We start from the raw sequence: 72,089 nt of genomic DNA on the forward strand, positions 1-72,089 counted from the left end.
CATGGCGCGCAGACCTCTCCTGCCGCCCGCTGCTCCCCTCAGCAGTGTCCTTCGGTCCTTCTGCCTACTCTGCTCCCCGCTCTGGCTCTGGTGAATTCTCTCACCCTCCTGCGCTTCTGACTGTACCCAGTGCATGTATAAACGTACATAATAAAAAGCATGCCTCTATAAAAAAAAAACAAAAACAAAAAAAAAATAAACAGTATCTTAAAAGGTTTAGCATCCCTTGGTAAACATAAACCATCTCATCATTATCAATTAAAGGACTCCTGAAGTCTTTGAAAAGAGGACTTGTTTGTTTAAAATACGTGAAGGTCATGTTCACCCTGTAATAGTCAATGAGGAGTAGTCATTTATTATTTTTAAATAGGCTGTCATTTAGCCATTATGAAGATGAATAACATTTGTTATTACCTAATAATCTTCCTGTTGATTACAGAGAAAAGACACTTGCAGACACCTTATGTGCCTTCCTAAGTTGCTAGATTATTAATGCTTTTTGATTAAATTCTGTAAACAAAAATTAAGGTCTTTATTTTCCAAATTTCCAAACTGGCATCTAGGATGCCAAACCATGCCCTGGTCCCTGGTATATCTGAGTTGCATATGTTATTTGCCTACTGTTCATGCAATGTTGCAAAAACAAAGTTCATTTTTTAATATCAAACAGATTGTCAATGGATCATATGCTGCCTCTATTAAGGTTAGTTTTTGGATGTCTGCCTTCTTGAAGAGAGTTAATGAAGCTATAAGTTACCTGTGTGCCTTCATTTGGAGCCAGGCCTAATTATTTGGCTCTTGGCCACATTATTGTCCGAGCCTTATTTCTAAAGCAGATGGAGTCACTCAGGAATGACTTCATTTGTATTAATTTGTTGCACTGTCTTCTACTATTCATCGCAGAAGAATTTACACCTCTGTCACCAGGAGCCGGAAAAGACAAAAGAAATTAGTTAGAAATTAAGGGAGAGACCTACTCCTTCCATTCACTGGTAATGATCCCACCTAAGGATAATAAGATGGAGGAGCACCTCATTCAGGACAGTGGGATGCTGCAAGAGGGTGATTATGCTACCTCAGATTCATGGGCTTCTTTTTTTTAGATTAAGTAAATTGACTGGTGTATTGATCCAACACTTTGAAAAGAAAACTCTCTGGAGTTTTTTTTTTTTTTTTTTTTTTTTTTTGCTGTTGCCAGTTTTTCACCTGGCTTTGGAGAGTCCTAGGGGCACCATATCTGAGGGAATCTTTACCATGGCTGACTCAGCATCATGGAGCTGGTGGGAAAGAACGTTCACTTTGTTGTTAATGGACCAGGTGCAGGGGCTCCTGAATACAGAATAACTGGGGTGGCAATTCTACCTTCCATTCTGGCTGTGGGGGTCTCCAAGGAAGACAGCATGTGATAAAGCTCTTCTGTAGACAAAGGTAGGGTTTGGTTTCAGAAATAAGAAGAAAAATGAACTTTTTCATTAATGATACTGGTGGCTTCTTTTACTGCTATTTTGGCAACAGGGGCTTAAAAACTGCGCATGGCTTTTATGGGGTCAACAAGATATATTAACTTTGTGCCAAAAAGCTTAGATCAAGAATAAAACCTTATCAATAGCCAAATTGCTATTGGAAAATAGATGAGATCTCATGATTCTACTTGCTTTATCTAATTATAAAATATGTAATTAGAATGTGTATACTGCTATCAAAATATGAGTGAAAGTTGAAAAGAAAATAGATTATCTTACCATCCACGCAATGACAAGCGTTCATTAATCTGAAGAATCCAAAATACAGATGCTATTTCTTCAAAATAATTTTTCATTTGCTCTTCAAAAAACTGCTTCTAGATAGTAACTTTTTGACATTTCTAAGATGATAATATATTTAAAGTTTTATGAGAGTTTCCTTAAAGTAGGAGTTAAGAATACAAATGATTGTGTAACATTGAGTTTTGCTCCAGGTGTTAGTTTGCAAGGGTGGCTGTTACAAAATGTGAAAAATTGGGGGGCTTGAACAACAGAAATGTATTTACCGTTCTGGAGGCAGGCGTCCCCAATCAAGGCGCTAGCAGGGAAACTTGGTCACTGAGAGCAGCAAGCACGCAGGGAGAAGGGTGTGAGGGGAAGGCAGAGATGGGGCGATGCTTCTGCAAACCAAGGAAGGCCAAGATGGCGAGTGAAGCATCGGAACCCAGGGAGAGGCAGGCTACAGAGTCTCCCTTCCAGCAATCAGAAGGAACTTTAAGAGTCATCTCCATAAAAGGGGGTACCATCGTCCCTGCTCCTTGGACTAGTGACTGGAAACTAGGGGGCAAACTGAGCAGTCAGGTGAAGCTTTATAAGGCAGTGGCTCTGGAGAGACATGTGAAGAAGGGCGCTTGCTTCTCAGCTTTGGACTTGCTCCGGGGACTTGGGGGACTGGAAGGAGACATGTTACCTGGATTTGAGCTATGATTTTGCTCCTTTTCCCATTCTCGCCTGGCCCTTCTGTCCTTTTCCTGTGGTCCCCTGCCAGAAACTGGACATTGAACATGCACAGAAAATAGGGGCTACTCAGAGGTTAGAGCACCTTAAAATAAACTGTGTCCTGACCCAGGACTCCTGTTATAAACAAAGTCTTTTCTAACTGGTGTGCATGGGCGGGGGGACCCTCATTTGGTCCCAGGGTCACTGTTACTATGCTATGCTTACTTTTGATCTTCCACCCTTGTATCCTGAATTATTTAGTTTCTCTGGTCTCCAAGAGACTGGAGACGTGAAAACTTCCTAATATTTGTAACTCAAGGGTATAAACAATTGGGATCATTGTCCTATGACAGCCAGTCAGATGTCAAGTTAGCTAAGGAAAGATTCTGCTCCTCTGTGGGCCCCAGACCCTGTCCCCTACTCAGCCAGAAGTAGTTCCAGAAGACAGACCCCTCTCCATTGCTCCTCATGAATGGGGAACAGGATACAGAGGAGGGAATCATCAACCAACTTGAAAACATAAAGTCCTTGTTTTGCCCTGCTTGTCTTTGCTCAGTTCCTGTTTATCTTTTCTTGCTGACAAAAGCCGGGAACAAGGAAAAAACAGTTGAAACCAAGATGGAGGTAGAGGTAAGACAAAGATGAAGCTACAATCTCATTACCATGATGAAAGGCTGCCCACTGGAGCCAAGACAGATCCAGTCACAACCCAACCTGGGAGAAAAAGGGGCATGAATGTATATATGGAAAACCCTGCCTGTGTCTCTGGATCTTGCTGACACATATACTTTCGCTTCTTCCCTTGCTTGGTCCTCGCTCAGAGAAGTCCCTGCTTCTCCCCCGGTTCTGGGAGACGGCCTTTGGCACAGTAGTCCGCCATGTCCCCGGGTTTGCCAGCACTGATTAAGTCTGATTTCCTTCCACCAACTGTCATCTCTTGAATTTTGACTTTTGAGCAGCAAGTAGCCAGACGCCCCCCAAATAAAAACTCCCTTCACATTTTTCTTTTTCTTTTTTTCTTTAAAAAAAAAGAACAACTAACACTAGCTAGTAACGTAATTGGCAAAGGAACTGCCTTTCAATAGAATTTATTACAAAAATGCAAAATAAACCAAATTGCTCCATCTATTCAAGACATCTTTTATTTGACTTTCTAAAGGAAGATAATTTAATTTGAAAAGATCAGATGTATTGATTGAAATATGATTTCTGTGGTACTTAATGGAAGAATGAGGCAAATGAAAAGGAAATTTATCTTTCATATTTGTTAATACATGACTGGAGAATTGTTCAGGGTTAGTCTTAGTCATACAATAATTGAATTTTTAAGCCTGATATATATCCAAGAATTATATTCATTAAAATCATCTGAGTAAGATATCAAGTTTTCTGACAACCAATATTATGTTGGCAGTTATGAAGTTTTGTAGAAATCTATAATAGTTTGTAGTTTTGTGTACTGGGCACCAAAAACTTCATGTACAAAATATGAAGGATTGGTATTTTCAAAGGATTACACATACACACACAAATATACATAGTATATATAGAGAGAGAATATATGTATTACATATACAATAAACATACAGATTATTTTCATAGAGTACCCAGCACCAGACCAAGAAGTAAAGTATTCATAATTAAAGGTCCAGTTGAAGTACTTTGATCATTTTTTTTTTTATATCAGTGTGTTTGGCTTCTTTATGTATCTGGAATATAAAGTGGGCACATGTCTTGTTCCCTTCTATGACTTGATTTTACATCCTTTGGTGTTGTCTTTTGTTAAAAGACATTTGCAATATTGTGAGAAGAACAATGCATGTTTGGTCATTCAGAAAGCCCAAATATGTATTTCAGATATATTTGATCTTCCTCCAAGATACTTGGTTCCCAGCTCCCAAAAACCTTGAATTTCTCAAGTAATGAAAGTGATAAAGGTGTGTTTTTGTTATGTGAATAAGGAGACTTTAAGGATAGGGCAGGTTGCCTGTGTCAACCTTGTGATTAGAGAGTTGGAACTTTTAGTATCATCCTCTGATGTCCTGAGGAAGAAAGAGGCTCTGGAGATTAAGTTCGGTCACCAATTAATCATGCCTTTGTTAAGAAATCTTCCTAAAAATCCCAAAGGATAGGATTATTGAAGAACAGGTGGGTCTTTGGGGAGAGTGGCATGTCTGGGCAGGACATGGGAACTCAGTGCCTTTCCTCATCCATTGGCCTAGGTACCTCTTTCATGTGGACATTCACCTGTATCTTTTATTACATCCTCTCAATGATAAACCTGTAATCCAGTAAGTAAATTGTGCTCTGAGTGCTATAAACTGCTCTCACAAATTAGTTGAATCTAAGGAGGGAACTTCTAATTTATAGCCAGTCCATCATGTGATAACCTGGACTTTTGTCTAACATCTGAAGACCAAGGAGGGGGTTGTTGGAACCTCTTGCCTGCAGCAGATCTATCAGAAGTGTAGGTAATAATCTGGTCTCAGGAGTGGCGTCTGAAATGTGGGTTGGGGTGGTCGTGTAGGACTGAACCCTTAACCTGTGGAATCTGATGTGGCATCTGATGTTTTCTCTGGGTAGGTAGTGTCAGAATTGACTAGAAATATCAGACACCCTCCTGGGTCATAGAATTGTTTATTGGTGTATGGAGGTCCTCCCCCCACCCAACGTTGGAAATGGGTGCAAGAATTTACTTAGTATTTGTTTTAGCCCACTTCTATTACAGTGTTTCACTTTAGCACTTTTTGGGTCCTGATTAAGAAATCTTTGCCTATGCCCCAGGTCATGAAGATATGTTCTCAAGTTTGCTTTTAAAAGCTTTATTGTTTTACTTTTCGTGTTTGAATCTATGACTCATCTGTGACTGATCTGATTTTTTATATAATGCAAGGTATGGTCAAAATTTATGTCTGATTATCCTGGGCATTGTGATTATAGCAATTTTGGTTTTCTGTAAAATCTTTAATGTTTTCTATAATAAAAATGTCTTAGTCTCATAATTTTAAAAATGTGCATTAGTCACATTTCCTTATATTATACTGTGCCACAAAAATGTCTTGAAATCTCAGTGGATTGCGAGAGCAGATGGTTGAGGGTTTTGCTGACCTATGTCGGTGACTGTCCATCAGCTCCATGACTCACCTGCCTGCAGCTCTAGAAGCTGAGGTCTGGCCCATGATCCTTTTCTTGGAGACTCAAGATAAAGTTGTAGACCTTCTTCCAGCAGAAAGGTACTGAAGCTAATAGTCTGTGAGAATTTCCTTCAGTGCCTCTGGAAGTTTCTACTTGAGGGTGATAGAAGGCATATGTACTCACCCCCAACTCTATTAGGCAGAGTAAATCATGTGACTGAGGCCAAAGGCAATGATGCATGGAATACTGCTATAAGACAAGGAGGGGAATGAAAAATTTTAATTACAATCTACCTCAAAACCGGTTTTACAGTGCCACACATGTTTTCACAATTTCTTTCTGGCTTTAGAGTCCACAGCATGGTATTCAAAGCCTTTCGCAATGTGGGTCTCATCAGCATCCCATCCTCAGAGCCTTCCTCACTTCTGTACAACCTCTGTTATATTGTGACTTTGAACTCACAATTCCATGAACACAAGTTGTATTCCTAAGCTTGAAGGCTCTTACCTTGTTCACCTTTTCCCCAGCTCCTGGACTAGTTAATGTTAGAGTACATAATGTTTCCTGAATGAGCCACACTCTTTCAAGTCTGAGTTCAATTATTTCCTCTACCTGGAATTCTTCACTTCCATCTTCCCCTGCCACTTGAAATTCTACTTATCTTTCAAGAACCAGTTCTGTAAAGTCGTCTTGTATAGTCAAAATTAATTATCCCCTTTTCTTACCTAATTATAACAATTGCTGCCTACCTTAATTGCTAGTTATGTGAATACACAATGGCCTTCCCTAAGGACTTATATTCCTTGATGACATTTCACTCCCTTCTGTAGTTCCTCCAGAGCGGAGCAAAAACACTTTCTGGAACATAGTAGGCATTCATCTGAAGTTTATGAAATTGAATTGTATACCAATATAGTCATGAAATAATATTTTTTGAGAATATGTGACTTTTCCTCCCTAAAAATCCCAGTGTTGCCAACAAGAAAAACTTTGTAACTTCTGAGAAAAGTCGCTGATCAGTGAAGCAAAGAACAAGTCAAGAATCCAGTACAGTTTGCCCTTCAAGAACCAATGACTGACAACAGTAAAGCTACAAGTGATTTATTACCTTCTTGAGGTGCATACATTTATTTTGCTCAAGGTGTGTATTTTATACCTCCTAACAGCCTTGAAGAGAGTTTTAAAAAAATGTTCTATGACTTTTATGCTTCCCAGGTCATTCTGGTGACTGTACCTGGTGGGGAGGAATAAAAGCAAGCTATTAAGTTGCACTGAGTACTCTTGGGGTTCATGTTCCCTTTTTTATACTCTTACCTGCTAGTAGTCTGAGTTATTTTCAGTTGTGGATTCAATTGAGAGTTAATTACTCATTATCTTCAGAAACATGGTCTAATGCTTGGGGATAAATTTGGCCTCATACTTTCGTATAGTCACCAGAATGCTTTTCTCCCGGGTTTACTAATAAGGTATTTTTGCCAGCTTTTGATGACTGACATTAGCATATTATAGTGTCTTATATGATTAAAACACCTATTTTATCCACAGCTGTTTTTAGTGCAGTGTTCCTCAAAGTGTGGCCCCTGGGCTGGTCACAGGTCTTTGAGCCATGAGTTGCTGTCATGTGCTCAGTAAGACAAGGCGCTTGCGCCATGGTCACACCAAGCACTCTAGGTCGGCTGACTTTTTATTTGCTTTTCATAGCAAGACTGTATTGAAGAAGCAATGTGCATAGATTTGCATCCTGATGCAGCTCCCTTTCTCACTGTGAGTTGGCATTTTGAGCAGTAGAGAACCTGTGCCTCTGTGCATGTGCTGTGCTCCTCGTCATGGCTTAGTGAAGCTAGGGTGGGCTTGTAGGTTCCACAGGCCGAGATAATGTAGCCAGGACCCTAACAGAGTGATGGACAGGTAACATTGCAAAACAGACAGAGGGTCCTCAAAGAAGGGTCTTGTGGTCCTGTCTAGGCAACAGTAGGTTTCTCTACTTCCCCTTTTCTCACCCTTTCCCCATATTTCTCTTTCTATAATAGGAACTAAAAAAGTGTGGGGATAGCTAGATGTAGATATCACTTGGTGGTGTTTGTGCTGAAAGGTCTTAATTGGAGTCAGTGCTATGCAAGATGAAGTCATAAGCACTCCAAAGTTCTGGGGAGTAGAAACTATGAGGCAGCAAGAAGGAGGCTGGATAAAATGAGGAAAGAACTGCCTACAGAACTCGAGGAGATGAAAAGACATTGAGGTTGGGAGAAGACCTCACACTCTCTCCTATGTAGATCTTTATTTGCCAATTTCCAGTTTGAGTTCTACCCACAGGGATGCAGATTCAGTGTCTTGGGTGAAGTCTTTAAATATGCGTTTTAACCAGTGGCCTGGGTGTTCTTGATTTAAAGAACTTCAGACCCCTCTTTGAGGACCCTCTGGCTGTTTTGCAATGTGACCTTTTTCATCTATCCACCTTCAGTCCTATCCAAACTATCATAAATATTCAAATTAAATGGAGTAGAAACCTTTCTCATTTCTTGATATTTTTGCATATGCTGTTCTTGTCCAAATTTCTCTCCCTTTTTCTTACTCTGGTAAAAACTTCCTAATCCGGGCCTCCCTGGTGGAGCAAGGGGTTAAGCACTGCACTATGAAGCAATCCACAGCCTCTGCAGCATAAGTTCGATCTCCAGCAGGCCAGGGAGCAACCCACATGGCGCAGCGGACCTCTCCTGACTTGCCTGCTGCTCCCCTTAACAGTATACTTCAGTATATCTGCCTGTTCTGTTTCCCACTCTGTCTCTGGTGAATCCTCTCACCCCCCACATCTCTGGCCTGTACCCCAGCTCTTGAATGCATAAATAAATAAATCTTTAAAAAAAACAACTTCCTAATCCTTGCAAACAGCTCAAACATCAGCTCCTTTTAAAGACTTGAACCATCCTGTTCCCATACAATTTCCACCATTCTGTTAGGGTCCTGGCAGATTATTTTAGCCTGTGGAACCTACTTTAAATCAAACATAATCCATCTGTGTAGGAAATTCTGGGTAAACCACTGAGTGTTTTTATCAGTGATGATGAAGGAAACGGGAGATCAGCCACTTATTGTTACAAAAGATTCAACACTGCAGCTTTCCATCTGAATATTCTTGTCAACCAATCATAAAAAGACAAATGGACTTTGAACCAATCTAAAGAGTTCAATCTGTTAAGAAACAAAATTCACACATTTAGGGATCTAATTGGTTTTTTAAATGAGTCATGAATCAAGCAGCATTCTCTTTAGATCCTGCAAGAGTTTACACAAAGTAGAGGTTATTATAGCCAAAAGAGGTTGGTTTTAATAAAGGAAAAGATTATTTCATGTAAAATAATTTTCCCCCAGGGAAAGGCCTATGGATCTTATCATGTAGATTACATCATGCATGCTGATTAGAAAATTCCTGATTGATTGGTTTAATATTGTACTTTTGGGAGAGGTTAAAGCTGTGATGAAATTAGGTACTAAGTCTGGGTGGGAGCCTAGAATAATGTCCTCCATTTTGGGACTGTTCTTTCTATTTTTCAACAAAACCAAATGAGCTCCATTCAGACCACTTTCCTGATTTACCCTTTAAAATTCCCTTATGACCTGACCTTGGTTGAGCACAGCTTAGGACCCCCGGGACAGTGAAGCTGAACCATGATCCTTATTCTCAAATAAATACTTTCTTAATTATGTTACAACTGATTATCTTTCTGTTGATGAGGCTTTGCCCATTTGCTTAGCTCCTCTTTAGAGAAAATCTCACATTTTCCTCATTTCTCATTCTCTCCTTAAATCACACCTATCAGAATTTTTGTCTCCTACATCTACCAAATTTCCAGTGCCCAAATAATGATGCCAAGAGACAATTATCTGCACACATCTGCCCATTTGATGCTGGTCATTAGCACCCTCTTTCCTACATCTCACATTTTGTTATGAAAAGTAACCCAAATAGTAGAAGTTAAGGTGAAAATTTAAGCATGTTAGTGAGAGGTACTCAGGGATCCCAAACTATGAAGGGGTGCACATTATTAAAATAAAAAAGGATCCACTCATCTGCATGCACAAAGGCAAAGAAAGCAGAGCAGACTCTTAGTGTGAGAGACTTTTAATGCATGTGCGTGGAGAGAGAGAGAGAGAGATTTTTCACATTTTAGTATTGACTGTTAAGGGGTGTACACCGTTTACTCTATCTAAAATAGAATTCTTTCCCAACAGCACTTTGAATTTCTTATTTACTTCAAAACCCTTATCAGTTTCTGAATGTAAATAGTATATTTTAAAATTTACTTGTTTATTTTCTTTTTTCTCTTCCTGGAATATCAGTTCTGCAAAGGCATGCATTTTTACTGCTGCTTATTTTTGGCAGGTAGTACCTAGAACATACAAGATGCACAACGAACAGTTATTGAATGAATGACTGACTGAGAGACCAGGAGATAGGGATAATTCTGGCCCAGACACAGGGTCTGGTACATAGTAGGGCTCCATTAATATTCTTTGAATGAAGGCAGTAGCAACCTGGATGGTCTTTATATAAGGATAACAAAATTAGTTGTTCCCAGAATTTACTTTTAAGTTTTCTTTCCTGGCAGCCTAAAACGGGATTCCCACTCTTACAGTCCTTTGGAAAAAGTGAATATAGCTTTTGTAAAATTATTGTAGTACTCTTCAAGTGCCACCTCTCTTTTTTCTGCTCTGAGTAAAATGTTTAGACTGGTAAGTGATTGCAGCTATATAAAGACTCTAAAAATTATGATTAACTAATGAAAAACATCAGAAAAAGTGAAATCTATTGACCCGATGCTTTACAGAATCCTAGTTTTCAACAATAAAACTGTGCAAATTACATGTTCTGTTCTATTTATCCAAGTGTATGTGTGTGAGTGTGTGTGTATGATGTGCATTATATGAGATTTCATGGTGCCCACCACATAGCCAAATATGTGCTAAATGGAGCCAGTCTATGAGAGCAGTACTGGGAAGGCAGGCTATATGGATGCGTCTCTCTTATAATCCGGTTTCTTCTACATAGTGTTTTGAGGCTAGAATGAGCCTGGGCATTGCCATGTTTCAGACAGAATCAGCCGCCTTAGCAGGAATATCAAAGAACCATTTTCTTTGAATTATGGGGAAGGGAGGTTTCCCTGTCCCGTTTCATTGTCTGTTATTTAGAAAAAGCAGACATTACTTCTAGGGAATGGTCTGTAACTTCCCATTTGCAAGCAAAATCTTCCAGTGGTTACAATCATGGCACTTGGTTTCATTCCAGTAAGTGGATTTATTAAGAAAAAAGGAGAAGGGAGGGAGTAGGGAGTTGGAGGAGGAGAATTTAAATGTAGAAATTAAGTTTGAAAAGGCCTTTGAAATAAGAAGTTAGGGGCACCAATGAAACCATTGCCGATATGATCCACAGATTCTTCAGGTATTGGGCCTTTTAGGGTTAATTTATGGGATGTTCTTTTATGGTAAATCAAGTACTGATGTGGAGTCACAAGACCCAGATTCTTATTCTGATTTACTAATATTGTTACTTAAGAAAAGTCTTTTAACTATTTGACATTTCATAAAATATGAATTATAGGATATTAATTTTTCCCATCTACCTCTATTTCTCAAAGTGTTGCAAGCAAGAAGATAGATGTGAAATTATTCTGCAAACTATAAAGTACCACAGAGTGCTATAATGTAAAGTATTCTAAAGCACTTTATTCTTAGAGCCAAACTCAGCATTCTAAGCAGAAAGGATATAAACAATTAGCAGAGTGCCTAAAATGCAGAAAACAATACATAGAAAATGTCAGGTTGTATTATGATGATTATTACATTATTTTTTCTTTAGGAGAAGAACATCCCTCTGTTCCTATATTATGGCACAAACCAATAAAGATAATGAAAAAAAATGTCTTATATTCATGAAAGCATAATTTAAATAAGAGCCTGCACAAGTCTGTGTGCAATATCTTTTATATAGAAGTCACTAGCTGGTGGACTGCTGTGACAGATGTGTGAGCATGGCACAAATGAGGCACAGTGGACTTTATAAAATTTGCTTTTTTTAAGGAACGGAGTGTGCTTTCTATATATAAAAGGTATGCTTTCTGTATATAGGTATGCTTTCTGTATATAAAATTTTTCTTTATTTCATGACCCCTGGAATGTTTCAAACTTTCTGTCATTTTCAAGATAGTACTGACACTCAGATTGAAAGTCAAAAGTCTAACCTATGTGACTATTAATCAGAATAGTCTTCTGATATATAAAATCTAATCTAGAATTAAAATAAATTCAAGTCAGAGAACCAGAAAGTCCAAGATTGCATAGATTTCCCAGTTATCTTCTTCGCCCCTTCCTTTTCTTCTTTGGACTTCTTTTTCTCTCCTCTCTCTCAGCACCAACCTCCCCCTTCCCCCACCCCCCGCCCTCCATATACTGACTATTCTGTCCTGCAGTAGCTAAAAGCTTGCCATAAGTTTAAAGAATCTCTGGTAAGGAACCACAAGAAAGGCAGGTTCCAGAGAGCAGGGACAGAGGGAGATAATCAAAATTCAAACATAGCACACAATTCAACATGAAATCAAGATACAGATGCCATTGTCTCTGCCAAGGACCCAGGGTAGCCTCCCCACATGGAGATACACCCATGTATCTCTTCCAAGGGTCTCCACATGTGCCTTCGCTAAGTGTTTCCTCTCATGTCCCCTTTCACATGTGTCCCCTCCTTTGTTTCAACTCCTTTAATGTATATCCACCTTGCTCCTTTCCAGCTGTCCATCACTCTCCCATCAAGAAAGTCCAGTTCATGGCATGCTGGAACTTGTAATCCAAGGTGGCTGCATAAAAGTGGTGTGAGAAAAATGGTGCCCAATCAATGCTCTGTGGTTTTCCTCCCATTTTATGGAGAAGTCTTTGTAACAGAAGAACTTTTTTGTTGTTGCTTATACTGCTTTACATTCTCAACATCACTTACCTCAATTTTTTCCATTACTTTAGTGTCATTAAATGAATTTTAGAAAATGACAAAAAAGATCATAACTACATGAGAGATTTTATTTTTATGATTGAAAATAGACTGAGGGTCATATTCTTTTGCAATGATGAAATATTTACTTGATGGTGCATTTACACATGATAGTTTAATATTTTAATTTTCATGTTAAATTTAACTTTTTTTTTACTACATCCCATTAAAATATGGAATTATTTTCAAGAAAAGTAATAAAAATTGTTTTTCTTCCTCTTTACCTCTTAAGTGAAAAGATAATCTTAATTTATGTTGCTTTATACCATGGCAGGAAAAGTATGTTATGTAGTGAGGTTCATAGTATTTTGATACCCTTTCATTTATTTCTTATCATAATAATTGCTTAAAGCTAAGTTTAGGGCAAAATGTAAAGACAGTTTTAGTTCATTAATCCATTCTTTAGGAAAAAATATAGGTTTGTACCCATAGGTAAGTTCCCTGAGTTAAAGTCTTTCTGTTTCACCTAATTCTGGGTTCAAAATTCCTAGAGCAATGCCTAATCCAAAAAGACATTCAATAAATATTGTTGAATGAGTATACCAGTTACTTTAAATAAGACTCATTTAAAATGCAAATGGAAAATAAAAGAATAATATTGTGTGCATACTCTGTGCAAGGCTCTGTGTAAAATTTGTAATATATGTTATAAGTGTAACTCTTAGAAATATCCTGTGAACCAGATATTGTCCTCATTTTACAGGTAAGAAAACTGAGGTGAAAGAGAAGTTAACACTTCCAAGGGTCACATAATTGAGTGATAGTGAATTGACTTTAAATTAGTCTTATCTCAAAGCTTTCCTTTTAACTATTGATTAGTTTCCTCAGTTTCCGAGGGCTGCTGTGCAATTTATCACTAATTAGATGGCTTAGAACAACAGAATTTTATTTTTGTTTTTGTTTTTAAAGATTTATTTTATAGCAGAATTTTATTCTCTCATAGTTCTGGAGGTTAGAAATCCAAAATCAAGGGCCATTCTCCTTCTGAAACATAAAGGAGAATCCTTGTTTGTATCACCTTGTGTCTGGTATTTCCAGCCATCCTGTGCATCCCTTGACTTGTAGCTGCATCACTCTAATCGCCGCCTCAATTATCACTGGTGTTCTTCACCCTGAGTCTCTCTACTATTCTTATAATGACACCAGTTACATTATGTGCAAGTCCACCACCATATTCCAGTGTGATCTTATCTGAACTAATTACATTTGCAATAATACTCTTTCCAAATAAGGTCACATTTTGAAATCCTGGGGGATGTTTAGAGATAAGTCTCCAGAGCTTATAAAAGCCAAGTTTAGAAATAGAAATTGGGGGTTAGATACTCAGGGGGGAGACTAAAGCAGTAAGAATTAGTGGTAATTCTGATGGTCAAACTCAAAAGGAGAAGAGAATCAGCCTCCTATTAATAAAATCAAAACAGAAGTCAATCAGAAAGGCATAGAAAACCCAGATATGGTAAATACTAAGGAGATAGAGCCAAAGAAGATACTGGGACCTAAGGAAATCATTCCCTGTACTTCTGGGCTCATCCAGACTGGGAAATAAACAAATAAGCAACACAGATTATTAAAAGGAAAAAAATAAAAAACAAAATTTTAAAATAATAACACACATACCTCCCATATACATCGGAAAGACCCGACATGAAAGAGAAATGCATCCAGATGGCTTTAAATGCCACCTAAGAAAAGAAACACTGTGTTGTTTGTTTTCAAGTGTCTGTGGGGGTCTCTGATTTTGAAGAATTATTTTGATATCTGGTACATTTGTTGTTTTGAAAAAAAAAAAAAAAAAAAAAAACCTGGCCGGCAAATGCTGTAAGAAAAGTAAAATCATTGCTTGGTTTTACGTCTAAGGGATGGTAAATGACCCTCAAAGACTCCATTTTGTATCGTTTCATGATTTCACGTTGTGAGATAAGTTGAAGGCTTGAAAGTATTATCCGGACACAGTCACTGATGCTCTAATGCAGAGAGGGGTGGCCTTGTGCCCCCTCCGTGATTCCATGAGAGGATAAAGCCAGGCAGCGCGCACAGCTCTCCCACCCCACTCTCTAATCCTCCAACAGAACATACTCTCATATGACAGTGCCAGGAAGATAAGGTCAACATGCTTCTAAAAGGCGCTTACTGGACGAAGCTGCTGGGGATAGAGTTAGCATCAGAAGGGCCAGCTCAGTAGGAAAACTGCTTTCCTGTCCTCTGTGGTGAGCAAGAAAGTCGGCAGCTGCTGAACTTCCCCTGCCATCATTGTAAACAAGCTTCCTGGGGACAGGGCCTGTGGCTTCATCGGTTGAGAAAGAGTAGTAAATTGGCAGCCACTCTCAGGTGAGCTTGTGTACTGGCTTGTCTGAGCTCTTTTGGAAAAGAACAAGCGGGCGTAGCATAATGCTGCCTCCTCCCAGACTTCATAGGTCAAATGCCTCTTCTCTGTTGACCTGTTGGTTATGTTGGTTCTGCCTCCCTTGATTGCCAGGGTCTGTGGTGATAGGCATCGGGAAAACAGATAAAGCACGCAGCGGAGCCTGCAGGCACGCGTTCCCAGCACTGGGGTTTAGTGGTGGGAAGTATCAAACCTACCGCAGTTGACTTTGTAGTAAGGCTTTCTGTGTAATCATGACAGATGTTCAGGGAGATTATTCTTTCCCATCTCTAGCTTGCTTCCCTGCAACTAGCTTATGTATGACTTGCTCTAAAGCAGTGCCTTATTAATAGATGAAGCTTGAGGCTGTCAACAGTATGAAGTCAACCCTCTACTTGTCACGCACACATTTCCCCAAAAGAAGAGATGTCTTTCTTGAGTCAATAGCAGGCTGCCCTGCAAGTCCTGCTTGGCATATTATGCCAGGAGCGACCTGATGTCAGCCAGAGGCAACTACAGTGCAACTTTGAGTCATAAGGAAATTTTAAGACCTTGTCCCATGTAACAGGTGCATTCTGGATAGTAAAAATTTTCCCGATGTATTTACTTTGTCGCTAATCTCCCTTCAGGGATTTAAAAGTGAACAGGCATAATAAAATGCTTCTTGCTGTTTCACTTCAAATTTAAGGATTGACTGCACCACATGCCACCTCCAGTCATATGTGGTTATCTCTAAGCGAAGAATTTTCCTCCAAAGTTCTCAATTCCAAATGATGGTTGAAAAGTTTCCTGTTTGACACAGGCATTGATCAAATTGTGACACCTTGGAACACCATCTAATGACAGATGAACTTCACCAAAACTGGAATAAAAGCAAAGAATGGGGGTATCAAGATCTCTGGAAATTTGTTCACAGTAGGGCTTTATCGACCTGTTTGGGCTTGTAAATTAGAGGCATTGTAAAACTGCCTCTAATTTTTATTTCTGGTTATTGTTTCTTATTCCTCTTAAAAAACTTACTATCGCCTGGCTTTTTTCTCATTACTTGCTTGCATTTTCTTTTTCTTTTTTTAAAGATTTATTTATTTATTATTTATACAAGCACTGGGTACAGTCAGAAGCGCGGGAGGGTGAGAGAATTCACCAGAGCCAGAGCAGGGAGCAGAGCAGGCAGAAGGACCCAAGTACACTGCTGGGGGGAGCAGCGGGCGGCAGGAGAGGTCTGTGCCCCATGTGGGACCCTCCTCTGGTGGCCGGGGAGCAGCCGGGGATCGAACCAGCGCCACAGAGGCTGTGGGCAGCTTCGCAACCCAGCGCTCAACCGCTGCGCCAGCGGGGAGGCCCTACTTGCTTGCATTTTCCAGTAGAAAAAGGCAGGCTCAATTCTTATCTGGAAGGCAAATGCATTTGAATGTTCATTTTTTTCCCCTATGCAAACATATTTAGCACGGGAGGGGAAACAAAACAAACCACTGAAAAAAGAAGGAAGCCTTTGGAGTTTCAGTGTAGTCCCTGGGCTGTGCAGGAAGCAGATTAAGAGCATCTTGTTAGCTCTGGGCAATCACTTGAAATACCAAGCCTAGCAGAAGTGTCCGTGGAACCCTCACCCAGGGTCTGAGTCCGTCTCCCATGAAGCCCCTCACTGACATTTTAGTCCCACATTGCGCTCTTCCTAAATTGTCATTGAGCTTAGGAATACTCAGCTTGGAAATTTACAATGGTTTGGGACAGGAGAATTGTGCAGGTCAGTCTTTGGCATCTCAGTAGCAAGAAGGCACAAAATCGAAAGGACTGAAGGATCTGCAAAGAGTCACAAAACAAAGGTGAACCTGAAACTAGATTTCCTCCATGTACCAAAGTCCAAAATTATTTCATTTCATTTGTAGTTTTGGAGATCTCAGTACCACGTGATACCACACCTGTCTTTCCTGCACTGACAGATTGTATGGGTAAAACGAGATCTATACAAACCCGTCGTGATTAGTCATTTTTTTCTCCATGAAATCACTTTGCTTTTTTTCTTATTATATTTCTCAGAAATTCAACATGGTTCTAACTCAAGGTCATATCAAGCCAATTTTCAATTGATTTCTGAGTACGTATGCTGAGTCCGTTCTCTAGGAAGAGACTGTATTGCTAGGGTTTTGGGAATGCAGAAGGATTAGGTGCAATGAACCCTGCCTTTGAGGAGCTTGTAGTTAATTTTGGGAGATGAAAACTCTAATAATTGTTTGAAAACAAACAATAATCCCAATGACATATCAGGCAATCCTGGATTTCTGGAAACTTGGGAAACTATGGGAGGAGGTAAGATTTAGGTAGATCTTCAATAAAATGCACCATCTGATAGGCATGCTAGTCTGTCAGGCAGCAGTAGATCCCCAGGCACTGCTTGCTATCAGTCGTGATGGATTTAGCTACTCTTTCTGGTTATTTGTACTGCACGGGGTGCCTTCACAATCACTGTTCTCAGATGGCGATAAAGGGCCAACTCAGGTCTTTTCATCGCTTTCTGAAGAGCAGGAAACTATATTACAAGTCCTTCTTCTGCCAGTTCTAGCTTTGTTTTCAATGTTCTACCCCCAGTGACTGAGGCTTGAGGCTGGAACAGCAGGTAGGGGGAACAGGGAGGGATCCTCCAGAGGCTTAGCTTTAGAGGACTGAGCAGAAAGCAGGTTTCTCCCTGCCAGCAGATACAGAGAAGGGCATTTTGATCCCTTAATTACAGCAGGATATATCTACAGGTGAGATATAGGACAAAAATATCTACTTTTTAAAATGTGTCTCCTGGGAACCACATTTTTCTACATAAGCCTCCATGAACCTTCCCGTCCACCAGAAACTTAATCGAATTGCTGAAGAATGCCTTTACCATAATACGGCTTATTTGTAAATTAGCTACTGGGAACTTCAGCTTTCCTAGTAAACTGATAAAAAGTCATTCATTTGGGAAATGCTAATAAAATATTCAATTGGTTAATCTCAAAAAACATCTCAGGGAAAATGCAGTGAACTTGAATGCTGAATGTGGCAGCTTCTGGCTGTCTACTGGCATGAGTATGTTAGGCGAATGAAGCATGCCAGCTAGAGCTTTTCACTAAGAAGCCTGAAATAGATGGTAGGTTGTTTTTCTATCCCTGAGGTTTTGTGCTGTTTTTCAGTTGTCCTCCTGAGAGAGAATTGAGTGTATGACGGGAGGATGAGCATGAAACTTCTCATAATCCAGGCTTGTGTTCTCAAGAGATTGCCCTTGATATATGTGGCTAGTCACTGAGTCTTTCCTGGAGTATATTTATTTGACCACGGTCCCTCAGACTTAAATGCATCTATTAATCAATACTCAGCTTCTCCATACTGAGTCTGCAGAGCTCATCAAGATGAGAACTTTTTAATTTAAAAAATTAAAAAAAAATTCTCAGGTATATACATAATCCTTGGAGAAATAGCAGCTCTGTTACCAGCCAATAACATCACCACTGACAATTCAGTTTTATTTTTGTTCCCTGTGTTTGAATTACTGATGGGATTGAGCTGAGCCAGAAAGGGTTGACTCAGAGCTGTATGAATTTCGAGAAGCAAGGGTTCCGGAGTTGAAGGCAAGGGCACAGTTCATTCTTCATTCATGGCTCACTCATTCAGTGGGCTCCTGCTGTGTTCCCGGAACTTCACTCTTGGACTATCAGGAGAACAAAATTGCCTCCCTGGGCAAGGAGTTAGCAATAGACGAGGATGACACACACGAGAAAATGGACAATAGTCCTGGAGCCAGTAAGAAGTAGTTCAGGGACATCTAACTGTACTTAAAGAAAGATAGACTTCCAGTTGTGAGAAGGAGTGAAGAGAAAGCCAGAGAAACCTACTAATGATTCGTCTACAGCCCACACAGAATACACGTCCTGTGCTTGCTGGAAGAAGAGCAGGAAGGCCCAGGGCAAGAAGCACAAGTGAATAGGATGAGGAGGAAAGGCCTGACCTCTTGTCTTCACGTCTGAATGTCATTTGTTTTTATGCCACTGTCTCTTTCCATAGTTGTATAATTTGATTTTTCCTTTGTTTTCACAATAAAATGAGTTTTAAATTAGTGACTAGATCATGCATTTTGAGGTTGTAGCACATATAGAAAATAGCATTCAATATTTACTGGGCACCTAAGATACACTCCTGGCATGTGCGATTAGGAAGAAGGCAGTAGTAGGCAAATATTTTGATTCTTAAAACAGTGATAAATATTATCATTTTTCTATGTGTCACCTTAGCCAGGTTAAACTATGGGGACAAGCGAGGGTAGTAGTCCGTTGTAGCACATCCACACCTTCTACGTGTTCAGTCAAGCACTAATCTGTGTGCTTCTGGGAAGGAATTGTGCAGATGAAATCATAAGTCCCTAATGTGCTGACCTTAAATTACAGAGATAACCCATGATGGTCTAGACCTAATCAGATAAACCCTTAAAAGGAACTGGATATTTATGGCAAAAGGGACTCCCCCAAAACAGCTGGGCCTATTGCTTTCCTTTTGCTGGGTTGATCTTCTAGCCTATGGTGGGTAGTAGCTTCAGCCTGTGTCTGGCTTGTGCTCTTCTGTCCCAAATGCCTGCCTCTTGGCCATGTTTAGCCACCTGCACAATCACGTAAGCCAGTGCCTTGTAATAAATCTCTCTATCTGTATATATAGATAAATGTATATAGATGTGTGTGTGTGTGTTTGTGTCTACCTTCAACTAGATTTTTTTTCTGTTAGTGAATTTTGATCACAGATTTTAAATAACATGATCTCATTCAACATTTATTTTTTGTTCTGAACAATTATCATTGCTTGAAATTGCAAAGATATTACTCGTAAATCTAGGCAACAATAACCCAAATGCATATTAAGAAGCCTGGATGGTGGTGCTCATTGCCCAGCGTCCTGGGTTAAACTGTGAAAGGTATCATGCTGCAGGGTGAGTACCCATGTGCCCATGTGTACCGCCTTTTCTGCCTCTGCCCTGGCCTTTCCAGCTGGCTGCATAGGTGAGCAGCACACGCCAAGCTTTGCTGGAGCATCTAAAAGCAATATCGCGTATAACGGAATTAAACAGGAGTGACTGAGGACATATGCCTGCAATGACTAGACTCAAGTCTAAGTTGACCCAGAAGCTTCATCTGTGTATTTTTAAAGAGGAGAAAGAAGAGTTTATGGAAAACTTTGGACTCTGGAAATCCCTTTGATTTTATCAAAACATAGTTCTTCAAACTTATTTGATTAATTTTTATCCATAAATCATTATCAAACTTTTTGTTTCTACAATGTCACTGCTAAAACCACAGTTTTGCTCATCTGCCTATTTCTATCTTAGGTGAGTTAATTATCTTAGCTTGGAAAGTGCTATAATGATTCAGGATTTGTGTTTTTATGTAGTGAAAAAATTAAATATTTTTTTAAATCTCAGCCAGCTTTTTTTTTGCATTTTAAAATTTCATGGAGGCACAGGAAAACCTATTCCCTAAATTATATTTGTTTAATTTGTTCTAAGGTAAAATAGCTTCTGTTTTTCTATCTTCCCCTTTAACCTGCAATGTGGGGATTCATGTTAAGAAGTGTTAAGTAACATAAATCTTTTAAAAAATGTATGAACTGAATTCATACTAATGATTCTGGATAAGTGTGTATGGTCAATTGAGCATTTACTCTTGTTTAATTAAATGACAATAAAAGGGTAAAAATTTTGCAAATCCAAGGGGACCTATATAAGAAGAGGTAATATGATAGCAGATAAGGAAACTTAACAGTTTTTTTTTTTTTAACACATGGAAATCACATGGATAAGTAGTAACTGAATCAGCAGAGTAAAGGTAGTTACCCAATGGATTTTAGAAGCAGATATTTAATGAGAAGCCAAATGATTCTTTGTAGAGATTTGGTACCTAAGATTTGGCTATGGTAGGGGCTTTTTGTATGCTTGCTTGCAAAATTATAACTAGACATATTGCCTCATTAGATAGAAAAGTACATATTTTTATCCTCAGAGAACTGAAGGCCTCTGAGAGTAGACCCTCAGATATTGTTCTTTGGAGATCCCTTTAGTGGAAAAAATAGCTTTATAATCACTATGGTGTCCCTCACCCTCTTCCTTCTGGGTTGGTTATTAGTATTCTAGGTTAAAAATTAATGACTGACCAACACTCATAAGACTTTTTAGAAAACATTTCTACCCAAAGGGATACATAATGAATCTGTAAGGAACAGAGACCACACAGAGAATTAGATAAATATTTAAAAAGATCTCTAAGAAATGTTTTAAAGTGGATAAATGAAACACATTACTTTAACCAACAAAATAAAAATGGCATTGACTAAAAAAGTTCAAATGACAAAAAAAGAGTTCTTAGAAATTATTAAAAAATGGAACATCTAAAATGATAAGTTAAAGTTAAGGAGATATTTTAAAGAGATATCCAAAAAAGACTAAAGAAACTAAAACAATAACAGAATTTTAGGGGTTTCATTGTCTTATTAATTGAATCATATAAACGATAATAAAAACAAACTGAAGGAAATTATGATGGAACTGATGCAAGAAACATGTTCCAGAACTAAAGGAAATAAATCCTCAAGTGATAAGACTGGCACAGTAAAAATAAAAAGTTATCATCAAATCACATGATCATGAAATATGTCTTAGAGATAAGAGATCTTAAGTTTCCAGAAGGAAAGACAGTCCATATACGAAGGATCTGAATGGAATAGAATCTCTTAACACTGAAATTGAAAGCAAGAAACAATGGAACAATTGTTGCAATATTCCTAGTAAAAGTGATTTCCAATTATACATTAAGGATATTTGAAATATGTTTTCAAGTTTACAAAACTCAAAAAACAAAACATGACTTTAACACTTTCTTAAAAAGTTACTGGAGGATATGCTCAAAAGAGTAAGGGAAAAGCTAAAAATGTAAAAGCCATAGGATTTAATGAAAAGGGAAGAATGATGAAGGGTCATCAAGGATATTCACAAAGTACAGCAGGATCAAAGACCAAAAAGTTTAGAATGAGGGGTTGTGAAAGAAACATAACAGTAGAAAAAAAGCAAACTGATGTAAGATATCATATATATGTATATATATATATTTATAGAGGTAAGTATACTCAAGGCTTTGTATAAAACTTATTCAGACATGTTATTGTAAGCAACAACATTTATTTAAGGTATGTGAACATATGCATATTAAAATGTTGAATTATATGTTAAATAATAATGATGTATTCTATTATGTTTTGTTTTACTATATTAATATACACCTACATATTAATAAAGAATGTAGAGGTAGATGGGGTGGAGGACGTGGGGTGTGTTGGTATATGAGAGAGAAGTAGTTCACAGACAATGCCTGAAATTGAGAAGATAAAAATAAAAGTAGTATATATACATACTTTTAAAGCTATGGAGATAAATAATGGATGAAACAGCTAGGAGAGTTACAAGGTTGTGGCCCTATGGAATGAAAATTTGTAGTGGAGAGGAATGAAGAAGAGGTTGCTATTTTTCATTATAAATCATTTGCTATGATATAAGTAACATGAATTACTTTGAAAATTCATTTTTTAAAATCATGATTTTGTATACCTTAAGTATATTATTTTTTATTAGAAATGAAAGAAATTCAGACTTAAGGCAGATAGATAATGCAATAGATAAAAGACAGATAACTCTCCCATTACTAAATTCATTTTAACTTCCAAGGGGAATAAATGAAAATCTTTTGATGAATCTTAAATGTATTTACATAAAGCAACACTGCTTATAACACAGCAGTAAAATTCCTGTAATATATTTCTGATTTACAATATCATTTTTATGGTTATCAGTAAGTCACAGTTCCTAACATAAAAGGTATTCAAGTCATTTGGGTGGGTAGTTACTTTATTCTCAGTTTCTGTACATCATCTCTCCTGCTATAGACTTTTGATTCTTACTGTCCCTTGGCTGTGACATACAGTAACATTTAGTTTCACGCAGTGCATGTGACTAAATCTTACCAATCACCCAAAATTGTCTCTTGGCAGGAAGAAAGAGTAGCCCATATATTTGAAGTTATTGAATTATAGAAGTAAACAGTGTGATTCCTTTCTTAGATGGAGCATAGAACAGGTGCAAAAACCCCATGCGTGGACATGATGATGGAGCAGGTTATATTAACCTTTTCAACAAGACATTTGGGACAGGCAGTTAATCTATGAAGCCATCAACTGGAAAAAGACATCAAATCCTTACTGCTCTATTGAAGAACTGTCTAAAATGATATATGCATATATATATATGGTAACAAAGAGAAGTGAGGCTCTTCTGAAAATTAAAACAGTAGTTTCTTAACCTTATTTGTGAAAAGTGACCCAAAGTGTCTCCCTACTTGATTGGGAATGTGTTCTCTACTGTGTCTGTGTTGGTTGGATAAAATTTTAAATTACTCACAACCACAGGAGAATGGAAATCTTATAATACTCTTATTTATAAAAATTATTGAAACCAATTATTGCAAAACTTAGACAGGAAACTTTGCTTCTAATTCTGATTTTGCTTCTAGTTCTGATTTTTTTCTTCTTATTCCTTATTTCAAGACTTCTGGATCATGTTGACCTGAATGAATGTTCTATGTCAGGAGAAACAGTCCTGTCATGAACTGTTTTTGTTTTAAAAGTTAGTATAGCTATTATAGCCTGATAAGAAGATAAAGAAATAGAATTAAAGTGAGCATTGGAGGAAGTATTCTTATGATTATAAAGACTGAGAAAAATCTTTTCAATGAAGAAGGAAAAATGCTTTATTGCTTGATAGGGAAAAGAAATACTTTGTTGAAGTCAGAAAAAAAAAAAAAAGAAGCTGTCAAGCACACTCTAGAGGTACTCAGGAAGGAGGTTGGAGGGCAATGTTCAAAATCCAAAAATGATGAAAGTGTGAGGTAGTTCAAATGATTAAATTAAAAGTCGACTTAAAAGTTTCATGGACCTACAGATTCTGGTTTTCGTTTTTCCATTTCTTCAATGCATAGAGTATTGAATGCTGCTCTAAATTAATTGTTGGTGGTACAAATCTGAGTAATTCAGTAGCAGGAATGACAGAGGATCCAGATTGTTTTAATTGTTAAAAATTTCAAGTTGAACCAAGGAACACTCTTAGTGGACTCTTTCCTTCATGAAGATACTTTTCCTGGTAAACAGAAGATTCAGGATCATTCCTGTGTGTCTGAAAACTGACTGTTGTTTCTGCTAATGAAATGTTACTGTTCACTTATTTCCCAGGCTTAGAGGGGACTTGCATAAGCTTCAGAGCATATGGAGCCAACAGGATTCCCAGCAGAATCCTTACAGGTTCATACTGGTAAAACTCAAAGAAAAAGCAGAATGTGGACTTACTGTGACTTAAGAAGTATAGTATCTGGGGACATAAATGGACAGTTTTTAATTGAGAAACTCAACAGTAATGCTATTTGCCAAATTTGATTCAGGAGTGGAGGTAGCTTTATTCAAATATTAGAACCTAAATGAATTCATGAAATTTTTTTTTCCAAATTATTTTAAGTTATGATAGCTTCTCTACAAAGATGGTGATTTATCTCTTCTAAAACATTTAGTTGATCTGTGGGACAGTTGTATGATTCCAAAGCTACATCTTTTCCATCTTGGGAAGTCATTAAGGAAGAAAGTCATGTCTGTAGGCCCCTGGAGTGCATATTAGGCTTTTCACCACTTCTTCAGAGCCGACAGTCAGTTTTTGGGTCTCAGCCAAAAATCTGGGCAGACTGATTGCCTCATAATCTCCATTCTTTTGTCTAAAGTCCCTTGAAACTTAGCTTTTAGTCCTATGGAGATATGTCATTGATACAGACTTTTCCTTCTTCATTTCCCTCCTTTTCCTGCCACACCTAACCTAGATTTACCTCAACTGTGAAGGGATATTAATAAATAATAATAATAATAATAATAATAGTGTAGTGTATGTCTGAAAACACAAAGGTCAAAATATTTAATATTTAAAATGAATTGGTATGAACACAGAAAAGCAAAAACATATGAATCCTTAGCATCTGTACTTACTTTGCTAGTCATTTCGTATTTTCTACTTAAGGTAAAATAGGCCAGAATACTCATATTGTTGCAAAATAATCTTCTAGTTGATGTTTGTTTTTTGTTGTTTCAACAGTTTATTTTTAAAAAGTAACTTTCCATTTTAGCAAGCATGGGTTCTTTAAAGCCAGATATATATATATTCTAGTGCTATTGGAAATAATGGACTGTCAAAAGATACATAGACACAGAGATATGAGAAACTTCATTCTGTGATCCTTTTGCTTCCTGAGAATCCAAATCATAGAAGGAACTAATTGAATAGAGAAAAGGGAGCCACACATAATATCAATATATGCCATAATTTTTTTTAAAGTCATAGAATTGAGTTTTATTTTATTTTTATTTTTTTAAATAATAAATTTTATTGTTATATTCCCCATACAATTGCAGCCCCCCATTCTGACCCAATCCCTCCCCTCCCGCCCCCCCCCCCAAAAAGGTCTCTGGTTCATAGTTTTTTGTTGATTTTGATTTTCACTTTCTTATAGTTATTCATTTTCCTGGTCCCTTATTTAAGTTTTCTAGATTCCTGCTATGAGTGAGACCATCCGGAATTTTTCTTTTTCTTTTTGGCTTATTTCGCTGAGCATGATCCCTTCCAGCGCCATCCATGTTGCTGCAAATTGTATGTGTTTATCTTTTTTGAATGCTGAGTAATATTCCATGGTGTATATGTACCACATCTTCTTGATCCAGTCATCTATTTTTGGGCATTTGGGTTGTTTCCAAAGCTTAGCTATTGTAAATAGTGCGGCTATAAACATGGGGGTGCAGGTGTTCTTTGGGATTGATGTTTCTGTGTCCTTTGGGTAAATACCTAGGAGTGGAATTGCTGGATCATATGGAAGCTCTATGTTTAGTAGGCCCAGAAATCTCCACACAGCTCTCCATAGTGGTTGGACCAGTTTGCACTCCCACCAACAGTGCAGGAGAGTTCCTTTTTCTCCACACCCTCGCCAACATTTGTTGTTGGTAGTTTTTTTAATATGTGCCATTCTCACTGGTGTAAGATGGTATCTCATGGTAGTTTTGATTTGCATTTCCCTGATGACAAGTGATGTTGAACATTTTTTCATATGCCTGTTGGCCATTTGCATTTCCTCTTCAGAGAAGTTTCTTTTTAGCTCTTCTGCCCATTTTTTGACTGGATTATTTTCTTTGTTGTTGTTGAGTCTCATCAGCTCTTTGCAGATTTTTGTGATCAGTCCTTTATCATTAGTGTTGGGTGCAAAAATGTTCTCCCAGTTGGTATGGTATTGGAACAAGAACAGACATACAGACCAATGGAATCGAATAGAAAATCCAGAAATAAACCCACAGATTTATGGTCAACTAATCTTTGACAAAGGAGCAAAGACTATGCATTGGAGCAAAGAAAGTTTGTTCAATAAATGGTGCTGGGAAAACTGGGTCGCTACATGCAAAAGAATGAAGCTTGACCACTACCTCACACCATACACAAAAATCAACTCAAAATGGATTAAAGAACTAGACATAAGACCTGAAACCATAAAATACATAGAAGGAACTATAGGCGAAACACTACGGGATTTGCACATCAAAGACATCTTTACAGACACATCACCCAAAGCAGTGATAGTGAAGGCAAAGATAAACAGCTGGGACTACATCAAATTAAAGAGCTTCTGCACAGCAAAAGAGACAATATGCCATAAATTTTTAATAAATGTTTAATTTTCTTGCTCCACATGTTCCCAGACATTGCTTCAGTGGTGTGGTGGAGTTCAAGTGGATACAGTGGTTTCTAAGCACAATGGGAGGCAAATATTTTATTTATTAGTTTTACGTTATTTGGTACAGTAATGAACCATGGCTGTTGGGATGATTGGATCTCAGTACATGAACACCTTCCAAGTAGAAATGTGTTTTGACAAGATATAGGTTCATATTGCCCTTAAAGGTGCCCATATCAGACCACCCCAAGATTCTCACAAGTGATCTCCTCAAGACACCCCACTCTGGCATGCAGAGTAGTTTTAGCCAAACCAATGAACTTCCTTCAAGCTGAGAAATTGCTGTCTTTGTTTAAGTCCCTCACCCTCTCCCTAATCAAAGATAAGGTCGTCATGTTCTGTGCTCCTGGTCCTTTTCCGAAGCAAGAAAGCAATCATGATTCCACTTTTTATGACCAAGAAGAATGTAGTTTGGAGGTGGTATCATCGGTTGTAGGTTCATCATTGAACAGGTTTTTTTCATCTTTATGCTGAGAGCAAGGATGACGTCACCCCTCCTAGTTTGACATGTGTTGTCTCCCCTCTTTTTTGAGGCCCCATGTCCCTAAAAGCAGGATAAAGACCTCAGCCCACTCCATTATTCTTTAGAATTTACAACCATCTAAGTTCTCCATTTGCATGTTATTATATTTTGACCTTTTCTCCTACTAATTTTGTCTGATGTTAATTGGTTCAGCCATCCAGCCTTAGAAGAACCCAGATGGGGAGGGGTCTTTGCCCCTGCATGCTGGCAATTTTAAAAAACCACTTTACTCCAAAATTACCTTTGACAATTATTGTTGTTTATTGATTCCTTTTCATGTTTGCAGTACCAGAATCAAAGTTATGTTCTTGCCCAGTTTCAGAGTTGCTGCTTGAATCAATCAGAATTATTTTCTGTGGATTCAAAACTTCCCTCAGTATAACCCAATAAACACAAAACATGTTTAGTTATTTGGTTCCATAAAACATATTTCCCCCTATTATTATTTTTCACCTAATTTGCCCTTCCCCAGAAATTTCACTGCAGGTTTTTTTTTTTTTTTTAGTTTTTTTAAGAAAAATCTCTGTATTTAAACAGGGATATATCTGCTCAAAATGACTCTGTTCTTTCCAAGACAGGCTTTTGAACCAAAATTCATGTATTATAGCTGCATGTCAAAATAGTAAGTGAACTTTTTAATATTTGTTAATAACTGTCATTATGAGAAAGACATATGACATTGTAGGTCCAAGTGCCTAGAGTTGCACAAGACCCTGTTACAGTTCAAAGACAAAGCAATCCCACAGTTACACAGTACAAATACTTATGCAGTCAAAGGCACAATCACCATGGCCCACTTTTTAATTTATTACGAGACCTCTTCTGTCACAGTCTTCACAGGCTGCAAATTTTTCATGTCTGCATCATGTAAGAATGGTGCTGTTTTTTTTTTTTTCTTTCACCAACAGTGACATGTCACTGGTAAATCATTACCCTCATCACCTCAAATAACTCAAAGCTTGCCTGTCAAAATGCAGCAAAGAGTTCACATGATTACAAATAGGCTTATCATCACCAATCTGAGGCAATAGTGAATTGTACCAAATAAAACAAGTCACTTTGAACTAAGAGAGTCGCTGGCTTTCCCCGGGTTGTACATGTCCCATGGACATGACAATAACCCTCCAAATTTCATACTGCACAGGTAAGGCCCTTTATTCTTCTCATAGTGATTATAGCAGTAGACTGAGACCTCTACCACCTCCATGCCAGTCTTTCTTATGACCAAATGTGCATATTTGCTAGAAATCTTGGCATTCCCTGTGTCCAGAAATAAACAGTTATTTGGACACCCTGCATTGTTTTCTAGCCAACCAGTGTCGCAGCCATAGTCATTCATTGTCTTCATTCCTAACCATATGACAAAAGCAGGCAGCAACGGTGCAGTACTGAATTCCTTGTGCTCTATGATGATTCTCCTCAAGTCAAAATGTTGTTAACTGTGCCAAGCACATCTCTTGTTGGTTTTCCTTTGCATAATTTTTTCAGCTACAGACTCAAGTGATTCCTGGAGTAGATTTATATATCTGTTTGGAAATAGTCACTGACTTTTTCATTGGTAAATGTGCCCTTACATCTGTACGCAAAGCCAAAAGCAATTAGTATTCCAGTTGAGTTCAGATTATAGCAAATGATATAAGCATATGGCCAAATATTCCTTTCATGCCAGCTTCTACTTGCTAGTTTTCACTTCTTGAGTCAATAAAGCAATCAATTCTGTCAAAAAAGAAAATTCAATAAGAAAATCTTTTACTATATAACTGTAATTATAGATGAGCAATTTCTTTTGTAAAAGAAAAAAAATGAACATAAATATAGTAACTCCCTTATAGATCATTCAACAGAACATGAAAGCTATGCAAATAAAAATGACTGTATTTTCATTATTCCTTACATAGAAATTCACAAGGGAGGGATTTGAACATTCTTTGTTCCTGACTAAATCATTGTGGTATGTCATCATGGTAGTTTATATACAGAAGGAAAAACATTGTAAATATGTTGGATAAAGCAATAATTTAAAAACTGAATACTCTTCCTTCAACACATTGATTCCATCATTAAAGTTCCATCTGTGAGCTGATTTAGAAAATATTGAACTGAATTGCTTCCCAAAGTCTTTGGCACTATGTAAGTTACATTCTCACTGTCCCGGCTTAATGACCTGATTATTAGTATCTGCTTCATGTGAGTTCTGTGAACATACCCAGGTATTGTTGACTTTGTATCAAAAACAGAGAATCATTTGCTAGAGAATAGGTCTACATTTCATCAATTTTATTATTCTTCTTGGGCTGTTTTGCTCATGATGTGCAACTTAAAATTAATGTAATGCTCTGCTTTGGTTGTAATCCAAACCATGAAAGTAAAAAGCAATTATTTTATTTATACAATAATTAATTGAAGGAATTTAATGTGTTGAATTTTTGTAGAGTTAAATCCTAGTGACTTTAACCTTAGCATTCTTATTAAGAGAATCAATTAGCCTGATTGCTAGTTCTTTCTTCACCCTGGGTAACCCTGCAATGTTCAATGCAAGGACATTCCATTAATACTTTCTTCAGGGAGGAAGGGAAACTGGTGGCAAAAGTATGAAAATGGAGTCAGAAGCTTACTTCTACAGATGTGTTTGGACAAATCTCATTTAAATAAAAATCTTTGCATCAAAAGCTCATCCTATATATGGTGCTAAAAAGTGAAGTAAATGAAAAAATAATGCGTAAGATTGGACATTTGTGGTATCTAAAAAATGGTATCTCTTGGTGATAAAACTACTCAACTGGATGGGTTAATTCACTCATGTGTGTCCTCTTTTTGGTAGGGGAGTCAGCGTGGATTAATGTTACCACATTGAATTTTCTGAGTAGGGGGTTTCAACAGAGGATCCATTTGTTGGTCCACTGTATAGGGGTCTGCTGAACTTCCTAAGTTGTGTGACATATTTTTTTCTGGTAACAAAGTCCATCATTTCCAAGTTCTCTAAAGAGCTGATACCTCAAAGAACTTAGAATCTCTATTCGTCACTGGTGAGGGATTATGGTGATCACAGTGATTAAGCCACATTTTGTTTACAAATACATCAGTCCATATCCAGTGCCAAAATCTTATGGTTCATCCTCCTAAGAGAATTAAGAATAGTCTTTCACATTAGACATCTTTTTAAATTCCCACACTTTGAGGGCCCCAGCTGGTTCCAGCGTCCTGAGCTGGAAAGCTGAATGTCATCATTGCTGGTTTTGCTTAGTCACTCCCAACCGCCAGTTAGCCAATCATGTTGTGTGACTTCTGCATCCTGTATTCCTCCCGAATCTGAAATTATTTTCTGTCTTCAAGCATCCTCATAATTTCTCACTGAGTTTATTGCATTTACTTCCAAGTAGATCTCTGCATACAATCCAGGACAAGTGATTTTTCCAATGTACAAATCTGATAAAATTACCCTCCCTCCATGTGTGATAAAACCTCTCACCTTTGTCTGTACTTGAACAGAGATATTACTAATGGCACAAAGGCAAAAATCCATATGGCATAATATATGGCCTTATAATGAAAAACATTGTATACTTTCATTTTCTTTCTGTTATCACTTAAAAATTAATTTTTTGAAGTAGGATGACCTATCTTTTGGTGTAACTTGCCTTCTAAGTGACGGTTCAATAAGGACACAGTTGGAAAAATAGTTTGTTGCATGGAAAATAGCCAAATAACTAATGTAGGATGCTAGGAAGATTTTCCCTGTCTGGCTTTCTGGAGGAAGTGAGGTTTATTTGAGATGTTAAGGGGGAATCCTCTATAATCGGAGGAGAAAGTGTTCTAAGTAGTGGAAACAGCTTATATCACTGTTCACACTATTGCCAGGAAAAATGTCTGTCTCTCACACTTGGCTATAAATGTTCAACGAATACTCATGGAGTTTTGACTTTTGGGGGTGAATTTAGTGAAAATGATCCCAAGCCTGTCCCCTTCCCTATTTTCACACTCTCTTTCAATGTCATTTTGCAGTCCATCCTCTCAGGGATTTTCTGCTCCTCTTTTTAACACTGGGCTGGTCTTGTGACTTCCTTTAGTAAACAAAATGTAACAGAAGTGGTGGTAAAGTTTTGCACCTAGACCTCAGGAGACTTTTCAGTTTCTCTCTTCAGTCCTTACCCGACTTCATTTTGAAGATGCCTTAACTAGTTTGCTGCAGGTGAGAGATGACACAGGGTCAGAAATGAATTCTCCTAGTTGAGGTCATCCTGTACCCATCAGCTGGCAGTTGCAGGCTGCAGGCACATGAGTAAGCCTACCCTAAACCAGGAGCACCACCCAGCTAAGCCCATCTCAGATGGCCACCCCACAAAATCATGAGCTAAATCAATCACTGAATTTTTTTAAGCTACTAGGTCTTGGTTGGTTTGTTGGGCATTAAAAGCTAACATGTACCAAAAAGCTGATCATTTAAATTTGTAAAGTAAAATCAATTTTGAGAAATAGGTTCAAATGTATGAGTTACAAGTGACTTGACCTAATGAATTATTACATTAGTGCCCTGCTGTCTGGACTGCACTTAAAACTACAAACTGGAGATGGGAAAATAGTGGTATTTTGGAAGTCAGTCTGTCTTTCTTCCTCTTTTCCTCTGTAAAAGAATATATCATACCCAGTCTGTTTTTATGCTCAATATTAGCAGATAATGCTCTAGATAATAAAGACTTGATAAATTTTGACTAGCTCTTTTGACAGTATTGAATATCTAGGACCATTAGGAAAAAATTTACTTAAGAAAATCTAATGTTAGTAAATCCAAGAGTCTGAATAAAGGCAATTTTATTTAGTAATTATGTATCTTCATCCTTCTATTAAGTCACTGCTTAATTGATTAGCCAACCATTTAAATAAACAAGCATTTCTTATTAGTTGAGCATAGTGCTAGATTCTACTATGGGGGACATAAAGGTAACTGTCCTTCTTTTATAAGACTTATCATTTATATTGCATGTCAGCGATACGGACCTTGAATTATAAATTATAAATGATGATCTTGAACCTTGGACTATTAACCATAATTCCAGAAAGAATAGATAAAAGTATAGTAAAAGAGGCAAAACTAGGGAGTAAGAGAATATTATTAGTCTGACTTAAGAGATTGAGAAAGGCTTTATGGAACAGTTGATTTCTAAACTATATTTTGAGTGACTTATTAATGATATTTTCCTAGGAAAATAAAGTTGGATAAGGTAGTCTATAGTGACATAGAGATTTAGTTTTCTTTCATCTGTTCCCCACATCTAAAATAAGTGTTCCAGAAATAGCTGTCTGATCAATGTATAAACCATTGAATAAGACAAGTTGAAATTTTGATGTTTCTACTGTCGGCAATGGAATATATACACAGGGGTACCATTAAATATGACAATAAACACCCATGGACATTCACGCTTTAGTGCCAGGGAGATAAATGGTAAAGAAGGCAAAACAAACAAATTAGGGGTTCAAATAGTCATGGACCATGGAGTGAATGGGAAGACCTTTCATCTTGGTTGCAAGGGGCATTTAAGCATGATACCTGAAGAAGTCACAGTAATATTTGATCTTTTCTCACTAGCCTTAGCTTGTAAATTTTTACTCTACATTGTGAAAATTTTTAACAATGTATCTACCTTAATATTATCTTAGCCTGTCTACTTAAGGATAAATTTATATTTCACCTTGGGAATATATAATGCATGTACTCATAATTACACTACTTGAGAAGTCAAATGGAGACACTTTCATGCACAACAATCTGTATTCTTGGGGATGTTGATGGTTTTCTTACTCTGTCTGAAATCTAGTTTTACACTTACTTAGGTGAAGTTACAGATAACTGCATAATTTGATTAATTTATCACAAACTGTGTTTATAATAGTGTGTCCATTTTTCTCTTTCTTTATCAGGATAATGGGATCCAAAGGATCCCAATAAGGTTTAAGGGTAGATATCCAAGTGACTCTCTGGTTTATTTCTTATCTAGGCTTTATACTTGATGGATCAAATTCTCCTGGTTCACATCAGCTTCCTAAACATACTGTTGCTTGAGGTCAAAGACATGAGTGAAAATAAATAAAATCAGTATGCCGATGAGCTCTGTGAACAGTCCTGACAGACCAGAATTTGCACTAGGATTGGTTGATAGGCATGTCAGGGGTTCAAATGACTGCCATAATTTGGCAGAATAAGGCAAATGCATGCACAGAAGACTGTGATTAGGGAAGCAGACACTCCTGGGAACACAAAACTGTGAGAACAGCTGTACATTTCATAGACAGTGTTCCACATAGAAGGGACACGGCTGCTGTGCTCGAGAAGGAATAGGCAGAAGCTTGTGTTGGCAGCAATGGGGATTCACTTCTTGTGCCAGGACAGACTTTGCAAGAGCAGCTGCATGACTGCTGGGTAACATCCCACATAAAGTGAGACAGAATCTAGTCTTGGAAGGGATGGAATTTGCTTTAAAGGCCAGAGAGGGCTCAGACCAAAACCAGAAAACTTCCAGTGTGTGTATATTTGCACTTGCTGACTGGCATTCCTTCACTACCCTGGAATTTTTGGGTCCGCTTTCCTAACTTTTTGCCAGGAATGAGTGTTAGGCATGCTTTTCAGCATTGATTATGGGTATCCAAAGTTGGGAATCCAGATTTCTGTTACAAAGAGGATTTTGTGACTTATTGACTTATCACCATTTTATCGATTCCAATTCACAATCCAAGGTGGACTTTAAGAAACCGGAGTTGAAGATTCCCTCCCACTGAGCACACCCAGTTCCTGGATCGAGAGGGAACCGTGAAAGCTTTGTTGACCTGAGCCAGGCTATTTTCCTATGAACAGAAAATTATTGCAAGAATTTTGAAAGGATATCTCTGGGAATTCAAGGAGAAACAGGATCAATGAGAAAAATGATTATTGAAGTCAATACAGACACTGTGGGAAAGTGGAAACAGTCGGGAGATGCTCAGGTTCAGAAAATGGGGCTCTTCCTACTCTGACCTGAGTGCTTTGCAGGTTATAAAGCCGAGGGGTTAAAGAAATGCTTGAGTGACCTAAGACACAGGAAACAAAGTCAGATCCTGTTGTTGGTGGAAAAGAAAATAAACCAGCAATGCTTACACTATTATCAAAACAGAAAAAGCTACTCACGTCCCAGTGAATTTTGAAGATGAGGAGAGCAGAGTCAGGGAGAGCTGTTGGAGTGTCACACTTTTCTCATGACTCCTCAGGGACAGATTTAGGAAGAAACAAAAGTGCAGTGCCAAATTCTGAGGCCCCACGGAGAGGGATTCCACTCCAATGCAGACATGGAGGGAAGACTTGTCTTCATTAATCAGAAATTAAAAGATGAAAACAAGTTCCTGTTCATTACTCAAGAGTCACAAGAGTCACGGTATTGGCAGAATCAGTCTGACTTCATATTCTGATGGCGAACTCTGAAAGTAGATCCAGAGATTGGGCTCAAAGAGGGTCTGAAATTTAAAGGATTGCAGGTTGCAATGTGGGTTATCCTGTTCACAGCAGGGAGAAGAGTCCAGAAAAGATGCGTCTCTAAGTCCACATTGGATTCCAGGATAGAGGGGAACGCGTCGCTGGATTGGGACCACCAAGTAAGGAATTGTGCAGGGCCCCACACAAGCAGTGGGCACCTTCTGCCTGCATGACTGACCTCTCTGTGGGCACTGTCACCAAACACAAAGGCAACGTTTCTGGGTCTAAGCTTTGATGGAATTGGGCTCAGAGCGCAGGCAGCTATACTGATCAATTTTAGTTCTGAGCTTTTGTGTGTTTCCAGATCTTATGGTTGTTATTTATATGTATTTTGACAGCTCCCAGGAACTATGAACAGATTGTGCTTAACTTGGAAGAGTCCGTCATAACTTCCAGTGGAAGTGCACAAGGCTGCCATTACCCCCAGGCTGCAGTTGCTCAAGAAGAGACAGAAACACCATCCAGGAATGCGGGTAAGACCCCCTCAATCTGGGATGGAGCCGCATAATAAGAAAAACACAATCAACAGAAATTTTGGAAATGTCTGCTTTGTGTCAGGCACTGTTCTCCGTGCTCACAGTCAGGATCTGTGACCCTTGGTGCCTATATTCATGACAAACAATAAATATGGTAAAAAGAAATACATGTGGGGAGAGAAAGAAAACGTAAAGAATAAGGTAAGGGCAGTGGGTTAGGATGCCAGCAAAAGGGTCTGGGGTCAGTTTGCAGTGTTGAATAGAGCATTATAAATAGGCTTCATTTAGAAAACATTACTCAAGGGCCTCCCTGGTGGCCTAAGGGTAAGGTTTAGCACAATCACCACTACAGCCTGAGTTCCATCCCTGGCCAGGGAGCTAACACACACACACGTCATAGCCGACCTCTCCTATCTTGCCCTCTGCTCCCCTCAGCAGTGTATTTCAGTACATCTGCCTGTTCTGCTCCCCATTGCATTTCCAGTGAATCCTCTCACCCCCCACCTCTAGCCCTCATCCTAGTTCTTCTACACAAAAATAAATAGATAAAATTGAAAACAAAACAAAATGTCACTCATGTAACAACTTGAAAGAGTGAGGGGATTAGACTCCTGGGGAAGGCATCATAGGGATAGGGATGGGTTTCCAGATAGAGGTGCCGGAGTGTCAGAGGAACATCGGAGTCCATAGGAGGCCACAGTGACAGGACTAGAGTGAGAGAGGGAGCCAGGAGCAGGAGGACAACTATACATAACAGTAAGAATTTGGGATTTCATTTTAGTGAAATGGAAGGATATGTGAGTATCTGAGTGAAGGGATAATGTGATTTGAATTATTTTATAAGGATTGTCCATTTGTGTGTAGGAGAGTAAGGTAGGAGGATCAAGGCACTCTCTCGTGTGGTAGCTGTGGAAGTGGGGTGATTGGCCCTCTTTTGAATCTTTATGAAAGGCAGGGAGTGAGATTTGCTGAATGGTGTGCAGTGTGAGAGAAAGATGGGAATTTTTGGTGCAACCAAATGAAGGCAGGAATGAATGTTTGCTGGGGTGGACAAGGATGTGGGTATAGTAGGTTTGGAAGATTAAGAATTCACTTATGAAGGGCCTCCCCTGGTGGCGCAGTGGTTGAATGCTGGGCTGCGAACCTGCCCGCAGCCTCTGCAGTGCCAGTTCAATTCCCGGCCACCAGCGAGGGTCCTACATGGCACGCAGACCTCTCCTGCCGCCCGCTGCTCCCCTCAGCAGTGTATTTCGTCTATTCCTCACTCTGGCTCTGGTAAATTCTCTCACCCTCCTGCGCATCTGACTGTACCCAGCACATGTATGAATAAATAAATAAATCTTAAAAAAAGGAATTCACTTATTAAAACATTATCTGTTAGATGCTTTTACTACTTCTTGCCCAAACTTATTTGCATTTGTGTGAACAGCTCAACTGAGATTTATTTTGTTGAACATTAATTTCTATGAGATATGGAGGAATGCCTTGGAAAAGGAGGAGGAATCATGGTATTCTAGAATGGGGTAATCTGGCAAAGTTTATAGAGGTGGTATTGGATCTTTTCGATTAAGGTGTTTAATTTTAGCCACTTTATAACTTTCTGTAATACACTTGGTTCAATTAAAAAAAATAGAGGAAGATAAAAACAAAAGAAATTTTGTTGGAGATCCTATAAGCTTAGGGAGAGCCTGAGAAACAGACTCAAATTTTTCTCTGAAGCAACATTTCTGAAAATCTGTGGACCTGAACACTCTACCTTGTTGGTCTCAGGAATAAAGGGTTAATTAGAGCAGCATCCTGGCACAATGCTGACAAAGGCTTTTATGATATAAAACCCATCTCCTTCCCTAGGGAGAATAGGAAGACCTCTGGCTTACATTTGAAGGCCATTCAGTGGAATCAAAGTGTCAAATAGGGAAGAATGTCAGTGGCATCCTCTGAACTATGGGATGGGGAAGGAAGTTGAGATACCCCTTTAATCATCTCTCCCTAATAGAAGCATTGTAAGATCAAATCCGGGCTATCACACAAATGCATCAAGCTTTTCATGGGTTGGATACCTGGGCACAGAGCCAGACTCACATACACACCTGCCCTGATCACAGGATGAGCAGCTTGATGTTAACCCCACCCCTACGGACATGCTGTCAACAACTGCAATGCTTTCGGTATTGGTCAGATGTTCTAGTCATAGGAGGGAATAAAGAACTAAGCGTCTTATGCACTGAAGTATTCTGTATAAGATAGTCTGATTTTGTTTCTTTGTAGAATATAGAATGTGTAAATATGTTTATCTTATTTTGAAAATAATGAATGTATCTTTGGACTAGAAATATAAAAGGTCCCAAATTAACTATATGAGGACAACATTTACTTTGATCTTAAAGCAGATGCAATCTTTTACTGAACTCTTAGTGGCTGAGCGTGTTTCTTCTTAAAACTCCTTGTATGATTTTTTCCCTCTAATCAGCGTTTTGGAGGCAATAATACACATAACTCTAGCCACAGGCTCCTGCTATCAAGATTTACAGGGATACAGTTAAAAGATCTCCCACATGGCTTTGAAACAGTAGTATTAAATACAGTTGAGTGCTATACAAGTAATTAGCTCTAGGTAATTAAGTATGGTTCACTTGGTGACTATAGCCATGTAGTCTATGTGGAAGACTCAAAACTCCCTGTAAATAAAAGTAGGATTATTTTCATTTCAAAGACCAAAGCTGAAAGGAGCACCCCGCAGGTGGTCTGTCACACACTAGCTTGCACATATGACTGTGTAAAAATAACTTCCTGAGAGCAAAGATCGATGGCTCTCCTTAAAGAAGAACAGAGGGACTCAATAACTAATTAGCTTATGTCTCTCTGTTCCTGTAATTGCAAACCATGCTGGAATCAACTTTCTGAAGGTGTGAAATAGCTATTACTGTACATGACTTGCTTCTACCACCACACTCTATTTTTATACTTGGGTTGTTTCTTTTCTATGGACCTAGTTCAGTCAAAATTTTATATAAGTATTCTCTCATGTCCAAAACATAAATATAACATCTTTATCTAGGGTGAAACTCACACATTTAAGAATACAAGGAAAAGGTTCAGGTTCATAATGAGTTGGATTTTAGAACCAAGAGCTCTAGACTTTTCTTTTTATCTTCAAAACAAACCTGTGCCAATTTTCATTTGAATTGACATAGGCGGAGTGGAATAACCTGGTCCCATTGAATGGCACATCATAATTTCCTTCATTTTTCTGTCCCTCAAAATGGTACAGTAGAATAGACATCTATAAATATTACTATTATTTTTTAAAAGATTTTTATTTACTTATGCATACAACAACGGGGCACAGGCCAGAGGTGTAGGGGGTGGTGAGAGGATTCACCAGAGACAGAGTGGGAAAGAGAACAGGCAGATGGACTGAAATACACTGCTGAGGGGAGCAGCAGGTGAGTCAGGAGAGGTCTGCTGCACCGTGTGGGTAGCTTCCTGGCCGGGGATCAAACTTGTGCTGCAGTGGCTGCAGATCGCTTCGTAGGTTGCATCTTAACCCCTTGTGCCACTAGGGAGGCTCTGTAAATATGACTAACCTCGTTGGAAAGATCCATGCAAGTGAATTGGTTTACAGATTGAGTCTGGTTTTAAAATAAGTCACATTTGTAAGTAGCAGTGACATGGCACACAAGAAAGATTTGTATTTTCTTAAAACTTCATTACAACTAATTGAGAGATGAAAAAAAAATGTTTGAATAATTGTTCTGAAATACTGATTATACCAATAGGGCATGATTTTCCCCTGCTGTGTTCCCTGTTGACTGACTTGGTGAAAATCAGGCCATCATTATTATTGCCGAAACTTTACACCTACAGTGATTTGTGATGGTTCTACCTGGATGACACCCCCTCTGGCTTCAATTCTCAAATATCCATTCTTAGGTAGATCTTTGTTGATACATTCCTATCTTAGGAACCCTTTCTTTGTCTAAGTACTTTCTATTAAACTCACTTTGTGCCTTCCATAGGAAGGAACATGTACCGTGATTTTTAAATATTCATTTAAAAATGTTCTTTGTGGTTATTATTTGTTTTTGTCTTCCAGAACAGAAGCTCTGTGAGGACTTTGTTTCTCTTGTATATCAATACCTATTGTATGCTGGACACATAGAAGACACTCAGTAAATAATTGCTACACGTATGGATTAATAAAGGAAGACGATAGAGTACTGTCAAGGTCAGTCAATAATGTCAATAATTGATCAACTATGTGCTGGTGTGATGGGGGAAAATACAAATAATTCCATGTCCTCCAATAATGGTATCTTTTAATTATAGAAATCAAGCATTTGCAAATTCATTTAGTTGCACAAGTATCATCCTATAAACTTGGAATATACAAAAAATAGTTTTGTCACTCCAAACCTGATTTCTATTTTGAGTATTGATTCAGCTGGTAGAAACAATTAAAGCAGTTTGGTGTCATCCTCCCTGAGTTAGATTTAATTTCCGGTGACTGACATATTGACAAAGAGTCCAATAGTTGTTTAAGTATGCCAGTCATCATGTACCACAACAGTCCCCAGTGAGATGTCCATCACCCTCCTGTGGATCTATCCTGGTCAGATGAAACTATTCCTATTTCCATTCTGAAAGTATGCTCCAAGCATTGTCTTCTTCCACCACCGTGAGCCTCACTCCTCTGACCCATGTGCTTATTCTAACTCATAGGAACAGGGGAAGACAGAGTGGAAATCATTTTTAATAGTTTTAAACAAGGACTATTTATTTGCTCCCCATTCTTCAGGTCAGCAATTTGGGCTAGGCTCAGCTGGGATGGTTTCATCGCCCCTCCACAGGATATTGGCTGGACTCATTTATGCAGTGCTGGTCACTTGGCAGGTAAGCGGGTCAGCTTCTTTTGAATGGCTTTGCTCACAGATGTGACAGTGACTTGGGGCTGTTAGCCAAAGAGCCTTAGTTCTCCTCCATGTGCTCTCTCCATCTGGCAGCTGAATTCCAAAAATGGTAAGTCCTCATGCATAAGCACTTTTCCAGCTTCTGTTTGCAAGACATTTGCTAATGTTCCACTTGACAAAGAAGGTCACATAGCCAATCCCAGAATCACTGAGGGAGGGGTTTACACAGGATGTGGACACCAAGTGAAGTGAGTTATTAGGGGAACAAGCTGCTTGATTTTTACAGTCATCAATAGATGATGAGCTATATCCTTTGCAAACACTGTTGTGCCCTAAGATATGATTAAGACAAACCAGCCCAGAGATCACATAATTGGAATGGAGAGGCGCAAGGCGTGTTGGTTTTGTGTCAGTGCTTTCAAGTCTGAAGCCGTGTTCCCTGGTAACTCATTGTTAGACACATCAGTATGAAATCCAAGGCAGAATAAAAAGCCTTGTTAAGTAAATCTTGGCTTCCAAAAAAAAAATAATGCCCCCAAATATTGGAAACAACAACTCACATTCATTTTGAAGAACAAAGAACACATCAGGAATTACAGAAGCACTTGTGGCTACTTAGAAAATCATTGGCTTAGCAAATCTTTCTTATGTAATTGGTATTTGAGGCAGCTTAGTGGAAAAGGATGTTATTTTGCTTTTATTAAGCATCAAATATTTAATGCGTTCATATAACACATTTTGAGAAAAATCACCCTTATCCAATAGGCAGTCTTCACTGCGCCGTGCCATCAAACTTTATTGCTCGTTTTGCAGTCATGAGGGAGAGTTCATAGTTTTAATGAAACAGGAAATATTTTGATTAGCATAGCAATTTTTATTGAAACATTTATAGTATTCTAAAATGATTAAGTAACAATTAATGCAATATTCATTTCTTATTATAAAATAAAGATGGCTATTATAGTCATGCAGTATAAGATAAAATGGGCTACTTTATTTAGAATCAAGTCATGAAATTAGCCAGAGCCAAATTAGCCAAAGCCACTTCCCTGATCTTTTCCCTACTCACTACCAATTCCAGTACTCCCTCGTGGTGCAAACATCACATCAAACCCAGGTATTTCTTGGATGTTACTGGAAGTCTATGAATGGAACTAATTTTGTGAAATAACAAAGTGTGACAAAACCTCCACAAGCAGAAAGTACAAAAAGCTTGCTGAGTGTATCTTTCACTGACTGATGAAACTGGCCTAGAAGACAAGCTAACGATATCTAATCTCAGCTAACTGTCCAAGAATCATTATTTCAACCATATCTTAGCATAGGAAAGAGAGGAGCAACTAGTATTTAATGTATGTGCCAAGAATTGCTCTGATTACTACCTAGGTATTATTTTCTCTAGATGTTTCAACTTTCTGTGTCTGCCAACTGTGCATAATGTTGTTGACTAACTGACAAAAAAGCACTTAGAATTTCTCTGCCATCTTCTATGTAGAACAGGCAGCAAAAAGATGAAAAGAAATGGGAAATGAAAGAGGGAGGGGAATGATTTTTAGATTTCTTTTCCCTAAGAGTCCCCCATTATTATTTATTGATTCAATTCTGAATTTCCTTAAAGTGTATTTCTGTGCCATTTAATTCTCTTTACATAAGTGGATCATAGGATGAAATGAACACTTAACCTTTTAACTTTGCTTCTTTTATGGTCATAATCAAAATTATTTCTATGCAATATGTATATGTTTTATGATAACAGATTCCCTTTTGAACATTATATGCTATGCTCTAGGCCATGAGACATTTATATATTAATAGCTTCCAGTTTGGGGCTAATACTTTTGCTATGAATATTCTAGTATATGTTTTTGGTAGAATGCACATTTTGGTTGGGTATATGCTGGATCAAAAGACATACAAATGATCATCTTTAATAGAAACCATCGTTACTTTTTCCCTTGATGACTAATGGAATACTCACCTTTTCATATGTTTGTTGGTTATTTGAACATTCTGGGCCAGAGTTTTTAAAGAGACTTTTATTTGCATAAAGGGAAGGTATTTGGAGGAGTGGTAATTTTTCATAAGAGCCCCAGCTAGAAAAAACCCAGAGTGTCTTCCTGATCCAGCTTGAGTCATAGCCACATGATGTCACTAGGGAGAGGGGATGGACTGTGATTGGCTGCTGCCACTGAAGCAGCTTGGTTGAAGTGGAGAAAGAGAAGCTTCCAGAATCTGATGTACAAACAACCATTTTTGCTATATTTGGAAAACAGTCCTTTTGAGTGCTTCTCTTAGTAACACATATACAATTATACCCAGTGCTATAAAATTAAATATTGTAGGATATTTAATGGCCTGATAAAGGATGTAGCATCTCAAACCCATTGGTGTGCTGAGCTGATGACTGGTTTGATATCCTTTCAGAGGACTTGAGATGCCCCAACTGAGTTTCCCTACCATGAAATTACTCAGTGAGCCCCAAAGGGAGGCAAAAGGATATTGATCATGAAGAGCAATGGGTAAGGATGCATCTGAATAGATAAGACCCCTTTTCAATCACGATATCCTATTTCAGCCAAGAAGCAATGACAACCCAAACTAGTCCTTTCTTCCTATTGCTCTGCAGCTGCCATTTACAAGGTGCTTGCAGTAGAGTCACAGTCAGACTATACCTTGCATGTTATCTGCAAATTTTCCCCATACAGTAGTACAAATCTATTTAATTCTTTTTGATGACTGAGTAGTACTAAGTATTTCAGTTTACAGGATGTATCCAACCAATTTCTTCCTGGTAGACATGAAAGTTATTTCTGTTCTTTCACGATCATCATCAAAAATGCTTCAATTAATATAATTGTGAATGTATATATTTCCTGCGAGTTAAGGTGTAAAAATGGATTCTATGAGTCAAAGGTGATGAACATTAATATATTTAAATACTGACCAGATGTTCTCCAAAAAGATGAGTGGTGTAACAAAGAAAGTCTCCCCCATTTCCCCTCACAGCCATGCACTTACCATGCACTTACCACACTTACCATGTGGATGGTAAGTATTGGTCAATGTCAGTAATTTCATTTTTGCCAAAATGCTAAGTGATAATAACACATATTTTTATTATTTACGTCATTTATATTTTCCTCCTATAAATTGCTTGTTCACGTTCTTCGCCCAGGGACTATCTTGAATTGACTTAGTTGCCAAGTAGATGGAGTAAGTAAATGAGCTGGGCAGGTATAAAACAATGGAGAGTGAGATTATTGTGGTGAATTGAAGACTGCACTCTGTTCTGAAAAAATAACACTAAATAATTAAAAAGGGACTGCACCAAGGACTTTTTAAAGACAGAATTGTCACATGAAGGCATGTGACAGGAAAAAGATGACATGAATAGAGAGTACAGGGGGGAGCATTAGAAAGCCTGGATTTTGAACCCAGGCTTATGAAGCCTTCTGGTGAAGTGCTGGTTTGTGACATGTTGGAGGTGTGTGATAATTTTTATGGCTCGTTTTGTCTTTTGTCTTCTGTGATTCACAGTGTGATTTTATAACTGTGTTTTCTTAGCATGGTGGTGTTCAGAATGAGACATTCTGTTGAGGTCAGTGAAGAGATGGTGTGTTATGTCCTTAAAAGTATGTGTGGACAGGGGTCCAGGGGAAAATCCGAGGTATGCAGGTATCCCTATGACCAGCCACACCACATTTTTGATTCACTATTGAAGACAGCCTTTTCACTGGCTTGTCAAACATTTAGAAAATTTAAAGCATAATTCAGCAGTAAAATTTGTCAAAGTGATTGACATCCTAACAACTCCAAACCTAAGTCTTAATTTGTCATTTGAAGGCCAACCATTCCTTGTCATTTTTCAAATGATTAACATAAACTTCTAAACCTCAACAAGTATAAAAATATAAATATAAAAATGTGTTTTCTTTTGATATTGATAATTCAGATTTAAAAATGTTTTAAACACTTTAGAAGATTCTCCCATGGACATGCTGTCATTCATAATCCCCTCTCTATTCTGCTGAGGGGAACCCGTATGTTACTTTTGGATAACACCAGCTCACATGTAAGTCAACATCCTGAGTCCGCTACCAGACCCATAGATGATTATTTTAATCATTAAATCATGAAAATCTCAATTTTTAAAAATTAGAAAAATACTTGTGCAGTTAAGCTTACTTCATTGAAACTGTTATTTTCATGAGTGAGTCTAACCCAAAGGAGAGTAATAAAGTGTCCTCCTAATTGTGTAAGATGATGTGAGCCTTGCAGGCTATATACTATTTTTTAAGTCTTACATTCATTGAAAAAATGTATATATTTTTACACATCTTTTACATATTAGCCCAAAAGTGATGTTTTTTTAAATCATATAATTTACTCTTTGCTTTTGTTTGTACTTTTGTAATCTTTGTGTATTAAAAAGTTTTAAATGATCTTAAAATATTTCTTTTAATTGTGGTAACTTTGGGGTCCTCCCCATCTGCTATCACCACTGTAGGGTACCCGCCACCAACTCATCCATAGTCGACCACTATGGTCCATTGTGCTTCCTTCCCTCTTGGTTCCTACCTTCTACTGCCCCCTTCAAAAATGAAATTTTGGGGCCTCCCCTAGTGGCGCAGCGGTAGAGCGCTGGGCTGTGAAGCTGCCCGCAGCCTCTGCGGCGCCGGTTCAATCCCACCGGCGAGGGTCCCACATGGTGCGCAGACCTCTCCTGCCATGCCCGCTGCTCCCCTCAGCAGTGTATTTCATCAGTCTGCCAGTTCTGTTCCCCGCTCTGGCTCTGGTGAATTCTCTCACCCTCTCGTGCTTCTGACTGTACCCAGTGCTTGTATAAATAAATAAATTAATTAAAAAAAAAAGAAAAAAAAGACATTTTGTGTATCTACTAATGTGTATAAGAAACAGGAACTCTAAGATATGTCCTTTTAAGAAGCAATAGCATAGGAAGTCATTTTGAGAAAATGATAGTTATTGGGGAAAAGTAGAATAACAAGCTCACTGATTATGAGAGTAGATCATTTGTGAATTAATGGATTTTTCAGTAAACCACATTTTTAAAAGGAAATGTACTTTATTTACCTTATTTTCAAGAGAGAAAACATGGCAGAGGGTTAAGAAGTTCTCACAAATTGTGGGAAGATGTAGACCTGGCACCTCCAATCTTTGTCACCTTAGAAAGTAATCTTCACGGACTAAGGATTCCTTATTATTGAACTTAGGTGGTGGATGGTTCTTGATGTCCCTCTGTCTCTAATGTTCTCAATGCAATGCTCACATTCATTAGGATAAATTCTCCAGCTGCTCACCACAAGCAGTGAAAACTTTTTGGAACAACTATGCTATTCCCTCTGACTCATTTAGTCATCCAATAGTATTGATTTTTTAATGTATTCCAGGTCCACTTAGGCATTGAGAATTGAGGATGAATCAAGTACAGTCTAGGAAACACCAAGTCTACTAGGAGTCAACCATGTAACAAAGGGGTGTAGGGAGTGTTAGAGATACTCTGTTCAAACTCCACACTGCTGAGGGGATGCAGGGGAACTCACTGGACAGACTTTGTAGAGGAGGAAATATTTGATCTCTTGAAACTGTCTACTAGAGGGATGTGGATGGTAAGGAGCAGGGGAGAAGGAGGAGCCCAGACTGTACCCAAACAGTTATTTATACACTAAATTACAGTTTTAGACCCAAAAGGGACATAAGCATTTGGCAAATTAAATTTCACTTTGTTTTGTTTTTCTGGAGAACAGTGACTAACACAGAGATTAATAGCACTTATTTCTTGGGTATAAAAATAAATAATAAATGGGGGTAATTCATATAAAAACACTTTGCACTACCAACCGCTCAGTAGAATTTTATTTGTTCTCTTACTTTTCACCCCTTTCCCTACTATCCTCTTTCATGCTTTTTATATGTTCATTTATTCTTTCAACTTCCTTTCCCTTGTGATAAAACAGGGTTTTTAATGCATATAATAACATCTCTTTAAATTTACTAACTGTATCAGCACAAGTCTTCTATTAAAAGTGGAGTGATATTACATGACCACTAGTGCCTAAATGACATTTACACATTCGCCTTTACAGTGAGTAATGGTAATTCACAGACACCATGTGGCTGTGAGTAATTGCTCCCTTCTCGAGATAAAGGTTAGACCGGTCTGTAGCCATCATAAGTTATTCACTGTGTGTGGAGTGTTTCAAAATGTATTTCACACAATGTTGTTCTGTCTCTATTTTCATTTAGATTTTTCTCATTTTTATGCAACACCAATTTTACATTGGAAAAGCATTTTGTTATTGATTTCTTCGCTGGATAAGTAATATGGTGAATTTGACACTCAATTCACTTTTCCTTCCATAACAAATTAGAAAGCCCTGGAATCGTGAAGGCCCAATGTAGGTCTTGTGAATGTGGCTTGGGATATAGGATGAGAGAGACGAGGAGAGCAAGAGAGAGAGGGAGGAGGAAGACCAGAGAGATGCAAAAGGGTGCTAGGAAGGCTCTTTTATTTATTTATTATTTATTAATTTTTTAAGATTTATTTATACATACAAGAACTGGGGTATAGGCCAGAGGTGTGGGGGGTGAAAGGATTCACCAGAGACAGAGTGGGGAACAGAACAGGCAGACTGACTGAAACACACTGCTGAGGGGAGCAGAGGGCGAGACAGGAGAGGTCTCCTGGCCAGGGATTGAACTTGTGCTGCGCTGGCTGCAGACAGCTTCATAGGTTGTATCTTAACCCACCAGGGAGGCCCTAGGAAGGCTCTTTTAGCCCTTAACTATTACTGGTATCTAATTACTGAATCATGAAGTCTAATTTATAGGAAATAAGGCTTAATTCCGAATATTCTTGGGAATACAGCATGGAGACGTCTCTCACACGAAGATGTCATGTATAAGATCCTTCAGGTCATTACTGTGTCCTGCACTGCTAGCACTTAGTATTTTGCTTGGATAAATAATACAAGAATCAGTTCTGGAGTCTGAATGTGATGAGTTAGACAGGAGCGTGAATGGAGTAAAAGTTTGACAGCAGATGTGGGGAAATTGTTGGTGTGGGGGTTGAACAAAGACAGTGAGAGGAATCTTGTAGTAGAATAAACTTTACAGACTTTTCTCATTCTGCCCAGAACAGATCAGGACCTTGCCAAACTTCCTCCTTCCATTTAGCACTTAGATCTGTACTATGATGACTCAGCTGGCCAGCTGTCTACACTGCCAGCCACAGCTACACTGAGAGCAGCCCCGGCTCAGTCCGGGAGGCAGGCAGCCTAGTGGGGTGGCAGGCGTTCCATGCTCAGCACCGCAGCTTCCCCTCACTGAGGTCTTGCTCCCTCTAGCAAATGCAGCCTCCCTGCCATCACTCATGCAGTTTCTATACTCACTGCTTCAGTGCAACCCTTAAAGAGTTAATGAAGCTTCCACAAGGGGCCTAATTTAGAACCTAGCAATTGCTTAACCACTGCAAGAAATATGGCCCATCCTATGCCAGGTGATATAAATTAGAGTTAGTATTATATGTGATGAAATGTCCTTTTAGATATTATGTGTAATTTTGAGTATTAAAAGTCCCAGTGGGCTATTTTTTTCTAGAAACTAGTCTACAGGATTTCCCCTTATATTTCTTTTTTTTTAAACAAAGCACCAGGAAAAGGTTATATGAATAATCATATTCTTAGCAAAGCACGTAGACTAAACATATAAAAGTTATTAATAATAGACTGTGAAAATATCTATCATAAAAATAACAGTCAAAAGGTTAGTGTATATTTTATACAAAGCTCATATTTTTTTTGGTAAAAAAAGAAACAAACAGTGAAGCTCCCCGAAGACTTGCTTAAGAGGAGATATAATTAGTTAGCATGCATATGGGAAAATATCCAACTAAGCTACAAAGAAATTAAATTTAAAGCATCTATGAAATTGCCTCGTATTCTAGCTGTGTGAACCTGGAAAATTACTTAATCTCCCTGCTTCAGGTTTTTCATCTGTTAAATGGGGTAAAAATGTGACACAGGGACACTATCAGCATCTAATGCATTTTTATATGTGCATTAACTATATATGAAAAATATTGAAACATGACCTGACTCCAAATAAGATAAACTTATTAGTTATTATTTATTATTACCCCAACATTAAAAAAAATTACAATGGTTTATGCCAAAAATCATCCATATTGCAGCTGCCAGTATAAATGGGAATAAGCTTTTTGGGAATAAATATAAAAATATGGTCGATGACTTGTAAACTTCTAGACTCTCGATGCAATGATTCCAATTAGGGTATTTAAGCTAAGAAAAAATTCAAAGAGACAATGGTAACTGCACAATTTACATATATCACTTACTACTACAATGCTTAAAAATATTCCCCCCTCCCAGGAAGGAATATTATATAGTCGTTATAAATAATAAAATCATCTAGCCAGCCCCCCAGAGATTACTATGATAAAGCAAGTAATACAAATAGAATTTAAGATGGTGCCTGTAACAAAGAGAGTGTTTTGTGTTTTTTTTTTCCATTATCTACAGGATCTTTCTATCATTTCAGTTTAGGATACAGGTAGGGAAAATGCATCCTGGAGAAGGAAAAGGAGGCCCGTTCCCTGCCCCTCCCATTCTGATGAGTGTGGGACATTGGGGAATGTGTTAAGGGAAGTAAAGTAACGAGGCAGTGCTGTCAAGCACTGAAACCCTGGGAACCTTGCCTAAATACGATGATGGGGAAATCAAAAGCAGAAATCTTTGTGTCCTGCTATCCATTTGGAACTTGGGGTGGTAGAAAAGGGAATCAGCCAGGCCTCGTCCCCTGTGGCAGCGTGATGCAGATGCAGCCAATGAAAGTGGTGGTCCAGTGATCGCTGGCAGAGAGGCTCAGTTGTGATCAGAGCTGCTACACCAGTGCTGGCTCTCACTGGCATGGCGTGGGTCCCAGAGTGAGAGGCTGCGCAGAAGGCCCTGTGAGAGTAAGAGAGATGCTAAAATGAGAGCCTTTCCCTAAGGGTTTGTCTTGTGGTGGACATGACCTTGGTGCACAATCCCTGGGAGGTTCACTTCAACCAGGAGCGATCAAAATGCTGTTAACAGAGACTGGGGGTGAGAGCTGAGGTGATATCAGAATCCAGGAAGGTAGCCATACTGAGTCTGAGGCAAAAGAACAAATCCCACATGTACTTGCTTAGTAGACACCAATGTGAGAGACATTGGTAGGCTGAAGAGCAGCCTTTCTAAATGGGTTCATGTATATATGTGTGTATATATATATTTATTCATTTATAAATAAATAAATTTTATTTATTTATTTATACAAGAGCTGGGGTGTAGGCCAGAGGTGCGGGAGGGTGAGAAGATTCACCAGAGACAGAGCAGGGAACAGAATAGGCAGAGTGACTGAAATACACTGCTGAGGGGAGCAGCGGGTGAGACAGGAGAGGTCTGCCGCACCATGAGGGTAACTTCCTGGCCGGCCGGGAGTCGAACCCATACTACCAAGGCTGCGGACAGCTTCACAGAACTACATTCAACCTGCTGTGCCACCGGGGAGGCCTCTAAATGGGTTCTTATCCTAATCCCCGCAACCTGTAAATATGCTCCTGAGAGGGCAAAGAACAACGAAGACTAAGGTAAAGATCTTAAGATGGAAATCATCCCGGTGACCCCACTGACATAACAAGGACCTTTGAAAGGTAATGGAAGGAGGGGTGTCAGAGTTGAAGAAGGAGATACAGTGATAGAAGCAGAGATCAGAGTGATATGGCTATGAGCCATGGAGTGCAGGCAGCTTATAAAAAGCTGGGAAGGACTGGAAACAGGTTCTCCTCTCACCTTCTAGAAGGGACACAGCCCTTCCTAAGGCTTGATATCAGGACTTCTGACCTCCGGAATTGTGAAATAAGATGGCATTGTTTCAAGCCTCTGAATTGGTGGCGATTTCTTACAGCAGCCATAGGAAAGTAACACGGGCTCGAGGAATAGGCCACGCAATCCAGAAGATACCGTGTGGACCTTAAGTCTGGTGTGCTCCATGGACACGTGAACACACTGGCACTTCTGCATCCTAATGGCCATGTTGGCGGGCAGTGGGTACAGCAGTGTACAGGAGGGGGTTCTATTATAAAAGCGTATTTACCTGAAACCCTACCTTGTTAGGCATAAACATCTCTTAATTGTCAAATTTGCTTTTTTCTCCCTGCTCCCTTTTGGAGGAGGTTCACAGGAAAATGGATCAGTCACAGAATGAACCTGGGAAGTGTAGGGAGGTACCAGCTGAGCCAGTACACAGAGTCATAGCTGATAAGGTGACACTGTCTGGCTGTGCAGCACACGTCGGGGCCCTGCCCCAGCACTGCACATGTGCTTCCCAATGGAATGTCCCAAAATACGATGGCAAAGGTACCATCTTTCCCTTCATTTTCACAGAGGTGAAAACTCAGGTGTGAAGCAGTTAAATAACTTGCCAAAGGTCTTGTGGGTTTTTTAAACTGATAGACTCAACATTTGAACAAACACACTTGGAAGGAAACGCAGGAAAATGAAACAGTTTGATTTGTTCCATTGGCAGGATTATGGATTTGTTCTTTTTGTTTTAATTTTTGTTAATGGCAAATAAAGCCATGATCACACTTTTTATTTTCTTTAATATTGGCAATTTCCAATCTGTGAACAAGTTGTATTCCAAAATTATCAGCCAGGGGAGGATGAAAAGCATGTGGTTTGTAGACAGACGTGCTGCATTGGAATCTCTATGCTAGTCCTTGTTAGAGATGGTAAATTGGGCAATTTACGCAACCTCTCTGCATTCCGATTTTATTATTTATCAAATGAAGATAATAATACCTAATTGGAAGTTCTTTTTAAAGTACAATGTCTGAAATGTATTCACTTGTTAAATAGTCTCTCCTTTCCTCAACAAAATGTTTGCTAGTTTTCAGAACCAATGAGAACCTACTTTCCTGTTTAAAATGATAAAATCCTCGGAGGTTAAAATTATAGATCAACCAATGAAGCTGTGCTACTCACTGTTTGCTGGATGTGTTGTGCTAGCGGTATTGTTTCAGCAATATGTACCTGTCGGTCCTGAGAATACTTCTTTGGAGAGATGGAATCTGCATTACAACTTGGTAAGAAAGGATACAGGCTATCAATCCACAGAAGTAAGAACTACCTTCTGCCCTCCATTGCACTACCCCTGCCTTAGTCATGTGCCCCTCATTTATAATGCTGAAAATGAATGGAGAGGACAGACCCTCCAAAAAACTAGACAATTTTAATAAATCCTGTTAGTTCCATCATAGAAGATCAACATTCTTCTTGTGGTCTAATTATGAAAAATGATTGCTGTTTCATCAGTGGGTCTCAGACCCTATTATTGACTTTCTATATCTCTCATTGACATGCATAAGTCATTCTAAAACATATCATGGATCCTTAGGCAGAGCATAACAGACAGAACTTTTCACCAAGCTTATCCTCGGGAGCTATCTGTGCACTGGTATGTGAGAACACACACCATGACTGAGCAAACTTCTCTATTTAGCAACCTGGGCTATAATCAGTTCATTAGGATGTTGTTTACCTTGAGTGTTTTGCACATATTACTTCCAAAAACTCCTCTGTTTTAAGTGATGTTAAAAGTGTGTTAGGTGGAAAGGATAGAAAAGAAGGAAAAAGAAGAAATCATCAAGGAAGAACAGAAACGCATTCAGCCAGAAGGCCAGTAATACAATGGAGCCAAATTAAAAGGCATAAGAAAGGGAAGACACCACAGTTAGGTGTGATCTGCAGGAAGATGGCGGGTTGATGGATGATCATCAATCATGCTCTCCCAAGCAGTCCTTCAGCAATGAATTTCAATATCCCGCACGTGGGTCAACGCTATGAATTCATAAAAGAAAGAAGGTAAACAGAGCATGTAATTTACATTTATACATGTACACATGCACGCACACTCACACACGCACACATACACGTATGCGTGAGCACGCACAAGAATGTTTCACTCCTCTGTCACAAACTGATCCATAAAGATCTGTTACTTCTCAAAACTCTTAGGTTGACATCAATAAATGAATATTTCTTTTTCTTTTTTCCCTAACTAAAGAACCGAGTCCCTCTATTTGTGCCATTGCCTTTATCACTGTGATTACATTCCCTCAACCAAATAACTTATTCATGTGAAACTATAAAGCATACAAAGAAGAATATCCCACTTTTCATGTTTCTCATCTTCCGTGAAGACATGACAAAAGTAATAAAGACAAGACTCACACAAAACAACGCCAGGAAGCTAGTTCTGATCATTTGAGAGATCAGCGCTCTATACCAATTTTTGCTCAAAGCATCGTTTCAGGCAACTACTTTAGTAAATCCTGGACAGCTGGCATTCGGGTTGATTACACAATAGTTTGGGGGACACAGTTCTGGAATTACAGCATTAGAATTTAGTAGGCTTAACACACAAAAGTAATCATCAGCAGGAGCTTGTGAGTTGTGGCTGAAACTTGTTCTGTGCATACGTCCAGGTCCTGGACATTGGAGGGGATGGAGCAATCCCCTATCAAGAAGATTAACACATAGAGGTTATACGAAAAATTTCAGTGAGTCCTGGATTAACACTAAGCCCCCGAGTTAACAGCTTGAGATAATGCAGCAATTTCCCACCTATATCTCATAGCCCAGGCCAAACATAGCCCACAAAGTAAGCCCAAGGAATCTGCAGTCCACAACCAAAACCTCACAAAAATCTTTTCCTTACCAAACTGGCTTTATTTGGAGTAAATATGAGGAGAAACCCAAGAAACTAGAACTGGACATACTGAGGAGAAAATTCCAAAAAATAAGGATTTTTTTTTCTTCTTTAGAGAACTTCAGTCAAAAGAAAAGTTTGATAATACAAATGTCTTATAAATAATATCATTTGGCGATGAATTACTTCAGAACATTGTGCATGTGTTTTAGTTACTAAGAAGTGATCACTTCCCAGGAAAGAGAGTGTCAGGACTATGACTTTGAATTTCTTTATCACAAAGAATTATGTCCTTGAGCACCTGAAAACCGGGGCTAGGGATGAGTGTGTGTAAGTTAAAAACATCTGGATGGAATTTGGAAATCCCCTGGCAGCTTTATCTGCAGGGAATCAAATGTCTGAGTGCTTGGAAGTTTTAGTTATTGTTCTGGTTCCCTTTTTGGAGATATTTTATAGTTTCTGGATACAGTCCCTGAGTTGAGTTCATAGGAAGTATAGGATGTAGAGGTAAATATTAATCATGACCTCATAGAGATTGCTTATGAAGTAGTGTGGGGGGAGAGGGGTCATGTTTGTTGAATGAATGGAAATGAGAGGGAAGGCTGAAAGCAGCCACATAGCAGTTTTAAATGGGCTCCTATTTTTGCAAAGTCACATCGTCGTTGGGAATGGACTATTATTCTCAACCAAGTCTTTTACCATCATTACCTTTCCTATTGTTTTCATTTACATTAGAAATATAAAGACAGGAGAAATGATAAAACAATCCTCAGATACATCTGACCAAGAAAATGGATACCAAGGCATAACAGCAGCAGAGCTTTATATTTGAGAGTCACCACATGCAGAATGGATAGGGTTTCCAGAATGTTCCTGGATGACTTCTTAGACACTGTGCTAGGCTCCAGAGTGGACCACACCAAGTCCGTATGCAACTCTTCACAGCTGCAGGAATCGTTGCTCAGAAAAGGCTGGAATATGGACCCGGATGTTAGGAGGAAGCCATGAAACCATGGCATAGAGTACAGAGTGTTGTCACCACTGCTTCTAGGGAGTAAAATGGTGGAGATTAGTTAGTGGGATAAGAGAGTATGAAGGGATTAGCTGAGGGTACTCAAGTATGCATCATGCTGCTTGACTACTTCTTATTCTACAGCTATTATTTTTGTTTCCTTCATTATGTCATTGTCCCACAAGATGGTATATAGGAGGAAGAAGAAGAAGAAAAAGGAGAGGAAGCAAATAAATGACATGGACTGGAAACTTCACATAAGGAATTTCTCAAAAGCTCCCTTTTGATCAAGAAAGTGTCTGAAATCACACCAAAGCATTTCATCAGGAAAACAAGTTCGAAGAAAATATAAGAGTTCTTGCTTGTTTTGTGGCATGCAGGAAAAGGAAATTGTCATTAAGAGTTTCTTCAGATAGGATTTTCCTGGACTTCCTGTTTAATGGCCAGTTCTGAGTATGCTTGACTGCAGACATAATGATGTGGGGAGCAAGTGGAAGGAGAATGTAGGTCTAGAAGGCACGGAGGTGGCATTAAGAACTACAGGGAGGGGTCTCTCTGGTGGCACAGGGGGTTGGGCACAGAGATGTGGGGCTATCTGCAGTCACTGTAGCACGGGTTCGATCCCCGGCCAGCCAGGGAGCGACCTACCTGGCACAGCAGACCTCTGCTGGCTTGACTACTGCTCCCTCAGCAGTGTGTTTCAGTCAGTCTGCCTGTTCTGCTCCCCACTCTGCCTCTGGTAAATCCTCTCACTCCCCTGTACCTCTGGCCTGCACCCCAGTTCTTGTATGCGCAGGTGAGTAGATCTTTAAAAAAAAAAACTATAAGGAGGACTGTTATACATGCGCAGCAGGTGAAAACTTTCATTTTACTGTCTGTATTTTAGCATTTGCTCTTTGAAGATGTATTTAGGAGTTAAGATTTAATGCACACAGAAAAGCACCTTCCAAAGATCTGTATGGACAGACTGATTCCAAAGTTCTGTGACATAACACTCCAATCACTAATGTTACCAATTGAGGAAAAAATTCATTTCTTAAACTGAAGGCTGAGCCAAAGCTGGGTCTCCATGTCCCCACCTGCACTAAAAGTGCAGTCCATGAGCTCAGCTTGCTGTCATTACATTATTGCATCAATTCTCCAGGTAATTGGTCTCATGGAACATAACCAAGCTAGCATATTTTCCCTCCCCAGCCCTCTGGGAATATCTTAAATGCTGCAAGACAGGTTCTCTCTCTCTTTCTTTTAATCATGACTTCATATTATCCAATGTGATATAAAAAAAAAAACTAGTGAATTTATTTGGGTTTTAGGAAAATACAGTCTCCTTCCAACTTTTGACTTTGTGATTATCAAACCTAGGTGAAAGGCAGAATGTGTTGGGATTTCGTTGTGTCCTAATAAAATAAGAACTTAAAGTGAGATTATTCTACCTCACTATTTACTGCAGTGTCAATCCAATCATAAAGTGGGTGCCAGACACACCCTCGAGGTGGAGAATTTGCAAGTGCAATCATAGAGAACTTGTCCATGATTCTTGCATGCCTCAGTGAGATTCAGGATATAAATACAGGTCTTAATAGAAAGAGAAAGGGATTTCTGAAGAGAGCTTTTTGCACTCAGTGCAAAGTCATGTCGGCATTGGGAATAGACTATTACTCTCAACCAAGTCTGTGTGGTCACCACCCCACCTTCAAGTCTAAGGATGCTCCCGTGGGTCCTTTCTGTTCCCTGGGGTTCAGAGACATGCAGGGCTGGACCGTTTGCTGCTCTTCTTCCTAAGGAAAGAGGTGGTTCCCTTGGGTCCCCCTTGGCTCCTAATGCCTGTCATGGCAACAGGTAAAGAGGTGATTTTCATGGACAGGATATGGAGCCAGAGCATAAAGAAATGGGTGTGTTTGCTCTGTTGCCCAGTAAAATAGTACCAGTTGGAGGTACAGAGGGTCGCCACCTATTAGATTCTGGAAATGAATGCTGGGTCCTTTGGGACTGCTGAGGGAATCCCTTCAGCATTCACCTGGTGGAGGGTACTGCAGTGAGACAGGCTGAGCAGGTGATGCCTAGAGTCTGCATACCAAGTATGGTGTCTCCATTAGACCCGCAAGGCCAAGGTTAACAGATCCTGTATTCAATGGGACTGGTAAATTCTTGCCTGTCCTTTCTCCTCCCCACCTACTCCTAGAGATAAAAACAGACCAACAAACTGGCGAGTGTTGAGGGAGGGCAGAGCACAGAGTCACAAGGCAGCGGAATGAAGAAGAGAAAGCATTTTTTTTCTCCCAGCCTTCTGGTTTGAGGCAGTGGTGAGTTGGCAAGACAAGGCTGTAGCCTTTAGAGCACAACTGTCTGTCTGTTTTTATAAATTAGGTTTTTAAAATGAGTCTGGCCATTCTAAGTTCCAAATGAGCTTGTGTTTGTGATAGATCTTAGATATGAGCAGAGAGGTTAGGAGCCTGCCGGGACTTGCATCCTGGGGCAGCTGAATGTCACCCACATTGAAGAAAGTGTGTTGGGGGAGGGAGATAAACAACAAGGTGCATTGGGCTGTGCCACTAGTTGTGTTTTTGTCTCCAGTATCTAAAGACCGGTGTTGAGATTGTTCTGGTGGTTTCACAGTTCAGGGTTCCAGAGCTCTCATTCAGCTCTAAATTTGTGACATGGGCAGCTCAGTCACAAGTGGGCCAAGCCAGCCCTGTGCTGCCTGGAGCCATGTCAGAGCCTGAGGCCAGAGGAAAAAATCAGTAATGCTGGTTACCCATCTTTAAAATCCTGATATTTTGCTCATCGTGGATTTATTTGCATTAATTTTGATTTTCAAATTTAGGTCAAATATGAATCTTGAATCAGGGGTCAGGACCTTCCTTATGCCAAGTGCCTGAGATATTGTCTTAGTCTCACCCTCATCCTGGCTCTATTTGGAGCAGTTCAGTTTTCCAGGGCAAGGAAACTTAGTTTCTGTCATCTACAGGAACCATTTTTTCCTTTTCTTCCTCTCACATTATCATTTTGCTGCCAGGCTTTCTGTCTCTTCTGGCCTTCTCTGAAGACATCCACTTTCCAAGCCTTCCGCAGACAGCTCTTTGGGCATGAGCCCCAGAAAGTGACTTCAGTGTTGCTGCTTGATGCAGTGATATGTGATCAAAGTTAATAGGTGTTTCTCCTCGAATAGAAGTGTTTTAGGGCCTCCCTAGTGGTGCTAGGGGTTAAGCTCCACACTATGAAGCTATCCGCAGCCACTGCAGCACAAGTTTGATCCCCGGCCAGGGAGCAACCCACATGTCGCAGCAGACCTCTCCTGTCTCGCCCGCTGCTCCCCTCAGCAGTGTATTTCAGTCAGTCTGTCTGTTCTGTTCCTCATTCTGTCTCTGGTGGATCCTCTCACCCCCCATACCTATGGCCTGTACCCCAGTTCTTGTATGCATAAATAAATAAATCTTTAAAAAAAGAAGTGTTTTCATGTTCAAAATTAATTTTCAAAATTTTATGTTCAAAGTTAGGTGCTGGCAGCTTATTTCTATAAAGGGTCAGTGAGTCTTTTAGGTTTTTCAGGTCTTATGTCTCGGCTGCAACCATACAGCAATGCCCGTGTAGCACCAAAGCAGCCCCGGGCCCTGCTTGTATAGATTGGCATGACTGTTCCAATAAAACTTTATTTACAAAAACAAGCTCAGGGAATACATGGCCCATAGGTCACCTTCTGTAAATCTGTCTTCTAAGTTGTGATGCTTAGTCACCCCACTCTCCTTTTATCCCCTCAGACAATTTAAAAAGGTCTAAGAATGTTGAGGATAATTGCCTTTAGAGATCTTTTTGCAATTAAGATATTTTTGCTATGGGAGCATTGATTTATCTCAGTTTTAAAAAATTAATCTATTTCTGATGTGTAAACACTCATCAGGAAATAAATGGGTGACCTATTTTTTGGTAATGATAGCAATCGTTTATAGAATGTTACGCTGGGCAAGACCATACATATAAAGTATACAAATTAATCCTTAAAACAACTTTAATGTTGTTATTATTCCCATGTGAAGATGACATGATAAGATTCAGACGTCAAGCAACTTGCCTGAGGACATCGAATCGGCAGTGGGTAGATCTGGGCTATGAGGCAAGTCTCTGAAATCCCAAAGCCACAGAGGCCCTGAACCTCTCCCCTGGAATCCTTCTGCTGACAGTAACACTCTGGGGGGCTCGATGAGTCAGTTTCAGATGAAGAAAACAAGGAAACATGAACTGGAATGTTGAAAAAACATCGAGAAATGGGATTTGACAGCAGGGTGCATATAGTTTGATGACCTCACATAACAAGTTGACTGAGAATGGGCTTTGATTCTCTGTGGTCTGGAGCTCGGGTCCTTCTTTCCTGTTGAAGTTGTTAGCTCATTTCTTACTTCAGCTAAGAAGTATGAAGGTGGTGACCCTGAACACTTACTGGAAGGATCGTTGTGGGGACTCCCTCCTAACTTCACTAATTACTTTGACTCTTTCTACAGACAATCTCCTGAATAGACTTCTTAGACTTCACTCTGACAGTCTTAAGCATTAGTCTTCATGGCAAGAACAAAGGGAAGGTAAAGGGGTGTGTGGAAAAACAACACACACACATATCAGTGTGCATGTGCACACTCAGACATGTGTGTGAGTGCCATCACCTATTCTTTGGTGAATATTCTGCTTTTCTTAAATAGCTGTACCCTTTTAGAGTTAGTTATGATGCTTTTCACTATTTCACTTTTTAAAATGTTAGATATATTCACCTTCAAGCTCTTTTTTAATTTTCAAATGGCTTCATGATTTAGAAATTATTATTAGGAAGATATGTAAGGACAAGTTTAAGCTTCAGTTGAGATAGATACCACAGGGATGGAATTTGCTTTGTCTGTATCTAGCACGAGAAATACAGGTGTACATGCACCTGACCTCAGAGCGTGTGACAAAATGCAGTCGTGTTCCCAGTTGTCTTAGAACAGAACTGCTTGTTTTGTGTCAGGTAGAGAAAGGAAGGAGAGTTTTTACTTTCTAGCAGGCCGCCGTGATATGAAAGCGCTCTCTCCATTCGTTTAAAGAAACCATGAAGGTTCAGGGAAAGGCATTTGTGAGAGTAATTGAAGTAGACTTTCTGAAGAATAAAAATGTTTGGCCAAATATAAGTTCCTAAATAAAACAGAAAGACAGAGTAGTGAATGCTGAAGTGAGCAGGAGGGTGACCTTTCTAGCTAGATGGCTCTGTGATGTGTCATCTAAAGTTTTAAAGCTCCCGAGTGGTGAGGAAGGTCCTAAAAAAATGGATCATTGATTGTATTAAAATGAATATCTTAAAATGTTCCCTTTTATGTTTAAACATTATAGGGCTACTTCATTAGACACAAAGCCCAATATTACCTCATAATTAGTTCAGCAACTTCCAGGGTGCTTTGGGAATGTCTGACCAGCAGGTGTGAACACTTCAAAGCCTTCTGTTGCTTCCTTTTTACTTTTTATTTAAACACTTTATTGTGATGCCACCTTTTCATGTCTGGTGCCTATCTAATTCCACGTAATATTTTTCCCCTTAAAAAAGCTTTCAACCAGGAGCAAAAGAGTTTCCAAAGAAGCCTGAGAGAATGAAAGATGCTAAAGGAAATATTTCAAATATTGCACAAATTTATATCTGGCGTCTGTGGTTTTAAATACTTGCCTTTTCTTCTCTTTGTCACGAGCTGTTGAAAAGAACAAATAGGAAGCGTGGGGTCCAACCCCATGTTACTATCCTTTCTGTATTCTCTCGAGGAAAAGATTTTGCAGATGGGTAGCAATTGGTCAAGATTTATTTTATCTTCTATTTCTTAAATGCCTGGAGAATCCTTCCAGTGCTCGATCAGCAGTGTCCTTCTGGGGTAGTTGCTCATCTTAAAGAATAACAGATGGCGTCAGTGTCGGCCTCTGAAGGGGCTGGTCCCCTGTGCTAAGCATCTCACCCCTTACTGCGGTGCTCAGAATTCCTGCCCAGAACTCTTCCCAGTTCGTGTCTCCTCATTTGCTTAAATGTGTTTCCTGGAAAAACCAATCCCTTCCCTTGACAGTGATCATCAGCAAATCTAAGTTGATTCATTTATCACCCTATAAGTTCTATAGAGACACTGAGTCAATGGGACACAGAAAAGACAAATTGCAGTGGTGCAGAAGCTTGCGGGCACAGATGCAGATGGAGATCGGTGGGAGAAGCTTGCAACTGCGGCAAAGGATTTGAGATTTGAAGGGTGTGAGGCAAGTGTGTGTAAGTGTGTGTGTTTGTGTGTGTGTGTGAATTCTAATTTCTGTATGTTTTACTTCTGTATCAAAAGTGTCTTTTAGGAGGCTTCTTTCATCCAACCTTCTCATGCCCTCTGCTTTCCTCCAAGACGCTGCTATCTCCTGCTGCTAAGCTTCTTTTGACCTTCAGTATATTTTTGTCCTTCTCCCTCTTTCCTGAATATCTCCCTCATGCACCCACAAGGACTATAGTTACTGGAACTAATATGTGGCAGACAGTTTTCTAGATGCCAGGAGGAAATAGATAATTCAGAAAACCCAACGATCTCTCTTATCTTTAAGATCTAGCGTGTCCTCTGATCTCCCCTCAACTATGACTCTTAATATTTTTCCTGAGCATTAAATGTGAGGAAAGTGCAGATTTCACCCAGCTTATTTGCCTTCGATGAGTCTGCGTTTCTCAATCCAGTCCTTTTAATTCCAATATAAATGTAGCTTCTCAGGTTGCCAGTGACCAACCTGAGGCCAAATCCAATGGTCATCATTCAGCTAATGCCCACTTGGCTTCACCGTGCTGAGCACTGATGGTTATTCCTTCCTTCCTGTGACTCTGCTTATCTGCATTTTCCTCTCATCACCACTTCTTATTTTTATTTTTTCCTACCTGCTCTTTTATTATTCATGTACTTCAGGTTATATTATTGTTCTTCTTATTGACAAACAGATCCTACCTAGAAGATCTCACCTATGTCATATAAGACTAATGATTAGGAGATCAATAATGACCATTTGTTGAGTTTCCTCTCAATCGTAGGTGATTTAATTATTAATTACTGTATTTATATATACATTGGTCTATATTAAGGTAATTCTTTCGAAAGTGTTGAAATGCAATAATATCCTTTGCATCCCAAAGTTGAAGAAACTGAATCTTAGGCAGTTTGAGTGACTTATTCAAAGCCACGCAGCCAGCGAGTGGAGAGAATGGAATTGTGATCACTCCTTCTCTTTGTAAAGTCAATCACCTTTCCATCATGACAAGTGGTTTATCAGTGTGTTCTTTAAATCTGCTCCTGTGTTTTTGGTCACTCACTGTTATTTGCCCCCTGTGTGCCAGGCACTGGGCAAGGCACATAACATAGATACCCAGTTCCTTTTGCATTCTGTTCAAAAGGAAAGTTGTCTTTCTCCTCAACAGCCAAATCTTGAGGTGCCCTGTATTCTGTGCCCAGTGTTCCTCTGTCCTGGCTCTGCAGCAGCCTAAATGGTGAGGTTTGTTTAAAAAAGTAAACATTGCAAGTTCCTGACTTTTCGTCTGGTTGTACTACCCCATGCTATCTAGGGGTGGGTCAGAGGCATCTCTATTTTTATAAAAACTCCTTAGGGAATTTTGACAGATTCGAGAGCCATAACCATTTTTGACTTAAAGCATGGAGTCATCTGACTCCGTGGAATAACTCTATAAACTTCTTTTAACTCCCTCGCCATATTCATTCTGTAAATACCATTTCTCAAGGGACTCCTGAAAGCATCACCTTCTGTTTGTGCTTTCATTCCCACTACTGTGTTTCAGATCCTCACCATTTTTCCTACATACGGAAATAGCTTCTTAACAAATCCTCTGTCTACCCTCTTGAACAGATCTGTACTCCCACCAGAGTGATATTTTGAGAACTCATCTTTAATGATGCCATTACCCAGCTCAAAACTTGCAATGTTACCTGCTACCTGTAGCATAAATTCCAAACCCTGTGGCTAGGCATAAAAAGTCTCCAATGACGGATCCATTCCTACTGCATTTTTGCAACCCGGTTCTGGCCTCATCTCCTACCCTGGTTTTCACTCCACTTCAATATAAGTGTTTGCTTTTAATGAGTAAACAAAGCAATGGATTTAGACCTAGCTATGCAGTCCATTCCCCTGTTTTCTGCCTAGCCAGTGGAATTAGGTAGCATGTGACTGTCAACACAAGTAACAAGTGTATGATTGCTTTTGGAAGCATTTTGAAGTACCCAGCTTGCTTTCTTTTTAGCCAGAGGATAGTATTATTCTCAAATTTATAATTCATTGATGTTTAAATGTGATGAACTCAGGTTCCAACAGAGACAGGTGATAAGAACAATTATCCCTCCCACTTGTACAGAGAGGACTGTGGTAGCAACTCTCTCTGAATTAGTCATTCAGTTTTCTAAGACTAGAATAAAAGAAACATGCATTTGGCACATTTGAAAAAATAACCATCATGCCCCCTGAGGACGGGGCTTGTGCTGTTTCATTGGCCCTACAGTTCTTTGCCAATAAATAGTGCCCCGTGCATGGGTGTTCAGAAATATTTTGACTGCCTGTCTGATTTGTGTTCATATAAAATATTTCAAAAAAAGCAACTCTTGTCCCCATTTGCTCATGGTAATGCTAATGCATTAAAAGGAAGCTAATTGTGTCTCTGAGATGTTGCCTGAGTGACTTGTACAAAATTTCCAGCTCTTGCTCCATTATTGTGTTCACAACTGTGAAAGGCAGGCTATGAACACAAAGAGGACTCCCGTTGACTTTAGACAGCTTAATAAATGTATATTTTATATCATTTAAGAGTAAGTCCCAAGTTTGCAGATTACCATAAAATGCTCTAAGCATTTGCATATTGCTTCAGCGGCTTAGAATCTTCTCTGCAACCATGATTTAAATCCCCATGGTCCAGAGGGCGCTATGTAGAAACATGACACATTCAATTTCAAGGAACCCTTTAAAGGAGGGAAGCTGTTGCTTCTAGTATGGACTGAAGCATTGGTACCCTGATGAAACTGACCAGGTTACTGTTCTCATTATTTTTGCTTGCCAAACTCAGAAAGTTATTCATGGACATAAAATGACCTAGTCCTTTCAAAAATCCAGCCACTGTCTCACCCCATGACCTCTTGCTGCAGAGAATTCCATGTACCCAGCTAATGAAATATTACCTATTATTAAGGTCTAAATTTACTGCCTCCTAATTTCATTGAGTGGCTCTCTGTCCTCATATTCTAGAAGTGAAAAGGGGAAAACTCATTCATTTTTACTGTGTCCTTCATTCTTTGGGATCTCTTGAATAGTGTCCTTTCTTACATTTGCATACTTCTAAATCTGTTGGTTTGCCTTTGGAGGGGGGTTGATTATTTGTATGCTTTTGAAATGTGGAAATGTGTTAACAAAATCCCTTTCCCATATTTACTTCTGGAATAAACTATCCCCCAAAACAACAATTTTGAGGTAATTCATGATTTATTTCCAGGAGACTTGAACAACTATTGTGGCAGATCAGCCTGCCTATTTGTTTGTTTTTAATTCTGTCTTTGACAATCTCTCTTCTGTCTTCTGGCAGGTTGTCAAATACCATTAGGGGTCTCTGGTGATGTTTCATTGTTCATTCCATGTCTTTTATTTCCCTCGTAGAATTCTGGCTGCCTATGAAATGACTATGATGCTTCTGTTTTTGTTTGTTTATCTGGGAACAGGTAGAAAGGTCTACAGCTTTGTGCAGAGAAAGATGACAGAAAGAGTTGAGATTGTAACCACTTGAATTTTAATTATAGCATCAAAGGTATTCATTATAGGGAGGAGGCCAGTAGAACAAAGGGGTGGATCTTCTGTTATCTTCTCAGGATAGGGGGAAGCAGAGGTTGTATGGTGTCTCTGAGTGGCATATAACTGTCGGGAATTTTTAAAATATAATTTTTATAAAAAGACCCATATTATATTCTACTCCTGCTCACTCATCTGTAAAAGGCACAGAGGAGCAGGAGTAGAGGAAAGACTGGATCACAAGCTCACTTCCTTTCTTATAGTAAGCGCTTCAACCTAAAAAAGTACTAGAATTTCTGGAGATTGCATTGCCATGAACTCAAAAACAGCCACAATCCAACACATTGAATTTGAAGAAAATAGTTGATTTTGTTGAAGTCACAATCTCTTTATCATCAACAGAAGGAACTTATCCCTTCTCCTCCACCCTTTGCTGAAATTATACCCAGAGCATATTAACCATCAGTGATATGTTCTTCAACTATTGCCTACAAGTCATGCCCTTGTTCTGCTCCACCGGGGATCCCTTCTTAGGCTTGGGAGAAGCAACCAGTGCAGAGGAATGCTGTTCTTAGAGTAAATGCATCTGAGAGAAGACTGCAGATAGAGATATCTGTTTAAAGATAAAGCTGTGGCATTAGCAGCCTTGTCCAAACCAATGAGAAGAGATGAAGATGCACATGTAACCTCCAAAGAGGGCACTAAACAAGAGGCAGATGGCCTAGAGGAGAAGAGATCACATAGGATCAGGGTAAAAGGGACCCTGGGATTAGGTTCTAGTTCAGGCTTCTCAGGGAAATATTCATTGTTGGTGTCTCCTGCCTAGTTGCCATGAGAATTTGATGGAGATTGTCTCCTAATCTCCCTTTCCCCGGCTATCCAATATAACAAAAATTGTTCTGATTTGAATATTCTAGAAAAGTTTCCATGAACTTGATCAAACCCTATTCCAAAGTACTTGATACTAAAAACAGCAGTGATCTAAAATATCTGGGCAGTTGCTCAGCTGTTGCACAACAAGCAGAGAAAAAACTGACAAGGGAGGCTGAAGAGATAATGGTGCATGTTATGCAAATATTTTAAAAATATTATCAAAAAATATTATCATCCATTGCATATTGAAAGGTTGACTTGACACCTTCTCAGCTTATAAACTCTAGGGGAAGCTCTGGAAACAGACTGTAATAGTGCGCACTTGCTGATTTGGCAAGATTCTCAGGAAGGAATTAAGTAAGCACAAAAAGGGAGCATCCAGAGATACAGAGGCTTAAAATTTGGAGAAACTTATTATTTCTAGAGTTTTTAAAAGACTCCAAGTGACAAAGGTCCAGAAAATCTTCTCAGCTAAATCCTGTGACTCAGAGAAATCAGATTAAGGATGTGGCTCATTCTCTGATGGTTTCTTACAACTTCAAAGTAGTCACCATTACCCTGAGAACTGTGTTTAGAAGGAATTTTGATTTTAGTTACTAGCACATTAGTTGGCTGAAGACAAATGGATTAGAAGCCTACTAAGTTAGGAGAGAATTATATTGACAAAGAACTCATGAGCCTTTACCAAGACCTTTTATCAACAATTAAAACAGTGGTTGGGCCTCCAGCCTTGCGTGAACAAGAGGACCATGACTAGCTTCTCAAGTAGAAAATGTTTCTCCCACAGCTCCTCCACAATTCAGATGTTGCCAGAAGGATAATAAGGAAGAGCCAACTGAAGGATAATAAGGAAGAGCTTCTAGAAGATGAGCCAGAAACCACTGAGAACAGTGGCCCAGGATGTTCATTCTAGAAGGCAGAATCAAGGCCTATTTAGGAACCTCTGCTGTTCCTTAGTTAGGAGGAGAGACATCACAAATTCTGCCAGCAGGCAATGAAAATTGCTATGAAGCAATGACAGCTTTATGTCTGCATACTTCTCCTTTAGATGAATTTTGTTCTCGCCTCATTATTTCATATTGGAGTAATATATGGGAAGCCTAAATCTTGCATTTTTGATTTCAAACTTGCTAGGTCCAGAGATACCATACCTGGAACATATAGAAGGTAATACAAAGTGTTCTGCCTCTAAGGTGGACTGTAAGGTGGATACAGTGACCGGAGGGGTTTTCCCCCATGGGGAAGGGAAGGGTAAGTGAATTCTTTAAGTAGGAAATCAAATGAAAATGAATTTTTCATATGGACAGACTATAATAGGAACAATGTCCTATTTCATCACACTCATTTGTTCTTTTTTTTTTTTTTTTTTTTTAATAATAAATTTTATTGTTATATTCCCCATACAATTGCAGCCCCCCCATTCTGACTCCAATCCCTCCCCTCCCGCCCCCACCCCCTAAAAGTGTCTCTGGTTCATAGTTTTTTGTTGATTTTGATTTTCACTTTCTTATAGTTATTCAATTTCCTGGTCCCTTATTTAAGTTTTCTAGATTCCTGCTATGAGTGAGACCATCCGGTATTTTTCTTTTTCTTTTTGGCTTATTTCGCTGAGCATGATCCCTTCCAGCGCCATCCATGTTGCTGCAAATTGCATGTGTTTATCTTTTTTGAATGCTGAGTAATATTCCATGGTATATATGGACCACATCTTGTTCTTAATGGCAGTAAGTAAAACTAGATTTCCAAGATTCCTTGCATGTAGTCTGATGGCCATGGACGAAGTTCAGGAGGATGGAATTTGTTTCAAGAGAGGTGAGCTTAGGGCCTCCCTGGTGGCGCAGCGGTTGAGCGTTGGGTTGCGAAGCTGTCCACAGCCTCTACAGAGCCAGTTCAATCCCCGGCCCCTGGCCAGGGTCCCACATAGCGCGCAGACCTCTCCTGCCGCCTACTGCTCCCCTCAGCAGTGTATTACCCTCCTGTGCTTCTGACTGTAGTCGGTGCTTGTATAAATAAATAAATAAATAAATAAATAAATAAATAAATAAATAAATAAATAAATAAAAAAGAGAGAGAGAGGTGAGCTTAGAGTTAGCTCCTCTGGAATTTTCTGGGCATCCGCAGTGGTTAGGGTGTCACAAGATGGGCGGAGTCAAGTCTTAGTATTACTGCCAGGCTCCCCAGTTGACCTCTAGTGTGTTGTGCTATTATCTTTTCTTATCTTTACTTATATACCATCCAATTGAAATTAAATATCATTTCTTTGGGCATACCCTGATTGCATCACATTCTATTTTGTATATTTTATATTTTATTTTTGTGTATTTTGTATATTTAATTCTATTGTATAAAATATACAATTTGAGCTTAAGACTTGTGACTTTGGATATACCTAGTTTTCTTCTTGTCTTAGTGTAGTATACATGTTTGCATGAGTCTTGCCATTTTCATTTTCCCATTCCTTTAAATAAAATATTGGAATAAAAATTGGTAGAACATTTAAATGATGGCTCAAATCGCTGTGAAGATAGAGGGAAAATGAAATTGTTACTGGCAGGCAAAATTAAGTAATATTCACTAGCCAGTAGACATATAAAAATCAATTCAAACCACAAGTAAGAAAGACAGTGAAAGGATATCATCATATCCACAAAAGGATATCAAATTGTGGTTTTAAGCAAAAGCAAGGCCCGCCTTCAAAATAAATCATACATTAATTACATTGCAGAGAGTAAATTTAGTAATTTTCTTCAAAGTAGAACTTTCTGGAGCCTGGGTTTGAAAACCTCCCTAGACATTGTAATGCATATAGAAATTGAAATTGCATAGACTGTTGTGTAGACAATAGGACTTCCTGCAGTGATGAAAAGTTCTGGATCTGTGCTGTGCACATTAACCATGTGTGCCTATAGAACAACTGAAATGTGGTCAAGACAACTGCAGAACTAATTCATTTTATTTAATCATTAATTTAAAACAAGATAGTCTCCTGTGGCTGGTGGCTGCTGAGAAGGAGCGTACATACAGAGCTTCCCTGTTCATTTGAGCCAAGTCTGCTGCTCAAAATGGGAAAAAGCAGGTAAAAATACGTGTAATATTGAGCCTCCTCTCTATCTAGGTGTGTTCACATCATAAACGGTCAACTTTAGCAAGCATTTACAAATTGTGTTAAGATTTAAGACAAGAAAACTCAAGGGAAGATTTTTGGGGGGAGAAAACACAAGTTGGTAGATGAACTCCTGTTCACCCTGCCTCTGCCTATAGTTTACAGAACAACACAAACCTAATCTTTCTTTTTAAAAATTGAATAATTAAAGGATAATAATTTAGACTCCTAAGAATAACTCTCAGGCAGGGAAGGAATATAACAGGACCAAGGTAAGCACAGACAAATCATCTGGTTATTGACTAACCAATCCATTTTGTGGAGAGTAATACAGCTTTTCCTTTAACAAGAATCTAAATAGCTTTCCCCCCCCCAGGAGGGGAACATTAACTATTGCAGAAGCTCTGACTATTAAAGAGTTGCTGGTCATATTGATTTACTCCCACCTTTAGCTTCTTGCCCCCGTGGAGGGGTCATCTGAGATGTATTATGTTAGAACTAACCGATTGGAAGGAAATAGTGCATAGTCACTGTTCCCCTCAGCTTTTCTCATAGGCACGGGAGACTGAACCTCATCTAAGTTCCCTGGAGTTGTTCGATTTTTATTTTTATTTTTTTTACTTTTTCGTAAGTTCTAAAAAGAGTCAAGACTACACATAATCTTAAGGAGTACAGGGAAATTAGGGAAATCACCTGGAAGGGCAGGGCAGGCTCAGAGTCAATGTTGCTCTATTTACAGCCTCGAATTTTCTTCCCAGTGATTTTTCTTCCCCAGGAACAGGAGTCCGGCAGATGGAAAATCAGGAAAAACAATTTCCTTTCCCTACAATTCTTTTCCCTCCTGCCTGAAAAATCTCGAACAGGTTTTTTAGCTAATGGGGAAAGCAAATTTGCCTTCTGCTCTTAGTGGGTCTTTCTGTATCCAACTTGGCGCTCTTGCACTTTCTGCTTGTTCTGATCCCTCAGAACAAGCCTTTTCCTCCCCTCCAGGAGCTCATTGTGTAATGATGACCTCTTTTTGAACTACATTTTTTTCGCGGCAGGGGATACTCTTTATGTAGATCTTTGGTATCTGATTGAGACACATGCACATTTTCTTTGAGGAAATAAAACAACTGATGAATTGGTTATCACATTTAAGTTTTGATTTAAGGTCTTCAAGAGGACATCTCACAAGGGGTTAAATAAAAAAATCGAATATTATAGAGGAGCTCTGAACCATAAAATTAGAACATCAAGTTCATTTGTTTCTAACCTCCTCCTTTTACAGATGGCTAGACTGAGACCCAGAACGATTGAATACCCAAGGTCAAATACAAAAAGGGGCTCTTATCAAGTCACTTTTATGGAACAGGTACCCCATTTCTTATTTTTCTCCTTGCTTGCGTACATTGAGGATTCTTCTTGCTACGCATTTATCATTCCATCTCTACATGGACTAACCATGATCCATGTCCTTTTATATCAGAGTGTGCAGGGATAATCAATTTTCAAGGATTTAATAATATTATTGACTGCATGAGGATCTTTTGAAAGAGACTTCATGTACCTTCATAGTGGAAGGCTTTCTGGGACATCTTGTTTTCTGTTAAAGTTCTGCATATGTGATGGATACACATTTGCTAATATTACCTCAGGTCCCTTTAGTTGAATTTTGTTAGAACATTGAGCACCAAGAACACAATTAAAAACAAACAAAAAACCCAAAGCAAATTACTGCCATTAAGTCTTACTTATATCCATTTGCTTTTCTAAAAACTGATAGACAGAGGCCCTGCCTGACCATTCATGTAGATGCTCCACCTACCTGGGGGAAGCCTCCATCTCCTGACATTTTGTTGTATTACATTTAGAGCAATGTAATGTTGTATTACATTTAGAGCAATAAGCTAGGATAACAAAGTATTTTCTGAACCCCTCTAGTTTCCAAGGTCCAGAATTGGCAATCCTAAGTGGATTGTTGAATATTGCCCCTCTATGGTAGAATGCTTAGACTATTTTAAGCAAGGAGTGAAAATATATAAACTATTCAAAGAAAGAAAAGCAACTGAATGGTCACATCTATGAATCAAAGAGAACAATATGAGTTTATCGGATCCATTTAAATACTCAAAGTATAGAGCTCAATGCTAGAAGGCCAAGTTGTGTTCTGAGCTGCAAAATTATCACATCTATTTTCTTGCAGCATCATAGATAGAAATGGGTCTGGCAGACAATCCAAGAACTTCAATGAGTGCCAATAGCCCAAATACCCACAGAGCTGCACCCCAAAGTGCCAAGAGAAAATCCATTTATCCAGCAATAGCTGTATCTATTTGCAAATTTACTCACTTGAATAAATTCCCATTCCCCAGAAAACAAATTCAGAAAGGACACATACCCCGCTGGTAATCCAAGTAAAGTGTGTTTTACAGATGGGAGAGTAATATCGCCAAATGTTTGATGGCACTTCCTTTCTTTAGAAAAAAAAAAAGATGCATGTTCTCACTAATAAAAAGCAGCTGTGAAAAAGAAAAGTTGGCACCCGATGTCTGTTCTAGCACAAGAAACAGTATTTTAGAAATGGAATGGCATATCCAGCTCCTGATCTGGGTGTGTGGTGGCATGTCATGGTGCCTAATTTTGGGTATGTTCCTGAACAGTAGTGGACACATGGGGATGGGGGTGAGTCATGAAAACAAGAATAGATTAAAAACTCTTAGGAGTAGAGAAGGGTGTCTATTAAGTAGCAATTTTTCCCAGAATCCTCAGTTAAAAGGCATACATATTTTTATCTAGTTAAAAGTGTATTTGAGTTAACAAACTTTCTCTCTTTTTATGAGAGTGCCCATTTTTACATTGGAATCAATCATTTCTTAGAGCTAATTACTCAAATGTGACTGAATTTCTCCTCACACACAACTGAGATTACTCTGATGAGAAGCAGAAGAGTTTGGGGGACTGAGTAGATGGAAAGGAGGGAGCTGAAGTTTAGACGGGGAAGGGTGGGTAATATGTCCCCCAGGGTAACCAGGAAATGAGGCGTGAAGCAACCAATGGAAACAATCCTTTTGGTCAGTGTGTCATGAACACTTCCTGAATGCCACCTGTGCCTCATTTAAATAAATTGCTAATACTCAGATAGATAATACTGGTGACTCTATGAAAAGAATAAATTAATAAAACGCAAGAGATAGGGATAAAGGATTGTTTAGTAAATAGAATATTTCGGTTACAAAGGAGGTACATCTATACTAATTGGAGCCAAAGTTAGTTTATTAATGATAATTCATGTAGTTCAGGCAAATCTGACTTTTAGAATCATTTTTAGTAAATGGTGTTTTGGTATTTTAAATTAGAACTAGGTTCATTATTAACATAGCAAATCCCCATTACAGGTGTAAATACTTCTTGGGAATCTGATAGGCCCCATAGCCTGCATGGTCCTAGCAACACCCCTCCATCCCCACGTTTCCTGACACATCCTCAGCTGGTAGGGGGAGAGCTGGGAGCCAGATGGACTTGTCTCAACATCCATGGTTCATGTTCAGTGAGGACCAGGTCCTGAGATGATACCTCATTCTTGTTTTCTATCCACAGGGCTAAGCACCAACTACCCTGACTCCATCTCCCCTCCATGCCCACCTCCTGAGTCCCTTTCACATTTGCCTTCTGAAAATCTCCAGTATCCTCAATCTCTGCTATGAATTTTCCCTTCACCTTCTTGTTCTAACGAAAACCTCACCTGATGCTTTACCATCATGCCTTTTCCAAGGGTAGCTGTTTTTTTCTCTCCCAAATACCACAGACCACTGGATCTGAAGGTGAGGTCAGTTTGTTCTCTTGAGTTCCCACTGACATTCCCAGATCATATGTTCTCCCTAAAAACATCCAGGTTTGAATCTCATATCTGCACATTATCTCCCCTTAATGCATCTATTCCCATCTTCAAATCACTGAACCTGCGTCTTATCTCAGTCCTTCACCCTCCTGTGTCCTCACCTCCTTCTTTACCCAGCTGAAAGGCCATGCTCAACCACTGTCATCACTCTCTTGCCTACGCTTTCATCTCCCTTGTCTGCCTTCACCTTATTGTACCTGTTTGGCCAACTGCCTTGGCTAAACCGAGCTCTTCCCCTGTTCTTCCCTAATACTTGAGCAATCAGACATTGCTGGAGAAAATCAGACGTCCTGTTGATAGCCAACTACGTGGGCCCTGAATGCTGCCTGGCAGTCAAGCTTTTTTCCTTACTTTCATTCGGCTGGACAGCTATGTCGTGTCACTCCCTCTTCGCT

Source organism: Talpa occidentalis, unplaced genomic scaffold (genome assembly GCF_014898055.3).
Source record: "Talpa occidentalis isolate TD23 unplaced genomic scaffold, MPIMG_talOcc4v2.1 talOcc4.13, whole genome shotgun sequence".
Taxonomy (NCBI): domain Eukaryota; kingdom Metazoa; phylum Chordata; class Mammalia; order Eulipotyphla; family Talpidae; genus Talpa; species Talpa occidentalis.